This window comes from Amia ocellicauda, chromosome 4 (assembly GCF_036373705.1).
Source record: "Amia ocellicauda isolate fAmiCal2 chromosome 4, fAmiCal2.hap1, whole genome shotgun sequence".
Lineage (NCBI taxonomy): Eukaryota > Metazoa > Chordata > Actinopteri > Amiiformes > Amiidae > Amia > Amia ocellicauda.
In genome coordinates this window covers 37,471,733-37,532,407 of record NC_089853.1, presented here as the reverse complement: position 1 = coordinate 37,532,407, position 60,675 = coordinate 37,471,733, and the positions used below count along the sequence as shown (strand labels likewise).

At 41.6% G+C, this 60,675-nt stretch overlaps 3 protein-coding genes and 1 long non-coding RNA gene across 5 annotated transcripts; 1 reads left to right on the top strand and 3 right to left on the bottom strand.

The window, feature by feature from the left end:
• Positions 1 to 4,679: 4,679 nt before the first annotated feature.
• On the bottom strand, positions 4,680 to 14,707 carry LOC136748361 (annexin A13). Of its 2 annotated transcripts, none has more exons than XM_066702040.1 (11): positions 14,558 to 14,707; positions 13,145 to 13,220; positions 12,729 to 12,823; positions 12,012 to 12,182; positions 11,818 to 11,851; positions 7,875 to 7,954; positions 7,707 to 7,775; positions 7,513 to 7,614; positions 7,093 to 7,168; positions 6,384 to 6,496; positions 4,680 to 6,253 (listed from the first exon to the last, which is right to left on the bottom strand). In XM_066702040.1, exons 1-11 carry the CDS (start codon positions 14,570 to 14,572, stop codon positions 6,134 to 6,136), a joined length of 951 nt encoding a protein of 316 aa, XP_066558137.1. In that variant the 5' UTR covers positions 14,573 to 14,707; the 3' UTR covers positions 4,680 to 6,133. The 2 variants fall into 2 exon arrangements, with proteins under 2 accessions (XP_066558137.1, XP_066558138.1); XM_066702041.1 differs by lacking the exon at positions 14,558 to 14,707 and adding an exon at positions 14,121 to 14,139.
• Positions 14,708 to 18,305: 3,598 nt separating this feature from the next.
• On the bottom strand, positions 18,306 to 23,480 carry eif6 (eukaryotic translation initiation factor 6). The gene is made up of 7 exons (XM_066702039.1): positions 23,344 to 23,480; positions 22,709 to 22,850; positions 22,120 to 22,205; positions 20,335 to 20,510; positions 19,840 to 20,016; positions 19,304 to 19,485; positions 18,306 to 19,114 (listed from the first exon to the last, which is right to left on the bottom strand). The coding sequence occupies exons 2-7, from the start codon at positions 22,813 to 22,815 to the stop codon at positions 19,105 to 19,107; spliced, it is 738 nt and encodes a 245-aa protein (XP_066558136.1). The 5' UTR covers positions 22,816 to 22,850; positions 23,344 to 23,480; the 3' UTR covers positions 18,306 to 19,104.
• Positions 23,481 to 23,508: 28 nt separating this feature from the next.
• On the top strand, positions 23,509 to 26,790 carry LOC136748360 (uncharacterized). The gene is made up of 2 exons (XR_010816583.1): positions 23,509 to 23,900; positions 24,846 to 26,790. It is a non-coding gene; the product is annotated as an uncharacterized LOC136748360 (long non-coding RNA).
• Positions 26,791 to 28,483: 1,693 nt separating this feature from the next.
• On the bottom strand, positions 28,484 to 59,833 carry mmp24 (matrix metallopeptidase 24). The gene is made up of 9 exons (XM_066702038.1): positions 59,586 to 59,833; positions 41,564 to 41,712; positions 40,699 to 40,815; positions 39,194 to 39,498; positions 37,605 to 37,766; positions 36,597 to 36,814; positions 36,083 to 36,221; positions 33,339 to 33,605; positions 28,484 to 32,812 (listed from the first exon to the last, which is right to left on the bottom strand). The coding sequence occupies exons 1-9, from the start codon at positions 59,709 to 59,711 to the stop codon at positions 32,475 to 32,477; spliced, it is 1,821 nt and encodes a 606-aa protein (XP_066558135.1). The 5' UTR covers positions 59,712 to 59,833; the 3' UTR covers positions 28,484 to 32,474.
• Between the last annotated feature and the right edge of the window lie 842 nt (positions 59,834 to 60,675).

Here is a 60,675-nt window from a genome sequence, read left to right as displayed (position 1 = left end):
CTTTCTAGATCAAGCGGTGTCCTATATGAAGACGGTCCACATGCTTCGCAGGCTTGATACCGACACTGTTCCCGTACGGCCGCACTCCGCTCTCACTGGTTACCTTTTCCTTTTTTTTCCAAGTTTCTTGTGTAAACAGCTGGTCTTCATTTTCAAAGGCAAGTAGCAATGCCAAACCAAGTTTTACTGGTCTCCTCTGAAAATACTCTGAAGGTTGAAAAAACAAGAATAACGCATGGTGTTGGAGCATGAGGCGAAAAATAAGTGATCCCACATAAAGCCACTGGATCTGCAATGCAAATGATCCCAGTGAAGCAGCCTTATCAGAGGGTCCTAAATATAAATGTGAAGAGGGCTGCTTCTACTTTGCCAGTATAATCATTCATCACCGTTTCTCCAAATCGGTTGGATATAAACCAAGAAAAAGGCTGGCCCTCCATCATCGTTGTGGAAAGTTGAATTCTCAGTACAGGGTTGTCCTGCTTGTAGCACATGGTTATTAAAACACAATGTCAGTGTAGTGTAGTTCAGGATGTGCAGTAGCTCTTGAGTGTCAACCACTAAACATTCACTGGTAGAAGTTGTTTTCGAAGGAACAGGAAAACGCAAAGCCACAATTCCCATTTCTGACAGGGAATAAAGTTTAAAAGTCTAAGCTGGGTGGATAGGTGTGCTGGTAACCAGTGGCAGGCAGAATGGACCCCTGGGCCCCCTGCCTGCACTGCACAGACCTAATGTCACCACTGGAAGGCTGTTGAACGGGCTGGGGTGTGAGGGTTTCCTCTGATCATGTGATGAAGCCTGGTTTCATAGTAGGAAATCCATAAACTACATTTTAGTGTTTATTCCTTCTACACCCCACCCCCTGTCTCTCTTGATGCTGCTTTGGTTATTTGACAGAGAGGCCAGGTTAAATCCCAGGAGAGGATAGGTCCTATGGATCTTCTGTTAATTAACTTGTTTGCAAGTTAATGAGCAGCCCCCTGGTTAATGAGCCGCAGTATACGAGCTGTTTGTCAGGGACACCGAGAGTTGGAAGACTGGAGGGTTTACTTGTCGAGAAACAAACTCTGTTTTTCATTGTGCTTAGGGGTGTGACGTGGCGTGCTGATGGAGACGCTGTTTATTATTTAAGGAAATTATTAAGGAAAATAAGACTTCAAATTCCAAGTTGGGTTCAGTTTTGAAGTGTTGCTCAGAATGTCTGTGTGGATGTTGTATTTCCCCAACCTCTTTACTCCTCAAAGAACAGAGCGGAAGGGTTTGTTCCTTAGTCTTTTGAATTGCCTTTGTGGAGGTCAGCTCTCTGCCTGAATGGAGCAGCAGCAACAGCCATTGATGCTGTGTGTTCCCTGTTCCCTTCTGTTCGCAAGACCTCGCCCCCTCACTGTACTCACTATGACAGGGAATACATACAGCAGGAATCCCCAGCACTGTCTATTTCTGCTCCTTTAGCTTTCTGTTAAACAGACAAAACCAAACAGGATAAATCAAAGACCTCTTTCTTGAAATGTAAGGAATATATTTTTAAATATTCACATATAATGTATGCATTTTTTTTAATTAGTCTTACATGTATAATCTAGGTTATTGCATTTCTCCTGAAATAACTACATTACAGGTTTACAATCAGCTTGGTGTTCCTTGAATGATTATATTTTGTCTTGTTGGTGTGCTAATTATGTTTTTTAAAGGATTAGACCAGTTTTTCCCAACCCTGGCCCTGTGGACCCAGTGTCCTGGTGGATTTAGTTCCAACTGAGATATACCTTCCTAAAATAGAACTATCAATTGATCTAATTTGAGCATCAATTAAGGTTTCAATTAATTAATTGCGAGTGCAGTTGGATCAAAAACCAGCAGGACAGTGAGTCCCAAGCACCAGGGTTGGGAACCAATGGGTTAGACCATAGTTCTGATAATTCCCTCTCACCCCATTTCTTACTGTTAGGTTTCCGTGGCCTTATAGTAAAATGTAGTTTCTGTTTAGTTTAAAGGAAGTAATATTTGAACAATGCATTGTGATTCTGGGAAATTACTTGGGTTTCTGTGTTTTACGTATGTCTGCTTTCATTAGGTTAACACCTATATGTCAATTGCATCAAAGTCGCTCTCAAGTCTCTGTAGTCTCCCTGTCTGTCTTCGGAGGTGAACTTCTCTGAGCTGCAGGGACACTGTGTTTAAAAGTGATGTACTTAGACAGAGCTGTGTGATTTTGGGCACCGCAGTAATGGCATCTAAAGGACCTGGTGACCTGCGCTCCTCTGCCTTCGGTTTATTGACCCAGCAGCCATCGGATGACAATGGCAGCAGTCCGCGTCTGAGGTTACAGCACAGGTATGCTGTTTGATGTTTGTTCAGCCCTGCAGGGCCAATGTGGAGTATAGAGTGAATGGAGGCCATCTGAGCACTGTAACTCAGCCTGTTTTCCTGGCCCTGACATATGTGAGAGGGAGGGGGGGTGAAGAACATATGATCAGGTGTGTGAGAGGACACTGAGGGCGTGAATAGGAAGATTAGAATAAAAGCATTATCATTGGAATTGTGCACATTTTTAAAGGTATGATGATTTTGTACAGATGAGGAGAACAATAACCATTCACTAATTATAATAACTCAGGCTTTGTTCTGGTATGGTTGCTTGTCAGGAGCTTACAGAATCCCAGTGTTTGTCAATCTATTATTTTTAGCAAATTTCACAATGTGTTGTTGTCTGGTCTCACTATAGAATGAAACCCAGTGATCAAAGAAAAAAACAAGCATCATGGAAACTATTTCGGTCAGACATGCAAATAGCAGAGCAGAACATACCTGAGTGATGAAGCTCCACAACCCACTGACAGCCGATCATGACTCACTGTAAACAGTCGGGGCTGATTAGGTCTCTAGTCAGGCTTCATCATCGCAACCGGAGTATCAGCTCAACAATGAAACTCAGCAGTGTGGGCGTCCTGTACTGAACTGAGGGAGTCAAATAAAACTCACCTCTGTGGGGATGTTGTGCCATAATTTTATGTTAGGATGGGGATTTTGGCTTCTGTGTGGTCCGAAATACTGTCAATGCTTTACTGAGAATATATTGCAAAACCCATTTGATAAAGGTACAAGAGCACAAGCAACCTATTGTGCATAAGGCAGGGTCATTGCACAAAGTTTCCTCTGACATGCCTAAGTGATTGTGCGAATAGAATAATAATTAAAATATAATTAACTAAAGATACTCTATCTGCACGTGACTTATTTTTCATACGTTTAGTATCATAATTGCTGCAAGTAGTTTGACTACCTCAAACCAGGATGCTAATGCACAAATTGATGTTCATCAGGCTCCTTTTCCTTCAAGAGCACAGTAAGAATGGGGCAGGACAGGAAAGCGCAAACGTTTAATTGAAGCACTTTGTTTTTAACACACAATTAAATGTTCATGCGCTTCTCACCAGACCTCTATAAAGATCAATACAATACAATTCACTCAATAGTCGAGCAACACTCGATTTATATAATCTTGCAATCTACTGACATTTTCAATATCTCATTAAGTCAGCGGAATATTATTAAACGCTGCATACAACCCATTTAAACAAAATCAAATGAAGATAATACTTGGGGTGAGGAGGGCAATGGCATCGGCTCCTTCATAGTTCACTACACTTGCTTTCAATACAGACCTCCCAAATGAGCATTAAACTTCTTCAAGACTTTTTAAAGGGAGAACAAACTCACTGGGTTGGGAGAATTAAGATTGAAATATTATTCTTCTTTCTATTATTATTATTATAAAGTCTGTTCCTTTGGCTGGAGTTTTGTTAGATAGTAGGTCATAATAAATTACAGTGCTATGTGTATACAGGGCTTTTGGACTCATTATTATTATTATTATTGTTATTTATTATGTGTCTCTGCTGGGACAACTAGCTGTGCTTGGCTACAGGGTGCCCCTCTCTGTGACAGCCTGCCATTGGGCATGGTTTGGACACTACTTTTGCCTTTGCTAAACCATTAAAATAATTATGATTACAAAAATGCAAATCTATTTGATATATTTATTAAAAATATCCCAGCTGTTCATTCCCATGCAAGAGCACAAGGAATCCACATAGCAAACACACCCAGCTTAGCCCTGGCACTCAGTCTGTTCTTGTTAAATCATTTATGAAAATGAACTGGCTGAACTCATTTTAAATGTCAATCACAAATACTTATGTTCTGCACAGTATTAGGTGTCAAAATGAAGGAATGCTTAATACTACTAAATGCCGTCCAATACATTTCTGTGTTTATTGATGTATTGGTCAATGACTCACTCACAGACAGATTGCCATGGAGAGAGACCCCGTGAGAGGAAGTTCGTCTCCCTCTGAACAGCAGCTGCAGGGCGGACTGACAGCCAGTCTCATTGCTGGAGTGGAAGAACTGACAGAGGCAGATATACAGGGAGACTGGCAGGCAGAATGTGTGTTCAAGGTTTATATATATATATATATATATATATATATATAATATGATGTTTGATATATATATATATATATATATACTGTATATATTGTTCAAATATCAGGACTTAGCCTGAAAGTTTGTGAATGGTTCTGTAATTAGAGGAATTTTGTTTCAGTCCATTTATAAAAGCAAATTAAAATCCAGAAGGAGCACACACTTAAAACACAATGTGTAGGCGTCAGTCATATGGACTCAAAACTTTATTCTCACACTACAGCTCGTGTGCAGGTGAAATGAATACATTATTAGTAGGGTTAGTGTGAAGCCTTCCCCCTAGATAATCCCACTGTGGAGGCACTGGGAGGACAGGTGGGGCTCTGGTATTTTACAGGAAGTGTGTGAAAGAGATGTCAGTTGTACAGAGCTGCATATATTAAATCTTTATAAATGAATACACATCTATATTATTAATGCATTGTTTCTCTGTCAGTGGCCTGGCCTTGCAGAGAGCAGTACACTACAGGTAGAGGTTGAGTATCAGACTGTCCTGTCACTGCACAGTCAGTCCTAGATGCTCACTGAGGCCGAAGGAGACAATGTGACCGAGACTGACCGCCCCCTACTGAGAGCAGCTGAGCGAGCAGTCTGGAAAACAGGTATTACATATGAGATTTAACATACATCCAAATATTTCCTTGCTCTGGATTTGAGCTATAACCAATAAAAATACACTGTCTAAGCAGAACTGAGGACGCTGCTGAACTGAAAACAACAAAAACAACAGCAGTCAACGACCATAAAGCAGACAATTTTTTCAGTGAAAAGAATGAGCCACACAATCACGGTTTGTTCAGTGTTTTGTTTAGTAGAAAGATGATGTCTGAACACACTACAATTGACAGCTGGTCCCTTATTGATTTGATCTTTACTGAAGTGTTGTGCTCCCTGTCCATCATATTCCTGACCCAGACAACTGGAGGCTCTGTGCGGAAACAGAACTGCACCGGTTACAAAAGTTATGACGGATTCATGTCGTCTTCTGAAGCTCATCTGCTTTCTGCCGACAGGGTTGTATAAAATGCCAATGAGTGCTTCAGATAGATGCTGTATAAAAGCTGGAGAGATGTTCGTAATTAAAGCTTTTCAGAATAGTTTTTTTATTCATTTTAGATTTTGTTTGCAATGTAGTGATTATGAGCTTTCCCTCTTCCCCGTTGCAATGTGGTGATTTGTCGGAGAAAGCAGCAGTCGAGGATCAGGGTATGACGACATTAATGATTTCAGTATGAAGTACACGTTTAGAAAATGAAAAATCTCAGGATGTTGTGGTTCTGGTCCCCATAGTAAAAATAAGTAACACTAACAGGAATGCAGATGGCAAATGCAGGATGATTCTCTGGGATATTGCTCTTGCTGCTTAACGAGTTTCCCTTCCTGCTTCCTTTGTTAGATTTGAACGCACTGAAAAGAGCTAGTTTTTCAGAACCCAAAGGATTTTTGCATCGGATTCAAATGTCTGCACACAGTCAGGACTTCTGTGTTAATGATGGGTTAGAGATGGGTGTCATGCGAGATGGAATTGCATATAAAACAGGGTTACATAAGACGTATGCATGCTGGCTAACAGTTACACTGGCTTTGATTGTTAAAAATCCCCCTGCACTTTAGAGGCTTGATCAGGGGGAGGCGCTGTGGTTCAGTGCAGGATCTGCAGCAGGAGCCTCTTGAAGTCGCCACCGCACTCCGAGCACAGAGCGTCCCTCAGCGGCACGTCGTACTTCTCCGAGTACATGTCCTTAATGGTCTCCAGGTCGATCTGAAACGGCGCAGAGACATGTCAGCACTGGAACCGCCTGCTGGGTGTTTCACTACCCGTAGGGATTTGTTAGTTAAAATCGATTGCTCGGTAGGCCTGCCGATGGTCCAGGTGGCACCGCCGCACTCACCTCGGAGCGGCCCACGATGATGCGGATCAGCGTGTCTTCGTCGGTGCCCGCCCCCTTCATGGCACTGTTCAGGCGGCGTGCGTAGTACAGCTGCAGGTTCTTGGCACACCTGACTGCGGAGGAGCACAGCACTGGGTTACAGCAGCTCTGAGGGCTCTGCGTCTCCGCGGCAGCTCCCTCATTTATAGCTGATCAATTTGATTTTTGGGCAGACAGATCACTCAGAAGCCGAATGATAACAACTTGGGTCTCATTTTGAAAGAAATAATAAATCAAATGGCAGCACGGGAGTCATAGTTATGATGATTTGTGAATGCCTGCTTTAGTCACTGTGATTGTTTTACATCACAAGTCTAATATTCAAGAAAAGATCAAATCACATTTTCCATGGAGTCATGATCAAGTGCCCTACAGGTTCTCCTTGTTACTTTTGTTGTGTGTGTGTATCTGTCCTAACGCTCCTAATTGCTCCCACAATGACTGCCACACTGAGGCGTTTCATTTACAACACCGACTGGCAAACCTCGATGCCCTGCCTCCGTGGCTGCAGGGCCACAGTGACATCTAGCGGTAGCAGGAGGTGACTGCATATGTCTATGTTCAAGGTGGGGTTTTGTAAACATGTTAAATACTCTGCAGACCAGTGCTTTACCATCACACAGCAGCTGATGGGCACAGCTAGTGTAAGTGTCAGACGACAACTGTTTACCCAGAGTCATGTAGCAGTCTCTTAGGGTTCCTGAAGCTTCATTCTTAATGGCATCCTTGATGTCCGTCCCCGAGAGCTAGAGAGAAGAGTGGACAGTGTTCAGAGCGCAGAGAGAGGAATGGACAGTGTTCAGAGCGCAGAGAGAAGAGTGGACAGTGTTCAGAGCGCAGAGAGAAGAGTGGACAGTGTTCAGAGCGCAGAGAGAGGAATGGACAGTGTTCAGAGCGCAGAGAGAAGAGTGGACAGTGTTCAGTGCGCAGAGAGAGGAGTGGAGTGTTCAGTGTGCATGTAAATGGATGAATATTTAAGTCAGTGTGCAGTTCCTTGAGACTGTTAACAGTAGTTTTGCTAGGTGTCCTATGAGACATTATTTTAAACCCACGTCAGGGGCTCCTGCTGTGCAGAGTGAGACACACATACCTGCTCGTACACCTTGAAGGTGGCCTGCAGCTGCAGGTAGTTCCTCTTGGCCAGAATGAAGCTGAAGGTTGACTCATCTGTGCCAAAGCGGCCCTCTCCTGCCTGAGAGAAACACACAGAACCCTCTCAGCGTCAACACACTGCACAGTGTCTGCTCTGATTAATTCAGTAGAAGCATCAATATCTGTCTGTACCTCAAACAGCTCAGTGGCATCTTCTACAGCCTGCTCCTCGTTCACTTCATAGCCTTCATCCCGGTCAGCCTGCCAGGGGAACAGCACACATCAGAAACACGAGGACACGCATGACGCTGTGGAGTGTGCACAGGGTGAGCAGTGCTATGGAGAGCACAGGTGCCTCACCTGCAAGAGGGTGATGAGCAGGTTCCTCACGTCGCCACTGGTGTCACCCTCAATGTCCTCCTCTAGGTCGCGCTCGAACACTGTAACACCAGGGCACAGTCAGACGCGCACGCACGCACACGCACATGGTGTCCAGCCAGCACAGCACTGAGACACAGGGCCAAAGGCAGAACAGTACAGGGTAACAGTTACACCTGTGATAGCAGATCTGTGATCATCCTGCACTGAGCAGACAGAGGGATGGCCGTGTGGTTTTGGCTGATCACACAGGCAGGGGGCACTTCACAGGGGCTCACATTTGATCAGTTTCCAGTTCAGAGAGCAGCAAGATTGCGAATCACTACCTTTAAACTGATCATTACGGCTGGTGTTGCATATTTGAATGGAGTCAGATTCTGGAGTCAAGAATCAGCAGGTTTATTACAGAGGCCTTTGGAGATCCTTCACCTACTTGAACCTGCTTCACATTTTGTTGCATCAGTGCCTCAGAGTTTTATGTATATAAATGAGGATGTTTTTCACTTATCTACACACCATAGTCCACACTGTTAAGGGGGAAAAGGTTATATTGTGAAAGAATGTATACTACAAATAGAAAACTGAAATATCATAAGTCTCCACACACCTGAGTTAATACTTGGTGGAGGCACATTTGGCAGCAATTACAGCTGTGAGTCTGCTGGGATGGGTCTTTCCAAAGTTGCACACATAGATTTGGCAATATTGGCAAATTTGGCAAAATCGTTCTTGAGTACAGATTTGTGCAGTGCTTGGGACGTTGTTGTCACATGCACACTTTGACCAGTCTTGGCCATGCAAGCCTGTAACTCTTGCAAAGGTGCCATTGGCCCTCTTGGTGTCATCCAGTTTGGAGGGACGGCCTGATCTATGCAGGATTTTGGGACCTGGGTCCCGGAGTTCTTTTAAAAGCTCATATGTGCTCATGGTTCAGTCTTTGCTTTAAACTGCACTACCCAGCAGAGGGAACCTACAGGAACTGCTGAATTTATCCTGAAATCATGTATCACTACAATTTAAGACAGGAGACCACTTAACTTGGTGTGGTTTTGAAGGCGATTAGTTACACCTGAGCCAATTTAGGATTGATATAACAAGGGGGAGGACACTTATCCAACCAAGTCTTTTGAGTTTTTATTTTTAATTAAGTTTCTACATTTTCATTTCTTTTTTCTTGCATTTTAATTCCCGGCCACAAGGCAGCAAAAGGTGAACAGTCTGAATGAGGGTGTAGACTTTCTATAGTCACTGTGTGTCTGCCTTTGATCACCCCGAAGTTGTTGTTGGGTCCAAAGTCATTCGGGATTTAGGACAGATCTCAGCCTTGCCGATGCTATTGTGTTTGTTTTATGTTATGTAAGAATAGATGAAAAAGTCACTTGCTATTGAAAAACTGTAGACATGTAGTGAGTTATCTTGTCTCGGAGCTAATGAGTAATGTGGTCTGCTTGTATTTTGAGATTGTTAGTGAAATTGAGACCAGGTCACAAGGATCAGGGTGAAATCCACTCACAGCAGACACTGTCAGTCCTTACTGTGGACCGGGAGTAGTAATGTAAAGCACAATTACACTTACTTATGATTATAGATTATGAATTTTCATTCTACAAGTTGTTTGGATGATCATCACTCACTGTTCAGCCCCTTAGAGCAGCGGTTCCCAAACTTTCTGGGTGGCGCCCCCCCAAAAACATTTGAGTCACAGCTCACGCCCCCCCCTCCCCCCATGTCTCACACACAAGCCCTAATGCTTAACAAGGATGAATACACTAATACTTGTTTGCATTTAACTTTTCACAATTTTATTTGGTCATTTACATTGGAATCTCTCTGCATGAACCTATTCTTACTGCATCTAGTGCTGCTCATTCAAATTAATGAGACGGATGAGCATGAAGATACAGTAACACCCTCATTCCATTTCATACGATTTTACCAATTTTATATATATTTTCAACTATTCAGTCTCATCCCTAATTATATATATATATATACACTCACCTAAAGGATTATTAGGAACACCTGTTCAATTTCTCATTAATGCAATTATCTAACCAACCAATCACATGGCAGTTGCTTCAATGCATTTAGGGGAGTGTTCCTGGTCAAGACAATCTCCTGAACTCCAAACTGAATGTCTGAATGGGAAAGAAAGGTGATTTAAGCAATTTTGAGCGTGGCATGGTTGTTGGTGCCAGACGGGCCGGTCTGAGTATTTCACAATCTGCTCAGTTACTGGGATTTTCACGCACAACCATTTCTAGGGTTTACAAAGAATGGTGTGAAAAGGGAAAAACATCCAGTATGCGGCAGTCCTGTGGGCGAAAATGCCTTGTTGATGCTAGAGGTCAGAGGAGAATGGGCCGACTGATTCAAGCTGATAGAAGAGCAACTTTGACTGAAATAACCACTCGTTACAACCGAGGTATGCAGCAAAGCATTTGTGAAGCCACAACACGTACAACCTTGAGGCGGATGGGCTACAACAGCAGAAGACCCCACCGGGTACCACTCATCTCCACTACAAATAGGAAAAAGAGGCTACAATTTGCACAAGCTCACCAAAATTGGACAGTTGAAGACTGGAAAAATGTTGCCTGGTCTGATGAGTCTCGATTTCTGTCAGAATTTGGCGTAAACAGAATGAGAACATGGATCCATCATGCCTTGTTACCACTGTGCAGGCTGGTGGTGGTGGTGTAATGGTGTGGGGGATGCTTTCTTGGCACACTTTAGGCCCCTTAGTGCCAATTGGGCATCGTTTAAATGCCACGGCCTACCTGAGCATTGTTTCTGACCATGTCCATCCCTTTATGACCACCATGTACCCATCCTCTGATGGCTACTTCCAGCAGGATAATGCACCATGTCACAAAGGTCGAATCATTTCAAATTGGTTTCTTGAACATGACAATGAGTTCACTGTACTAAACTGGCCCCCACAGTCACCAGATCTCAACCCAATAGAGCATCTTTGGGATGTGGTGGAACGGGAGCTTCGTGCCCTGGATGTGCATCCCACAAATCTCCATCAACTGCAAGATGCTATCCTATCAATATGGGCCAACATTTCTAAAGAATGCTTTCAGCACCTTGTTGAATCAATGCCACGTAGAATTAAGGCAGTTCTGAAGGCGAAAGGGGGTCAAACACAGTATTAGTATGGTGTTCCTAATAATCCTTTAGGTGAGTGTATATATATATATATATTTCTATGTTAATGCGTTTCCAAAATATTGTACTCCTGGCAAGCTCGTTTCCCACTTGATGACATTTTTGAAGCTGCACGTTATTCTTATGTATTTATTTTACCGTAATTATCACCTCACATGCTGTGTATTTTGGTCTGAAACTACCAATTAGCGGCTTTCACAGACGCTGCTATCTGACAATCCACTATTCTCATTGGCCATGACTGGATATGGAATAATCCAATAACCAAGAACTGATTTAAACTCTTATTAGTCGGGAGAGTACAGTTTGTTTTTAATGTATGTATGTGTGGAAAAAGTGGTTTCAAAGATATTTCTTTTGCATTGACCTAATATTACCCAATGTGATTTCAGTGGGGCGGCAATCAACAGTTGTTAGATCCCTTTCACGTTTTACCCGTTCAGCTCTTTTCCCGCGCCCCCCATAAAGGGGCTTTGTCCCCCTTTATTACTGATGTTGCAAAATAAAAGGGCTGACTTCTACCACTTTGTTAGGAACCCTGGAGAGCATGAAGAATCAGAAATGTCATTTCTGCTAATGCAGAGTGATATACACTGATCTGTCCTCTGCTCTGGCTTTTCCTCTCTGAGAGAGTTTGCTGCTGGGTGTAGAGGGGAGAGCTGGGAAATCAGTCAGGCTTATAGGTCCCTGCACTATTGCTACAGAATACAGAAGATTGAATGTGCAAGTTGTCCAGCACAAGAATACTCACACTCTTGGTAGGCCTCCTTCACAGCTCTTAGCTCCTGAAAATTATAAGAAAGAATCCTTTATGAAGTGTAGTGACGGACTGGGACTGAATATGTTAAAGGCAAAGCACCACAAGTAATGAATATGCGACTGCTTAGGGGACTGGGCCCAGGTGCTTGATTTGGTGCGTTTCTGATCTGGATTGTGGAAGCAAACCTCATTGGTTCGGGTGCAGAGAATCTCCACCAGCACGTCCTCGTCCGTGCCAGCGCCCTTCATGGCCCTCCTCAGCTCCTTGGCAGCGAAGACGACGGGCGAGTCCAGCATGGCAATGACCGCTTTCTCAAAGCTGCCCGACAGCTCCTTCTTCAGCACCTCCACCAGCTCCTGCCCACACAGACACACAGGAGTGTCAGAGCATTGGACACACAACGTACCTGGCTCCACAGCACAGTCCTTCTGTCCAGGGTTCCTCAACACAGTGCTGACTGTCTCCTCTCGTGTATCTCATGTATATCCTAAGAGAACGGCTGCTGCCACCTTTATCATTTTCCGCTATCACACACCGGATCATTAACCCTGAAACTTAAACTGAGTGTGTCTTACAGTGCGCAGAGCAGCCTCCTTGATCTGTTTCATTACATCAGCAAGTAAAGAAGCACATGAAAATCAGCAGCACAGTGAAGTTACACTTTAAGAACAGACTTGATTTATAGTATATATAGTCTGCATGTTTAAAGGTAATAATAATTACCTTTAATAATAACTTTATTTATATTGCACCTTTCATACTAAAAGCTGCTCAAAGTGCTGTCAAAGGTGTTTTTGAAAGAGACTGCCCTTCAGATGATCACAGACGTATTTCCTGCACTTTCCATGAACAATCTGGTCCCTGTCTGTTGTAATAAGAGTGAAAAAAGAAGGTTTGCTCACATCGTCGTACTTGTCAAAGTACGCCTGCTTAATCTGCAGCCGCTGGAAACAAGAGCGGTTTGCCAAGATCTCGATAATGGCCTCCTCATCGGTGCCTGAGGAAACAGCAATCCTCACATTAAACCTTGCACGAAGATAGCAACTCATCATGAAGGGGACAGAGGTTAAGCACAAAAACAAACACCCACAAAACACAACGAGATTAATAAAACAAATAAACTAAGACATCAGGAGAACAAGAACATCAGGAGAACAAGAACAAGGGACAATTTATTAATTATTCTTTCAGCATATTGGGATGTGGTTATACATTATTTGTGTTGGTTAATTTATCAACAAACGATTATGCTGCCGCTTTGGCTCGGGCCCTGCGTGTCTCAGGCCGAGTCTGGGTGTCGATGTGGGGCAGCTCTTACCCAGCCCTTTGCAGGCTTTGCGGATCGCCTTAATGTCAGCAACGACATCAAAGTCAGGATACTCCACGATGGTCGGCTAGGAGAAAAGAAAGAGGAGCTAAAATCCCACATTCCTTAATTTTTTTTACACAGGATCATTTCTCGTAAACGTATGGTAGGGCAGTGACAGCATCCAGATCAGGCCGTCCAGTGCAGAGCCTGAGCTCACATTTCTGGGACAGTGTAGTTATGTAACACCGCTAGTCGCGTTAAATACAGTCGACAGCGCACTGAGCCCAGAACTTGTTGAAGGTGATGCTCACACACAGGCACCGTCCTTCCCCCTGACCCTGCAGCAGAGGAAGGTCAATTGAGACTGCCCATCCGCTCCCGCCCCACCTCAATAAGAGCTGCAGTACAGGCGGGGCAGTATACATATATAGCTCCTACTGTTCCTTAAATTCCCCCAATGCACAGGCCAAAACGCATCTTGTCAACCTCTTTGGACAATCAGCTCTGAAAAGCAACTCCTCTGTGAAATAGTGAGACACTTTTCCATTGAGACACTCTGCTCTGGAAGCTGTCTGGGGGCCGGGCGGCTGGGTCATTGTCCTGGGCTGCGTGTGTGGGTGAGTCGGCCCGCCAGGCTGTCTGCAGGCCCTGACTGAGCCGCTTCCTCCCTCCCCCTCCCCGGCTGCTCTAACGGGACTACTCCCAGCGCCGTACAGCCGGCCTACGACACGGCGATTTTAAATCCTTGCCACGACTGGATTATAACAAACGTTGGGGAATCTCTCTTATTGTCTTTGTATCGTATTCCGTACAGCACTAATCAGACAGAAGGTCATGTGTACGTGAAGTTTCTCACATCTACATCTGCATGAACTAGTATTGATATGGAGTGTAAAAGTCGGCTCCATTGTAGCAGTGAGAGTTCAAAAAAAAAAAAACGACATTCAAGCCCAATGCAAAGAGTGACACAATTTATAATTTATACCATTTATAATCTCAACCCCAATCCTCGTCCTGTCCTCCCGGCGTCCGGCTTCTCCAACGCCTTCCTCTCCCTCTTCCTCTCCCTCTCCCTCTCTCCAAGTCGCTTTCGTTCACTTTTACATGACTTTACCACATAATACGCTTGGGATTATATTCATATGTCGTATGCAGATAAACATTTTAAACAGACATTTGCTAACATCTTTTCAGCCTCAAATAACCGTTCAAGACCTCTATTTTGTGTGTATTTAGGACTATTCTCCCTGGTGACAGGTAAAGCGCTCACTCGAGTATCTTGGTTATCCCTCCGCAGTGTCTAATAATACACTTCGCGCTGCTCTGTGATCTGGCGAGCCCGCTGTCTGCGCTCAGTGCCCCGCCGCCTAATGCGAGCCGAGCACCGGCCGTGGAAAACAGCCGACCCGTCCTGAGACCCACCTGCGCGTTGCCCATGTTGCGCTGCTGCGTCGCTGGTTCCCAGTCTGGCTGCTGGTCAGTCCGCACAGCCGCCTCCCTGCGAGCCGCGGCGCTGACGTCACCCCTCGCACAGGGGCGGTTAACTGTTACATTGCATCTGTGTGTCTGGGTCTGTATCTATCACAGGACACGTTTCTGAGCTAAAGTGATGCTGCGAGTTTTGCTTTTGCGTGATTTGTCATTACAGAGGAGAACATACCTTGTGGCTTCATCAGGGATGCTTTGGAATGAAAAGTCTTTCTTAAAAGAGGCCTGCCAACGTGACACCCCACATGCACATCATACATCATTCATATCGGTCAGTGAAAGTGCTTGTTTATATTCAGTGTCAACACACCTCCTCTGACATGCGTCCCTCTGCCCTTTACAAGGTATGAGAAACCTGTCAGCAAAGGGCAGTGAGTCATCCTCCTGGCGGAGCTATCGATCACCGAGATGAGAAGATCAATCTATTTCTGCTCAGCAATGACCTCAGACAGGGCCCGATAGATCACAACTGCATCCTGAAGTAAACAAGGCCATCGCCCCACAATTGACAGGCTCTTTATTGCCGAGGAAACGTTAAAAAATCCTGTAGAGCAGGCGATGGGCAGGAGAAGAGGCTGCCCAGCCCCAGCTTCTGCTCTAGGGGACATGGGCGGCTCTGCGGAGGACAATGCCCCCTGTGCAGAACCCCACACTGCTTCGATAGGGAGACATGTACTCTCTGGATAGACACCCAGGACCAGATTAGTTAGAATAATACTACAGTCATTCATTCATTTATTCAGTATTTATGGCAAAGTTTTCTAAAGAACATACTATCATATAGAAGATTACTCCCTTGGTTGCCGAACACATACATTGGCATCAATCAGCTTCCTAAGGGACCCCAAACTTTATCACAGACTTATTTATCTCTTGTTCTCTATATAGCCTTGGGTTAAATAGTTTTTCTAAGAATCCACTACACACAGAAACTGTCCTGAACCCGGCCTGCCCAGAGCAATAGACAAAACTACAATTCACACGTGGGATACACAATCTTGCTACAACAGTAATACAAATAAAGTATGATTTGATATCTAGACAGGGCCGTGTCCCGCATCCGCCTCATTGCGCTCCCTGTAAAGAACCGCAGACTGCTTCACAGTTAGACACAAACAGTACCTCCCTGAGAGGACATTGTTTTCTGGTGTTTAGAGCAGATCTTCAGTCTAATGTTGGCCGGTGAGGAGCTGCTGCCATGGCATGCTGTCCTTGGTGTATGGCTGAAGAGCAGCAGTTTATGTATTCTGTTTGCTGCCTACAGAACCCTGCCATTAAAGTGCTCAGGCTCTGTGTGTGTAGGTAAATCAAAGTGTCTGGAAGCAGGATTGAAAGACAACCAACAAGAATTTAAGTGCCTCAGATACTAATGCACAACACTGGTATTTATGTTGGGAGTGAAAGTGCTGTGGGAACACAGGCCTGTACCACTATGTGCTAATTTTAATACGGCATGGGTGTGTATGTTGTATAAAAGAAAGGTTACAAATATAGATACACCGGCAGTCTGCCTGCTCTCTCCACAGTAACTTGAGAACATGTTTAAGGCTGAAGTTGCAGAGATGCAGGTACTTCATCACTGGCTCTGCTCTCCTTAATAAGTGTGGTCTGGTATTCCAAGGAGAATCGATGCAGTGATTTATTACGGAGTCGCAACCCTGAATAAATCTGCAGTGGAGAGAGGCTGTGGGCTGACAGCACCGCGGCCGTGATGGATGGCTGTGCCGGGCGCTCCTGCGCGGCGGGGGAGTCGCAGTGGTGGGGTCCCCGCAGCCCCCCAGCCACGCCCCACAGCTCCTCCGCACTGGGAAGGAAGAGAGGATCGCAAGTGCAAAGAGCAGACATGTAAATGAAGAGTAATTACTGATTTTAAAATGGGTTGGGTCCGATGTGCCTGAAGTGGGTGGCAGTTCATATTTTGAAAGAATTCTGGTTAGCATACACTGTGACTCACCAATCCTTACTCTGCAGAGCACCCCAAGGCCTTTTCTGTTGGAATTGCATTGATTTAATTTCAGTCATAAAAACATAAACTTCAGCAGCCTGTTGTTGGTTCTCTTGCTCTGGTTTCTGGGTGTGGCTTTCTGGAGGGTCCTGCTGGTATAGTGGGTATTCTACACAGGCCAGAGACTGGTGTCTGAAGCTGCAGTGTACGATACATACCAAAGCGCGGGGGGATCTGCTGTTTCTCTGCCAGACTGTCCTCATGTCAGAGTGCGATGTGATCAGGGTTGTCTGCTGCTGGGCTATTTCTGTTGCCTGGCTCTTTCTCATTACTGTGAATGGGAATGATTCTAAATTAACTTTAAAAGGCCATCCTATCATTTTGTTTTTCTAACTGCAGCCTGTTGGTGTCTATCTAATCTGTCAGTCAGAGCCAGACTGACCGACCTGTATAAGCATCGGTACTGTGCTGGTGAGCAGCGTGGGTCCGGGCCAGGAATTGGCACTACAGGAGGGGTTGGTCATGTGCCGGTGGCCGTGCAGAGCCTCGTTGTTCACAATGACAGTAGAATCTTCCATATTTTCCTCACCATCCTTGTCTCTATTGTAAAGAGTGCAAAGATCGCATTGAACAGCCCCGTTTTACCAGGATGCACATTCCACAAGTCCCTGTGGGCCGATGCACCCCAGCACTGTGGAATCAAATGGAGCATTGTTTCTCAGCAGACAATTCGCAGCGTGATGTTTGCCCTCACTGTGTTGTTTAGACACAGTTTCATGGCAGCCGGGCTCTGGGGGTATGGTTTGGGGGGTTTATCAAATTCTTATTCAAATCTATATTCAATACTCAGTTGTCATGGATGCCCACACTGTGCCAGAAAAATAAACAATAAGCAACACGCTTCTCCATGAATTATACTGTATTTTTGTTCTCGACTCGGTTCTTATCAAGACCTGTCAACTGTTCTTATCAGTTTCTATCAAATTAATGTTGATGTGTATTTCTGTTGTATTGTAATTAGGCAATCTTTACCTTACTTCAGCCATGTATAAATGTATTAGAGTTCCTTAGAGTGGACCGAGTCAATTTCCTCTAGATCAGATAGGGATGAAACAGAATATGATTACAGAGCTGCTGCCCCATGAATAAAGTTCAAATAAATTCATCAATGTAATCTGAATTTTAAATATCAAATCCAGCCACTAGAGGGAAGCACAGCACTATCCACATCCACTATCTGGAGTGGAGGATTGTGGGTTTCTCATGTGGGGAAAAATGGGTGGGTGGAAAAAACTACTACTAATTAAAAATAGAAACCTGAGAAATAAATAAGTATTCACCCCCTTTGCTATGACGTACCTAAACTCAGGTCGAAGCTTTTTCGGATGATGGAATCGTTTTGATTCCAGCTTTGTTAATGGACAAAACCAACAGATACAGAAAAAGAAAAACTCCTTAAATGGTACTTTTAAGATTAAATGTATTAAATATGACTTATCGAGATATAACACTTCAGTGTTCTTACCAATATTACCATACAGCTTTGCAATTCTTAAAAATGCAGTTTATTAAAAAGATTTCCTGAACGGCACCAAACATCTACATTTAATCTACATGTTGTGTGAAGGCAGTCAATTATAAATGCTAACATTTTATCAGTGTCTGCTCCAATTCATCTTGAAATTAGACAAGTTCACAATAAAATATTTTCACCTGTTAAAGAAAGACTGTGCATCATTTGTGGTAATACCTGAAAATATTTTTATTTGTATTCATTTACAAAATACTGTGATTACAGTTTGACATTTATTATTATTACTATTTTAGCATTGAAGTAAATAATATATCCAAGAACCTCAGTTAATACAAAGGAATACATCTGGACTAATTAAAACAAACTTGAAAATGTATTTTAAAATCATGCTGAGAAAGCGTTTGCACTGTAAGAACTCGTATTAAGACACCTGGTGATGAAAAGAATAACTTCTGTAAAAGCGCTGTCAAGACAGACGTACAGACACAACCTGGCAATGAACTAGACCAGCGATAAACAAGGCCATTACTGTTATCACAGTTAATGTAGCATGAATGCAAGTGTTCATATTTACAGTAAACTTCTTACTCACTGCGTTTTAAAAACTAAAAATCATATGGAGTTTGGTTTCAGAACAGAAAACTTTTATTTCTTGCAAGATCCTGGGGATTTTCCACAAAAACACCAGGAATTTACTACACAAATAAACTTCCACAGAACATTGTTTTAGTTATACAAGGCATGAGGAAGCCCACAATCTGCACAGCTTCATTTAAATAGCAGAAACCTTTGTGGTTTTATTACACCACAAAATACTGAATTTTAACTAATTTACTGGATGGGGAAAAGGAGGAGGTCTTGTCGGGGTTAGACCTGCATTTAACCAACGCATTACAGTTTCACTTTTGCATTTCATTAAAATGCAAAGCTCTCCGCAGTCGTATGACCTCTAGCAGGAGGCCCACTGGAGCACAGGGGGGCGGCACCACAGGCACACGCTGCTTATGTGAGGCTGAAAGGAAAGAAGATGGAGGTCAGTTTTGGTATGATCATTTTAGAAAGCTCTATAAATGTATTTAAAATGATGTTTAATTTAACTATATACAGAGCCTGTTCTTGGAGGAAAGGTTACAGCTTCTTTGTTTTTCATCAATAAAAAAATCCCCCAAGTACAATAAATCCCAGACAGTCTGTCCCTAACCTGTCGATCAGCGAGTCCCTCATGGTGGTGGCGATGGCGCTGGGCTGGGCCTCGCTCAGCCGGAACACGCTCTCGATCACGGACAGCTCTGTGCTCGTGGTGTCCAGGCCACAGAACGCACACCAGTCGTTCACCACCATCCCTGCGGCGATCACCTCGCTGCCACGGTTCACCGTCCCGGCCTGCAGAGAGACGGGCTGAGTAACACTGCCAACGCAACACAACTTTGTAACAGCTCCTGAAGCCCTTGAACATAATTAATACCAGCACTCCTGAATGGACACATCGTTTTTTAAAATTTTTATTAAAGGGATACACTTCAGTATTTTGGCATTTTAGTCCGATTGCTTACTCACCCAGTCATACGAATCCATTGAAACCTTTTTAATTATTTTTGCATCCAGATTGAAGAAATTTGAATGTATTGATTTGTCCGCTTAGCACATGTGATGGAAGCAGATGGTCGCAAGATGCTGCCAGTCAACATTTAATTGAATTTTTAAAAGGTGCTCAAGTAGTGTGCGAGCTGCACTCACCACCAGGGGAACCTGCAGCAGGGAGGACAGCTCGTCCTGGTCCTCAATGGAGGTTTTGGGGTGCACCAGCCCGCCCTGATTGCTGAAGGCGCAGTAACTGCCCACCAGCACCTGCTCTGCCACGGTCTGCCGGAACACCTCCACCTTCAGACTGTCGGCCAGGATCTCCTCGGTCTCCTGCGGGAAAAGAGCGCGGCTTCATCAGGACACCACACTTACCACTTGTGAACAATCAGTACTGAATTATTGTGACTGCATGTACATTATCCATTACATATGCCGGCGACACACATTGTGGGGATTCAAGTCATTTAATCTCAGGGGGAATATCACACCTAGCTTCTAACTCACAGGCTGCAGACAGAAGCTAAGTGTGATACTCCCCCCGAGATTGAATGACTTGAATCCCCACAATGTGCGTCTTGGCACCTAACAGCCCCATTCACAGGCAGACTCACTCCTCTCCAATCTGACCCTGCCACCCCCGGCTCTTACTCGGTCCAGGTCAGGGTGCACCAGTGCCACGTAGTCGTTGCAAGCGATGACGTTGCCCAGAGCTGACAGCCGCTCCTCCACACGCTGGATACGCACAGTGTCGGGCAGGCAGTTTCTGATGTGCTGCAGCTCCTGGTCTGTGGTGTTATTGGGCACCAGGAGGCCATGACGGTTCCCTGCGGGGAGAGAGAAATGATGCTGATGATGACCCTACGTATAGCTTTTTAATTAACCTAAGATCGGACAATGTTTTTAAATCGTCTGTTCCAGACTACAGCCGCAGGGCATCCGTCATTCCAGTTGGCCAGACACAGAACAAATTCAGATCGATTTCCACCTGATGCTTTCAGTGTCGGGGTGGACTCAAAATGGAGTTTTATGCATTATTTATCGACATTAGATGTGTACCAAAGTCAAGATCCCCGATTATCGTATGCGCATCTCTCAGTCGAGCACTCTGTAAATGAGAATCTGATCTCACCAGTCAGATAACGGCATAATGAGCTGAATGACTGAGAATGTAGTGAACAGAGTGAAGACAGAGCAACACTCAACACTGACACATAAACAGCACAATTTAAGGGAGAAAACTTGTTACGAAAAGTGGACGTGACAGTGATGGAGCCACTTCCAATCTAAATTACACACATTAGGGAGAGCTCCTCTTATTATGGATGCCGAAGGCAGCTTTTACAGACACTTCTCTATACACAGTGAGCTTGGTGGGCACTTCTGCAGGTCTTCAGCGAAGCGCCTGGTTCCCAACAATATGACAGGTCATAAAATATGAATAGATTCCCAGGCCTTGGCTGCAGTTTGAGTCCCAACAGAAATAAACTATGTATAGCTCCAACAACACAGACAGACTGAATGGTCCTTTACACAAAAAAAGTAATTACAAATAAGGTCAATTTTACATGCGTGTATGTACAGACATAAGGAAGGGATAAACAACAGTTACTCTTTATACTATTTTACACTCTTCGCCCATGAAATCTGTAAATAGTCCAGAGTGCAAAGCTGGGGGGGAAACAATCGTGACCCGTAACTTCACAAGAAGGACAGGAGATAAGCCGAGTCCATAAGGGACAGGGGTCAAAGCACAACTGCAGAGTACACTGGAGATGCACTACTGCAAGACTGAAGACCAAATCCAACACAATACACAGATTAGACCAAACGAAAAGTCACTGTTCTGAAGCTGTATTTTAAGCGCAATAAATATGTTTCTAACTGTATAACTGGAATAGGTTTGTTTAATAAAATTCATATTTTTTCTTGGTATAGCAAGGTAGCCACAGAGTGCCTCACAGAATTAAATAATCAGTACAAGGCTGAGCGTTGAACTTGAATCTACAACATGCAGAACATGTATTTTAAGGCCAATATTCCTGCGCAGCTCAGGACCAAGATATAAGGGCGGATTAGGGCACGTCCTGATAGCAGAATACTGACAGGCAGGGAGTTCACCTGCTAACAGGATTACAGTGACGGGAAGCGCTCCTGGGGCCTGTGCACACTGCTACTTGCTCTCCTATACACGCCTACAGAACACAATGTTCAAGAACTAATAACAGGTACCAGCTTTCCACCACCAAAAGGAAGAGTGGACAGTCATTTAATTAACATAATGACACAGACTGCTTGAAAAACCTGTGAAAAAGTGAGAGCTACAGTGATATCCTCTCATCCCTCTTGACAGCAAACAGCCCTCAGAACGTGGTGCGGTGAGTAATCGAGGCAGGGAGACTCCCGCAAAGTGGCGTATTGTCTCGACATACTCACCTACACACATTCTCCCTATGATCCGACAGCCTGCTATAGAGGCATGCACCACAGGGATGGTTTCCGAGAGCTCGCCTTCAAAGACACTGCAAACAGATAGCCAGAGAGAGCACAGTGAAAGACATTTCATACCATACCATACATTTTCATACCAAGCTACCACTTAGGGCCTTTAAAAAGTTTTTAAAAGTGAAGATTTTAGATCTGTAACTGAATCCCGTAAGACTATGAAACAAAAATGAAAGAAATGAATTAGACTGCAGGGTCACACAGCAAGCCAGAGTGGGATACATAAACACAAGGTTAGACAACACTCCAGGTATTCTGGCAAATGTTAGAAAGCAATGCTAATTTACCTTACATAAAATAAAAATACATAACTGCTTATGTGCCAAAATGTCATTGTAAATTCCAATGTCTTTTTCAATAACACCATATAAGAAGAGTAAAGCATTAGGAATATGTCTGGACAAGTCCAACGTGCTACCAATGGCCACACTTATACCGTTATACAGGTATTTTTACATATACAGAACATACATCTACACGCACATATACATATCTAAATTGTGACGAAACGCTGTCTTGCCTGTAGAAGTTCTCGGAGCCGCCGATGGCCACCAGGCAGTAAGTGTTGGTGAGCTTGGCGAAGCAGCCGATCTCATTGTTGTTCTCGAAAGATGCCCGGACTGCCATGATCGCAGGAGGGATGAATCCGGGGTCTGTTCAAACTGAGAGAGCACCGCAGGGCCTTTAACACGCCCCCCAAACCCCCTGAAGAGCAGCCCTGTGACTCCCTCTGTGGGGTTACACCATGGCCATTTTTAGGAAGACCAAACCTGTTACAAGCATCATGGTCAATCGCTTCACCCCTAAGGGATTATACACCAGAGACAGACACACATGGCGAAGGCCCTGTTTTGCTCCTTGGACGTCACTTCTCCTGACAACACATTACACACGAACTACGCCAGTTGCGTTTACCAGCGCAATGCCATTAGCTCATCTACGAGGAATGTACACATTAAACCAATGCCCGAGTTACTAATACTGTACTATACCCTCTGCCTCTACTTTTCATAAGTGAATTGAAATTCACACTCCGTCCTTCAAAAATGTACAGCTTCCCTATGAATATCAGTATAATTACATTAAAGTAAATATCTGACTTCCTTACGTTTCTGCGGCTAATGTAATTGCCATTCATACAAAAAACTGCCTTACCTCGGCGAGATCAGGCCTGCTCACTCGCACAGCGTGCACCGCACTAACAACGTGTCTACTTCCGCGTCGGGGTCAGCATCGTGACGTCACCCGTGCGCACCACATAAGATAGGGCTATTTCACAACCGCCATTTTGGTCAAATGAACTACTTCCTTTGGTCATGTAATGTGGGTTTGAATCAAACAGAAAATAGTAAACATCCCACGTTACATTAGAAAAGCATGGATTTGTAGTGTACGTAATGAGTATTTAACTCAGACATGTTAAGGAAAGAAATGTGTAAAGCTGGGTTAGATACTCTCATACAAAAAATATATACAAAAAGCGCTGAGCGGAGCCGTGCCGGGAGAGCCGCTGCATAGCAACTCCGGCGTCAAAACACGGCCGCCGCGCCGACCAATCGCGCCGCGCCTGCGCTCTGACGCCGCTGTTGAGCTCCGTGGCGGAGGAGCGTCACCGCGGCGGCGGATCTGCCTGGAAACACGGCGGCGGTGCGGGCGGAGGGGCTGGCAGGGAGGCGCCGACACGACACCACACTGGCAGTGCAGTCTTGCTGGTAATTACAGAGTTGATATTCTTGTTCTGACCTTGTTCGTGTGGGGACGACTGCACTTTTAGTTTTGAATCTATTGTCAGCTGCAACATGTGTGTAACTCTTGCAAATTAGTTTTCGTAGCATCATTATATTGTGTTCACCTCGTATTTAGTCCTGATTTGACTTGGCGTCAGCAGAGACGTGCAGTCATCGGTTATTTCTTATTGTGGATTCGTGTTGAGCAACGTGTGTCATTTTGGAAACGATGCTCGCCAGGCTGTGGCACTAACCTAGTTTGCAGTTACAGTGTGTCCTCCATAACAAGTTGAGCCTGGTGACTTTGTTTGAAAACATTGAGATGAATCTGAAGTTAAAAACTGTCACTGTCCAACATTACATACATAATAATCTGTACGTTTTGTCATAGTTTTATATCGGCCACAGAGGTGCACTGAACAGGTTTTCCAGTCTGCACAAAACCTTCTGTTGAGAGGAGCAGATCTGTTCCACTGTGGCAGTAAAGTGTCTATCGCACACTGTAGTATTCAGATCTAGTTTTACTGGTTTTATCCAATTGGATTTGGGAATTATGTAACTATTTCCATTATTACTCATGGTTGTACATTGCTATGCATTATTCAATAGCTTTAATTTACCTTTGCAGTACTCAACTCCTGCAAGAGTCTGCGTAATTACTAGTGTTTAAGTGCAGGTGAACAAAAACAACTTGGTAAAGTCTTCCAATGCATTATATTTTACAATTTAATGGTCCTTCAATGTATTAGAAACCGTGATAAAGGTGCAGTCAATATTAAGAGCCCTGGCACTACAGAATGAAGTTGTACAGTTTCGTAGGCAGCTGAAGCAGCTGTAATATTGTGTGACCAGAACATTCCTCACAGTTCTACCTCTCTGCCCGAGGTCTCCTACAGAGTGCTGATGTGATTTTTCTTTGTTGTCCTTCAGGAAATGGGGGGAGGCCAGAGCTGTGAGAGGAGTGCAGCGCCAGAGGACATCACAGTGACACCACAGGCCTCCGCAGTCCTCACAGAGCCCCCCTCAAACACCGTCGTGGCAGAGACCGCTCGGGGGCCGACAGCAGAGACCCCTCAGGGGCAGAGGACAGAGCTGCCTCAGTGCCGCATGGGTAGTAAGAGAGTGGACGACATGTGCTTTATGATCACCTGCACAAACTGGTACTGAACAAGACAGCCTGTCTCTAAATGAACAGCATGCCGAGGCCACCTTCAAGGGATTCAAATTCAAGCAATGCAGCAACTGACATTATGATCAGTAGTTTTCATTAGACAGGTCTTGCTTCCTTACTAGTCCCTTAAAAATATTCTTCAAGGACAATGTGCAGGTTCCTCCTGCATTACAGGATTCCCTTCCCTGAAAGCAGTTGTTTGACTTTTAAGATGATTTAATTGTTCATTGTTTTCAATTAGTCAAATGTAATATATCGTATTTAAAAACAACAACAAAATTGCAATTTAATTAAAATATATAAGAAATTAAATATGCTATTTATTTTCTAGGTTTTGACAAAGCAAAAATATGTACAAAGGACATTGTAGCTTTGATATATGTGCGCTCTTTCATGTTTCAAAATGGCTCAAATACAGAATTATAAATTGACATGTAAATTAACTGTATAACTGTATCTCTTTTGCTACTGCTTTCTCTTCAACTAGCAGGTTTAGTATAACCCTCAGTGCAGCCCCTGCCTTTAGTAGTTAAGGCTTTGCCTGCACACATACCTTGAGAATGTTTATTTCTTTAAGACATTTTTATAGAAACACATTCCCTAATAAATTCAATATATTTGTTGGGATTTTTAGTTAATTAAGCAGTGGTACATTTCAGTGAAGGGATGTCATGCTCTCAAATCCACATTCAGATCCCTGATTTCAGAATTTGCATTTACCTTAGCATGTTAGTGTCATGTTTGCATTTTGTTCTATTCAAAACATCATCCATACATGATCCAAAAGTAACCTATTTCAACATTAGTGTTGGTTTTTGAATAACACAAGAACATGTGTGCATTAGGTACTACATAACAGATGATAATATCAACACTCTTCATGTTCCTTTTTTATTGACAAATTTGTTTGAAATACAACACGGTGAGATATTCTTAGATACAGTGTGGAATTATTAAAGAAAATAATAAAATAAAGCAATACCTTGCTCCAGTCAATGTGGTTAACAATTCAAAAAGAAAAATAACTTGTCTTATAAATGTTGGAACTTTCTTTTATCATGAATGAGGTAAGACTTCTTTATTTATAACAAAGGCCGTAAGAAGAACAATGCAGTGCTGAATTAAAAATGCATAAGCAACAGTAATAAAAAAGGTGGTAATTTCCCAATGATAGTGGTTTATGATGGGTTTATTTACATGTTGTTTTTTTTCCAGTTTTGTGAAGGGGACATTAAGTGTCTTTATATTTGTTCCTGGGCTGGGTGGATAGCCTGTCTCAGTCCAGCATGCCTCAGCACCTGCACTGTGCAAACAGAGACGGGCTCTGGACGTCCAGGAACATGGCATACAGGGGCAGTAAGGCGTGAGGGAGCGGGACGAGCCAGCCTCACACTGAGGGTCCCGTTCCCACAGTGGGCTTTCAGCACGGAGCATGGGGGCCGACACCACTGCAACACGGAAGCTGAGGTCTCCTAATCACAAAGGATGAGGATGTTTTTTCAAATTTTCTGCTAGCATATTAGACTGAATCAGAGCATGGGTACTTTGTTGGGTTTCACAATTCTTGAAGAACCATTTTTTGTTGGTTTGTTTTCAATTCTTATTTTGTATTTCACATGCAACTCAAGTACGAGAGTATCAAGTATTAACTTCTGTTGCTTCAGTGCAGTGGAGATTAAAGACATGCTTTGGAAGCCAATAGAATTTTGACAAATGTATTATTTTGATACAGATTTAACTGAAATAAATAAATAAATACATAACAATAATATACAGGACCAGTTTGGTGTATTTAGTTAAATGTTTAGTTATATTTAGTTGCAAAAATCTCCCATCCCCATCCTTTCATCATAAGAAAATGTTAAAACAACCAAAACAGTAAACATTTGCACATTGCAAAACCCTGTATTGTGCATTTATTCCACTATTTTCTGTCAGAAATTGTATGGACCAGTCAAATAATAATAATAAAATACATTAAATCAACATTTTCCAAAGAGTAATTTAAATTAGTTTTACAAAAACTGTATATTTACGTTTTAATGGGAAATCGTAATAGATTAGTCATGGTATCTTTGAGAGTAAAAATTTAAAACTAGATTTTTCTTACTGTAAAAGAAACAGTAATTATCATAAGCAAAAGCAGTTGTTCTTTAACTAACAACCTCTTTAAAATATTTCTAGTTAAAATCCTTTTCAGTTGTTCTTGAAATCCATTTGATTAAAAACAAGATGAACAATGTATTTACCGTTCATTATTCATAAAGCTTTCCATTTAAAAAATTGGCTTGTTCAGTATCTAAAGTATATCATATACTACTGCTTATTAGGTTTTGTACTTTTGATATGTTCTGTTCTGTTCATTTTCCATTAATAAAAAGTACAATGAAAACCAAAAGGCAACAACAGGCTATTTTAAAGGCGACTGTTCTTCTGTCCAGATAGTGCTGAAACGCGCACACAGAAATCTCTCGAGGAAGCTCAAAGATGATTTAACTTTCATCCCCTGGGTCATTTTGTCTGAAGAACACCGTCTGTGACTGAGGAAAGAAGGGGGGAGGGGGATATTCATACAGAATTTGCCAAGCATCTCATTTATAAACATCCTTTCAGTTCAAATCATTTTGACAAATCTGATGTTGCTAAATAGTTGTGACATTGCCATTCAAATACATCTTGCACTACATAGTATTTGTATTGATTAGTCCAACAAATATCGGTTTCTGCTCACCATGTTTAAAATAAACATGGAGAGAAATGGCCAGAATTGATACATTTTATTTAAATAGTAAGATTTAGCAGTTAAATAGTGTTTTTTTTAAATATATATATATATATATATATATATATATATATATATATATATATATATATATATATATATGTTGATAATCCATTTCCAGTAGTTAATATCAAAGAATACTGTTTTCTACTCATTCTAAAAGAAGCAGTTCAGAAGCCTCTCTCAGGAGGAAATCTGCAAGAGCCTGATAACTTACTCATAATTTACACTATGATCTAACAACCAGTTAACACTGACTACACAAGGCTATACTGGGATTTGTTCCAGTCCAAACATTGCTGCCGGGGGCACAGTGCCATGTCCCCACCGCCCACCTGAATGTGTACCAAGACCTGGGCATTCTCAAACCCATCATGACACACCAAACTGTCATGGAAAGCCATGTATATTAAGGTTTTTCATAGGCACTCCTGCTGGCTTTCAGATTGGGACGTCACAGAAGTGTGAACTGATAGATGCAGGACTGAATCAAGCCCATATAAGAAGAGTGATTAAAGCTGATCTAAAATTGCCATGGGGACAAGATGAAATGTGAGTAAACTGCATATATATATATATATATATATATATATATATATATATATATATGTCACTCTTATGATGTATATAATTACCAAAAGTAATTGGACCAACCTTCCTTCTACCAGTTATGGCCTGTACTAGAGGTCATGTACTATATACAGGTTGTCCTTTATAAACATGTATAGATCATCTGAACAATAGTATTCTGCAAGGAATTGTATGATGAGGGCCCATACAGCATTATAAAGCTGGAGGTGCAGCAGTTGCTGACAGAGAACAGCAGAGCTCTTCCCACAGGCAGTGGTGTGTTGTTCCTCACTTCAGGTCCACCGCACTACAATGGCGAAAGAGATGAGGTGATTCCACACAGTCACGCCTCTCGCCACACTGAAACTCCAGTGTTCATCCAGCCTCAATCGAGGGGATTGCAGAGCCATTAAGGCCAAGGCTGGGCCCTATTTCATACATTGTGAACAGCTGTATTTTCACATTTGCCTGATGAACCTTTACTTTTGGTAAAACACAGTGGATTTACAGCAAACACAAGCAAATATAAGACAGTGTACCAGTGATTTGGCACTGAAGTGTGGAGCAGCTCAGAGTACAGTACCACAGAACTGTTATTCCAGTTCACAGTTAGATCTCTACTGATTGCTGTCGAAATGCTATAAAAACAATGAAAAAAGTAAATAAAACAACAAGAAACAATCAAATTAAAAAACAACTCAATTACCAAAATGTACAAAGAAAATCCTTTAGGGTATTTGCATGAATTGACTTTCTAGATGCCTAGAGCATAAAAAGCATATATAACAATTGATGGGAAGGCTCACAGTTGTAAAAATTAGTGCAACAGCTTTTATATCTCCTGTATGTTTTTTATACATCATGTACTCATTGTAATTAGGTTTACAAAACCTTCCCACAGACTCTTACTTATAAAGCATATTGTTGGTAGCTGAAAACATGACCCATTCATGCCTCTCCACAGCAGATATAGTATGACTATGAGAGCAGAACTTCACAGCACCATGCTTATGATTCAGTGATGCAGATCCAGGATGTGACACATTAATAACAAAAAATGCACATGGAATATCATTATTAAAATTCCAGAATGTCCAAATATCACAAATGCAAATATTGTAAATGGGAATGTGGGAAAAATGTTCAAAGAAAAAACTTTTTACCTCTTTCCTAATTCAGAATTTTGAACATATAATCCAGAACTGGAACTGTAAAATGCTCACTGATTTTGACTGACATCTCCAGATCCAAAACATATTATTCATTCATCCATTAAAATGTAAGAAATGCAAGAAACAGGATGTAAACTGTGTCCCAGAAAAACAATAAGGCAAACAATCAGTTTTTTCAACATACCTAATTTCCCTTTGCTTTGTTATCTAGTGAACTACCATGAGTATTCCTTCCTTGATAGAAATCAAACAGTTGAAGCTCTTGGAACCTGCAAGGGGCAGCGCAAAAAGCAACAGCTCTGCATGGAGGCATTTCAGACCAATATCAGCCGCTATTTCTTTCCATCCTTTGTGAGATACAGTTGCAGACAGGGTGCTCTGGGCAGCACTAATTACATTGTCTGCTTTAATGGATCTTAATTTCTACCCAGCACCACAGTGACGCAGTGATCTGATTCCCGAGCCTTGCATCATGGTGATGTACACAGTTATATCTTCAAAATGACATTGCCATTGCATTATGTGAGAGAACCTAGTAAGCAGGAAAAGACCTGTTAAAAATAACCCTTTTATGTGATGAAGGCTGTTACTGCATTAGCCAGTGGATTGTTTTGCAGTAAACTCCAGTGTATATGACTATGAAGTGCTGTAAAAATTGCTATACTGGTTAAAAAGGAAGAATAGACCTGACCCTACTGTATAAATCAAGTGTGCACGAGAAAGTAGGATAGGTTGAAAATGAGACAAGATCAAGTATTCTGCTTGAATGGTTTCTGGTTGATAATCAATCACAGAAAATCATCCATCCATTGTTTGAAAGAGCCAAGCCAGTCAGCTCCTAATACATGGCTGTAACATATATGTTATCTGACCCGGACCCTACGGACTGCATCTGAGCAGTTAAGAACTAGGCCAGTAATAGGCAATCGAAACCTTCACTGGCATCTACCCCATTGCGTCACTAATCTTTAAAGCTCAGCCACAATACAACACAGTCAACCTCCTTTAAGAATTGTGGGTGAAACACTGGCAAAAGAACAAGATTAATCTCAACACCGCATGAATTATCCATGTGTACGTTTTTCAACTAAATATAGTTTAGTCAAAATAAGACTTCTTATGAGCATAGCAAACTAACATGGTGGTATTAGAAGTTGATACCGATAGTATGCCAAGGCAAACCACACAGATTAAGCACATCTAAAATTATGCATATGATAATTGTTTAACGCACACCTTAGCACTGAGTGTAAGGTCAATATAATAGCACAATGTTATATCTGTCTGGGTTGGAACACAAGCAGAAACACTCCACAGTTTAAAATCCAGCTGGCCGGCCCAAGCTGGAGTCAGACTCAGGTCTGATAAGAGCTGTGACATCAATCTCAGTTCTACACTTGTCAAATTATCCAATTCTTGACTAATATCATTACGGAAAATATTTCTACAAAATAAATTAGTGATGAAGTGGAAACATTTTATGAGTACAAAAAGTTCCCAGTATGGTACGGAATTGGTGATATGAAGCAAGGAAAATTCTGTATAAAAGCAACCATTACATTACTACTATGAGTGGTTCATTATATTTCTGTCCCCTCGACTAAGTCCTGGATTTAAGATGATATTCTTCAATGAAAAACGGAGTCTACTCTTCTTTAAACTTGAACTGGGGGTGTAAAAGCCAACCGCCTCGTGGCTTGTACCAGCTGTTTTCTTTATCTATGGGGTCTTGACAGGGGGAGTCCAGCCAGCCTCACGCCCCTCTGACCGCAGGCTTCAGCAGTCACACACGGCCCCTGTTTGCAGGCCACTGTGCTGGAGAACCCCAGTGTCCCATGCTCTCATCAAACCCACTTTGTAAGATTCCTGTTGTGGTATAGAACTGTGATACAAAGACAGCAATGAAAACATTTATAGACAACAGATATATAAAAAAAAAATTAAGGCTGCTTCAAGATAGCAGTTCATTTGGCCCCCAGTCATTCCTGTTGACAACATGCCAGATAGGTATACACTGTCACTGAGGAGTACAGAGAAGAGTGCTGTGTATTTGTCTGTGATCTGAAATCATGAAAATAAACATGTTCTTAACAGCCATTGGACACTAGCAGGAGATATCCATATGAATACCACCCACATCTTCTCTCTTTTTATACAAAATCATTTTTTGTTCTCTCCAGACTTTTTTTTGATAAGGTTGCTGGCTCCAATTAAAATCATTCAGCTGCAGTATGCTTTCCCCATCCAAGAGCTCTGATTACTGAAGTGAGAAAGCGTCGGGAATCTGAGGCTATCTGGGAGTCAAAGGAGTTCATCGAAAAAACTGCATTTCTTTGATGGTTCATGAAGTCTCTTTAAATTAAAAGATTCAATGTTCCATGGAAAATTCCTTGGTTTCCTTTTCTATGGCCTTTCTACCTACAATTGTTTATTTAGTTGTTTATTTGTTTTGTTGTTTTATGTCAACTCCAAGTTGAGATTAGAGAAACAGATGACGGGTTCATAGAAGACTGCTGGTATCTGGCTATGAACGCTCACATGGGGCTCCCCTGCCCTCACAAGTTCAGGTGGCAGTCTTGGGAAGAGGATAACGTACAGAATGGCACAGCCAGAGAGAGTGGACGTAGCTCACAAGGCAGGAGAGGGAGGAGGCTGCTCAGCTTCTACAATTCAAAGGCCTCCCTGCTTTTGTGCTTCTGCTCATGCTAAATAACATTAATGTGGCCATTTCTCCAATATCTCAAGGTCCTGGGGCTTTAATAAACCCCCGCAGTTTTGTGCAAGGCAGCCACTCATCAGATGGCGCTCCAGTTGCTTGTAGCCCTCTTGACAATGTTTCTAAGTGGCAGCGCAGCCGCAGCCTGTCATACCCACTCCTGCACTGGGCGCTTGTAGTAAGTGACGTTCTGCTGCACGCCCTTGTTCTTGAACTGGAAGATGGTGTAGACCAGCACCAGGATGCAGAGAGACAGAATGCAGGGGATCACCACGGCGATGGCGTTGACGGTGCTCGGCACGTCGTTGATGGTCACCATGATGTCCACATCGTCGTGGGGGAGGTGCCGGTCTTTGTTCTTCTCCATCACCGATTGGTCGCAACCCATCCAGTCCTTGAGAATCGACTTGGGGTAGCCCGGCTCCACATTCAGCTTCTGGTTGTCAAACTTCCAGTACTCCTTCCCTTTGTAGAAATAGGTATAGACTACAGGGAACAGGGTTACAAATACAGGGCAGATTAGACAGGATATTGACTCATCGTTTAATTTATAATATAATCATTGATTTATTTAAAATATACTTATACAGACAATTGCTATTGATCATTATTTAATCTTTAATCCTTCTAATAAGACTAATACTTGATTAGAGAATACAGTAGAATGTAAAATGTATTATGACTTGAACTGTACTTTATTATTGCACTTTGTGTTGCTCTTATATTTTGTAGTCACCCTGGACAAGAGCGTCTGCTAATAAATAAATAAATAAATAAATAAATAAATAAATAAAAATAATAATAATAATAATAATAATAATAATAATAATAATAATAAATGTATTATTCAAATTGTTACATATCTCCTCACACATTTAATCTGGATATCAATTTGCCTTGAATAATTGAATAATTGCCTTCTTTATCATTGTATCATCAGAAACTACACATATAGTACGTTAGACTCTAGTCACATGACATCATTGCTTTCTGACCATGTGTGGATACTCACAGCCTTCTTTGCTGACAAAAGCTCCCTGGGGGGATTCGGGGATACCCTTCCAGACAGTGATGGGTTTGGGGTATCCTGGGTCGGCTGCCCTCTTCTCCTCATTGTACCTCCAGTACTGATCCCCCTTGAAGAAGTAGGTCTTGCCCACAGGCTCCCAGCGGAGAGCAGTGTCGATGCCTTCGCGGGGCAGACAGCTGCCCAGATCCACCAGGCTGTGTGGGTAGCCTGGCTCTGCTGTCACCTCCTTGAACACCCAGTACTTGTCACCTGAAGCGAGAGAGACACAACACCGTAGTAACCAAATCACTATTAAAAATTAAAGTTAGAGGCAGGTGGTTTTCTTTTCTGAGGCATCATCTCACCATCTCCTCGATCTTTGCTTGCTTTACTGTGACGTGAAAAGGTAAAAAAAAGCTGGAGATTGCTTTGTGTCTGTATATTCACTGCACGCACTCCGGGTTAAACAAAAGGCATGGATAAAGACACAAGCAGAATAAAAGAATGGCAGTTTTCCAGGAATTAGGTTTAGCACAGAATTTCAAGAACACCACTTTTTTTATGTGGGAGGAAATAATTATAAGGCATTCCCACTGTTATGCTGACAAAGCATTTGGACTCTGTGCTGAGGTTATTAATATCTCAGCCAGGTACTTGCTGACTCTGAGCGCTGTCAAAGACTGAGTTACAGTGGCTAGAAAATGACAATTAAGCCAGTAATAATATTAAACAAGCTGGCTAAAAGCATGGCAAGGAAGGATGATGAACGATAATGAATTAAGGAGCTGACGAAAAAACAACGTCGGACACGTCACTGCAGCCATCCGTCACCAGTCAGAGTGATGGCTCTCTCTGCTGCAGGAGGCTTTATAGGGCCTCTTTGTATTTGAAAAAATACAATAAATCACACATAATCAGCTAAGCAGATAAACAGATTAAGTTGTAAATGTGACACTTTTTGTATTTCCAAATTGTATTTTTTATTCTGTTGATTAGGCTGTCATGGCTAAACCTGCAGTACAGGTCAGAAATTTTAAGGACATTTTAATATGGTCCTGCCTTTCCTTTCAGTAATATTTTGAGCTGATATCCAAAAGACACAGATGATACCCCACATCGTGTCACCATATATATATATATATATATATATATATATATATGTGATACATATATCACATCACCACTCCTATTCAAATTCTGTTGAACATGATATTTGAGATAAAAATATATGTCTTAGCTGATCCAGTTCTCTGAACACTAGCTGTTTTCCCCAATTGAGAATGCATGACTGTCCACTTTGAAACCTTTAGTTTCTGTGTCACTTATTCCACTAATCCGGGGATATTATTTCACTGGGCTGTTTTACTGCAGAAGCAGAAGCGGGCTCTGCAGCAGATGGTCTGTGGGAGTCTGTGGAAGTCAGAATTGTGGAGTCCAGTGCAAGTGATGTAATGTGTCTTGTCCTGCAAGCAAGTCTAAAGCACTCTGGATGAGACACGTGCAACTGCATATTCACACGTCTAAATCTGAGCTTCAGAATGTGAAAAGTACACAGGCATAGAATGTAGAACACATATAATCTTATATTCTAGGATAACTGGAATATTTACAATTACATTAAAAGTTTATTTCAAAAGTGGCCCTGCCCCCCATGTAAATCTTTCACTTTCCAGAGAGCCTCTTAAGCGACTGTGAAACATGCATCCTGGAGGAGAGTGCCTGCCACAGGCTGCTGTGCACAGTGCATTGCTGTACCCATGGCAAGAGAGGCTAACACTCTCTTTAGTCACAGCTGACAATAAAGAAATTACAATTCAGACACAAAGTTGAGAAGCAGCGATCTGAATCTGTACAGGCAAGAGCACTCCTTGGGAATGTATCTGAGCACCTCTTCTGTGGCTAAATAAACTTCACCTCTGACCCGATACAAAAGTTTTAATGTAAGACAACATCGAAGTAAACAGCCTCACTGATCCACATTATCTGGCTGCAGCAGCTTCTGTGTGAACTCCCTGCAATGGACGTCTAACTAAGCACATGCTATTATTGCTTTGATTTGCCTTACTCATTTATACATTTGTCCAGATTTGCACCTGTAACGTATTCAACAATCAACACATCCATAGGCCTCCTTGACAAAAAATTGTCCCTTGATTTCATTAGCTCTGCGAAGTTAATACTATAATTCAATGATAAACCAATCATTAACTGACTATTCACAAGATTTCTATGAATTACGGCACCAAAACTAGGTGTGTGTCATGAGTGAGTGACCTCATATACTGGAGGCTTGATACCTCTGATGCTGCATCTTTTAAGCTGCTGCCTATGGTCAATTATTTCCAACGCAGTGCCAGGAATCCAGTTCTATTCCTATGATAATGCTGGCTTCTCCCGCTGAAAAATCACCAGACTGATTTGTTTGTTTTAGATTAATAATTTTGATTGCTATTATCCTGAAGTGGTGTTTTAAGATCACATCCCTTCAGTGATATTGGCTAGAGCTGGCTGCTGTTATGGACATCACGGTGTGCTGAGCCATGGGAGAATCTGCTCTCTGTCTTCAAGGCTGTGATGATCCAGGGGCACACAACACCTCCAGGAAAAATTGTTTTCCCCAAACACAGAACACAGAATGACAACATCTCTTAAATCTATATTATAGACATGGCTTCTTTGACTGCTGCCCTCTTCTTGCATCACTCAGACACTAAAACAACAATAACATCAGCAAGATGAATGCTTACCTTTGAAGAAGACAAACTTCCCATCGGACCTCTCATACGCAGCGTCAATCCTGGGGGGCAGGCCTTTCCAGAAGTGCTCAATTTGCATGGGATAGCCTTCCTGCACCTTGTTGTTGCGCAGTCGCCAAAACCAGCGATCCTGAAAACAACAGCCAGAGGCATCAGACACATATCAGAAACATATTCACTAAAACCTACATGAGGAAACAGACTCCCAGTGTTAAGACCTGTATGATAACACTTCTTACAAAGTATATCTGAACTATTCCAGTACTTTAGTATGACACACAGCACCAAAAACAACTGAAAAAATTGAATGTGCAAAAGCAAACAAATGTTACATTAAAACAAATAGACATACTACTTAGCTTATTTGGGTATGTATGTGATATCCACCAATATATTATTCTAAATCCAAAACATTTTTCTTAAGTACATTTCTCTTATTATACATTAATTTAATTACAGAACCAACACAGGTTTTAGCTGCCAAAGCCAGTGAGGCATGCCTCACCTTGAAAACAAACATCTCCCTCCTGAAGAAGGCCACGGTGTTGAAGTTGCCATCACAGATGTTAGGTTTGGCCGTCCCAGGGGAGGCTGGCTTGTCTCCGGAGGGGGGCCGCGGGGGCCGGGACTGCCGGTCGTGTTTCCTCTCGGAGGTGGAGTGAGTGCGGCGAGCGGGCAGTGTGGGCAGGGGCCGTGTCGGCTCCAGCATCGCCGTGGGAACCCCTGCAAATCCAACCCCCAAAATCAAATTTAATATTAACAGCGTTCACTGGCACATGGCTCTTACACAGTGAAGCAATGTGCATTCACTGACTAACTGGGCAGATTTGACAGATAATTACAAATAATACAAATATAATTACAAATATTCAAAGTGTTTTAAAAAACCTCAGTGAGTATACCTCAACTTATTTTAGTCATTCTGGGGCATCCCTTCTAAGACTGCATATACTGGTGAGAGTTTCCTGAATTTCTGGATATTCATATAGTCCAGATATTTGCACAAGAACAGCTAACAGTTCAATCATTTTCATCATCCCAATGTATCCAGACTGGCAATAACATAACAATTTAATTTCCTAGGATGCTGTTACTGTTTCAAAACCCAGCAGCTAGAATATCCTCCCCCTTCAGATAAAACCAGCTGCCATTCCACCCGATGTTAAAACAGTCACCGCCGCCAGCATCAGCCCTCTAAATGCAATGCGCCTGCTGGTACTAGTGGCGGCAAACAAGGGTACTGATCTGGATTTTCTGAGGGATGACGAGGTGATGAGCTGCTGTAATGCCATTTGCGGAGTCAACAAAGGCTCCATTGGCTCTCTACTCAGCAGGATAATAACCATAATAGAAACAGGTGCTTTGTGAAGGCTGGACAGATATTCAGTCTCAGTACTAAAGACATTTATGAAGGAGGAAAAGAAATAGAAAACTCTGCATCTTCGGCCGTTTGGAGGCCAAGGAAGCGCAACAGGCTGTAGCACATCTGCCCTGGGCTGAGATCTCCTCTCACCATATATCTTCTGAATCCCTTGCAGGTCGTCCAGGGGCAGTTTGAAGTTTTGTGTCTCCATGTACTGGTAGAATGGGGCCATGATGGCGCTGGGGTCGTTGGAGTGCTCCAGGCCCAGGGCGTGGCCCAGCTCATGTACCGCCACCAGGAACAGGTCATTGCCTGTGGAACAACACAGAGGGCAGAGCTGTAGCACACAGGCAGCACAAAGACAGAGTCGAACCGGATAGATGTGTAGCAGTATCAGCTGATTTGTATTTCAATAATTATTTCCAAAATGTAAATTTAAACAATTTAAACAACAAAACAAGCTATGCACTATATACATGTTATAGTTTAGTTCATTTATGAGATCAAATACTCAGAAGGTTCATCATCAGAAGGAGATAGGGGCTTTGTACAGGTAAGAAGGAAATCAGTGAAGAGCCCTATGCCTGTGCAGAGCACTGGGCAGTGATTCCACACCGTGATAATAGAAATAGAAGCAGGAAAGAAGAGATCAAACTGGCTGCACAGATGAGCTTAATCATTTTCCTGCCAAAAAGCATCATGAAATCAATTCAGGAACAGTCTCCTAGCTACAGATCAGCCTGTGGGATACTAGGGTAGCTGCCTCTGGTTTCTTTTCTTATAAAGGTTGCTAATTAGCCTCATAAACAGAGAGTTTGTGACAGAGCTCAATTTTAAAGCTGCAGGTAAAATGAAGAGATGTATAGGTAAAATTTGCTTTAAATGTATCTACAAACCCCACCCTGGTTTTACAATGCTAGATATACAGTATATTCCAATGAGATTAAAATGTGCTATAAGAAAATGCAGTCAGATGTGGGTACAGTTGACACTTCAAGGAATCTGAGTGTATGGATTGTTATCTTCTTAGCAGGATAATTATTAAAATCAAACAATGCTTAATTGGCATGTTGATGGACCAAACAGCTGACATATAAGGTCAGTGAATTAGTTATTCCATATTTACTTTTAAGTTCCACCGTCAGCTTCACCAGATATTGCAGTTATTACCCCATTTGGTATTTAATCTTATTCTGCAAACATTCAGTAATGAAAACCATCTGGTTTGAGACTTCTGTAATTTTAGACCATGTGAAAGCCTTGTGCCAACACTCTGGGGGTAACCAGTTTGTAGGCCAGCTCAATGTTTAATGTGCGCTTGATCAATTATTAATAGTGTGTAGCAGCAGAGAGAAGGCAGTGCCGCTTTAGGGATAGCTATTGCATTAATGGCTGTACATATGACTGAAGAAGGTATTAACACATTAAGCCTTTCCAGACTGTAGCTGGACTTGATTAGCATTCCACTGTCCATCTGCACATTTCTTCTAACCAACACAAAGCCGAATCCTTCACAGAACCTTTCATGCTTCAACAGCAAGAAGCCAAATTACTACTGTCAGAGAGCAGTTTCATTCAGGCATTCCTGATTGGGCCTGCAATCAGAAGCCCCAAGCAGCTCCCTCATTGGACGGCAGTGATAAACAAACTGATGTCGAATTGGAATTTTCCTCAGTTCAGTATTTGCACAAGAGTCTGGTAAAATAAAGAAGTATATAAATCATTAAAACCTTTGTTACCATCGTGATTGGCGTTGCCCAGCGTCCACGGCTCATCAGAGTCGAAGTGGGTGTCACCCCCGATACCCGGGCCGGGGAAATAAGCATGAGCCAGGAACCCCCCCTCGCCGTCGAAGGGGGAGCTGTCTCCGTGGAAACCCGAAGCGAAGAAGATCATGATGTCGGCCTCCTTCCTCTCGTTCTTGATCTCAGAGTATGGGATCTCTTCGAATGTCAGGGGTGTTACTGTCTCCCACACGTTAAAGGCCTGCCGGATAGCCTTCTGTGTGTCCTTCTCCCCAACTTTGGGCGTGAAATTGTGTATGCTGAGAAGCGGCATAGAGGATACAACCAGTCAGCTGTGTCAATCCTCCCTCCTCCAGATAATAACACAAACATAACCAGGTGAGAAACTATGGGTAAGCTCTTCTTTGGAGAAAAGGGGAGGTGAGCAAAATCATATACACATGATATGATATAACACAGAAAGTTCTGAAACCAGTGACATCAAGGCCTTAAGCTAAATGTAATTATGTAAGTGTTCAAAGGCATAAACAAGCACTGTGGAAACTATTTATTTGATATGTATAATTTCCCCTTTCCCCAATTCGAAATGCACACAGACGTTATAGTACCATTATCTTAAGTACTATTTTAAACTAAACACCTCTGAATTGATGCATGTGTGAGAGCACACTTAACTTAAGGATTAAAAGATAATATTGGAAAACACTTAGGACAGAAAACGAAGCATCTCAGAATCTTCTGTCCAGAAAACCCTGTGTGCAGGAGTGCCTGTGTGTCCTGCTGAGAGCGTGCACCGCTCTGACGCAGATACACTTTGACAGTCTTCAAAGATTAGATCACGTTCAGTTACCCAGACTGCTCTAAATATAGCGCTTACATTAAAAAGGTTTAAAGGCACAGAAATGTACTGTAACAAAAAAGTAATAATCATACTAGAAAATACATTGAAGAAATAGAATGAAGTGGATCATATTAGTCAGGTACAATATACAATGAGCTGTGTTTAACTAGAGTGTTTTCTCTTTTTGTTTCTTCTGTTTATGTTGCAGTCTAAGATAGACAGCAGACCTGTATGCATTATTGAAGGCGTATCGAGTGATCAGAGAAACTCTGCTCTGTCTTATAATTCACACACTGATATGAGAAAAAAAGAAATCCTGGAGATAAGCCAGAGACAATGGATAGAGAGCTCTGGAAAATCGATAACAGCTGTACTATGATGAAACGGAGAACTCTGTTGCAGAAATTATACCTCCAGGTGACTGACCCTAAGACCAGGTTCCCATAGCAGGGCGGGGTGCAAAGGGGAATATTGTAAACTGTAGAGAAGAGCTGTAAAGGATTCAAATGATAGGTGTGGCAAACAGATGTTAAACAGCATAATGAAACCAAAATAAAGTGGGTGACATCAACAAAACACAGAGTGACTAGCCTGGCTCTCATTAAGAAGTGTTGATGTTTCATGTCAGAAGGTTGCAGCAAGTATAGGAACAGCGCACCTGTATGTGATATGTTTCTGCCTCCACTTCTGACCCGTCAGAGCGTAGCGTTTATTCCTCCTCCTACGGCTGGTGCGGGGGTGGTCTGGGACCCCACAGCGTGGCTTCCTCATCCACCTGGGGCAAGAAGTAGGACTATACTGAACACACTGAGGCATACAACTGACAACACTAACAATATCACTAACACACTGGACATAGTAGAGTGACCAGGCCAGAAACTGAGAATACTGTACACAATATCACAGACACAATGGATACATTATCAATAAGGATACTGGGCATAATATCTCTGAAGTTATCTTTGATTAATTTAAATACAGCAGCAGACACTGGCCTAAACAATAAGGACATTATAGTGTGTCTGCTAGAGAAACACAGGTCACAAGACTGAAGAAAACAAGGAACAGCTCATTATACCATTATTATACCATTATTATAGAATGGCCAAAGATTCCATAATGGTCTAACTAAACAACAAACTCAGACTTCCAAGTTTCTAGTTCAAATAGCATATTTCAATGCAAAAATAAAGTTAATCAAAATGTTTTTTAATACCCAGAAAGGAAAGTCATTTGACAGAACCAAGTGTGAGACATTTCAAGGCATATTTTCCATTAAAGTAGGAACATTACTTAATTTTGCATTATATCAGTGTAATTACACATACATGCAATGTAATAACGCATTTATTCCAAAAGTAAAACCAAATATCTATATTTAAAATGGAAAAAAAAAGAACTTGGATATTAAACATTATATCTGTGTTCACAGTACTCTAGTAAACGCATGTGAAAATGTTCTGGAGCGAAAGCTTAGACACTCTCTTCACTCGTTCAATGGCAGCCCTGCAGGAGTAACTCACTCGATGGTGGTCTGGTCCAGCACTCCTGTCACTGGAATGCCATAGAACCGCTGCATGGCAGCGACAGCCGACTGCATGGCCTTCTCTGAGCGCAGGTCAGATGTGCGGATGTCATGGGGGAGAAGGTAGCCATAGTTTTTCAGCCATGTCTGAAAAGCAAACAACACCAGAACGCACAGAGTGGAATTAATGTACGCCAGTTCAACTGCACCTATTGATTCTTCGACTACAGCAGTGTGCTGATGAGGAGACCACTGCACAAAAAAGTGCCAGGAAAAGATACATCATTACATTCTGAGAGGCACCATAATGCAATTATATTTGAGCCTGAGGTAAAGGGGAGGGGAAATGCAGAGGTGCTACTTCAGCACATTACTGATCTACATCAGCAAGCAAATGCCTGTTATTACCAATTGTTCTGCAGAAAACTGGTGTTTGTCTCTCTTTGAAACTGAGGAAAGGGAAACATATACTCTCCCTTATCCCCCAAAAGAGACAGACATGAGCTAGGTAATATATTGTGTTTCAAATTCTTCAAACCGATTTCTTTCCAAGTTTATTTATAAGGCATATTAAAGATATGGTAACACTTTATTCATGACCAATAACCTCTTAGATCTTACCTAAATGTTCATATATTTTCACTTCAGAAAAAAGCCTGTATTGGTGACCATTTACGTATGTATGTATGCCTGCAGGACATTTTCTGCAGGTCACTGTGATTAGTTTAATTAATACAGTATTGATGATTAGTTAACATAACATAAACTGGTACTTTGGCCAAAACTGTCTTCACTTCAGAATAGGGGTTCCAAATACTTTATTTACACACAATTAGCAATTCATAAGGGACATGTGTAATAAGGTTATTGTAAATCCTTATTCTGTGCCAACAAATGCCTTGTTTTGTGATTGTTAGTGAACAGTTAATGCCTAATAAATGCAAAGTAGGTGAACCCGAAAATAATGTGTTACCAAGTTTGTTTTGCTTGGTTCACCAAAGCTCTGTTGGTTGCATGTTTTTTATAAATTTTGAAGATGACAGTTGCAGGAAGAGTACATTTTGATGGCCTCTGACATGACAGGCACATATTTCTAGATATTTCTAGAATGCATTATTTTGGAAAATGTAATCATAATCATCATTTAGGGATATTTAATATTACATATTATAGGAAAACCACAGGTTGCAAGGCACCGAAACTGTGGAATGATCTTCCAACCTATGTTAGAGATACCCATTTTGTCTTAGCGTTAAATCATGGCTGAAGACTCTTCTATTTAATCTCTGTTTTTCTAGTCATCATAACCAATAGTGCCGCCAGTGTACCATGGGCATGCTATGCACAGTGTATTCTGTTATTTCCTATATCAGTAGCTGAACACAATTTCTCTTTTTGTCTTATAATTTAGTACTTTTATAGCTTCAAGATATAGCAAGATATGATTGACTAAAGCTCCATTACAAAGTATAACTATATAACATTTGTCTAGTTCTGGATAAACTAAAGACAATTTTCCACTAATAGTTAGTTTTAAAACAATCTATTGATTTCACTTTTCCAAAATCTTTCTACAAAATGTAGCTAGAATTGTAACTTTACAAGTACAACTGAAAAATAGGGATTACATTTTCCTTTGAAACTTTAAAAAGAAAAAACTTGGCATTACAATGAAATGTATTTTCTTCAGTTGCCAGGTATCACCGCCTCACTGTGAGGGAAACACAAAAACCTCCACACCAATTAACAACACCAAATCTGTGGCTACCTCATGAGAGACCCCACTGTGAATCAGCTACTTCATCTAAGTGGGTCGATTTCCTTTATAAATATTTGAATAAGCAAATGCATCTTTAAAAGCTGCAGTTTATTCAATGGGGACCAGTTAGAACAGCTTGCACTTACTGGCATTGCTGCTTTTCTATTTTCAAGCACAGGCCTTTATATAAGCCCAACACACTGCAAAAGACTAGCAGCATTAAAAAAAGAAAAACTTCAATTTATACAGTTTGGGAGAAGTCGGCTTGGCAAATTGAACTGTGATGCAATAAACAGAGCTAATTTCATTAAAACTAGGCCTATTCTTTGCCATGTACAAGATGATTCTTATTATACTTACATACAGAAATCAGTGTCAATGTAAGCTGAAGACAAGGCAAATACAAACTCATCTAATTGAGCTGTATGGAAACCTTGTAAGAAATAAATCCAGACAAATCATGTTGGCAATGATGAACAATTTCAAATATAACATGCTTGAATAGCAAGCAGAATAAATAAGCAAAGAAAAGATGAGAGGCAGTTGGTGTCCCGTGAAACAGATCTCCAAATTATAGTTGTGAAGGAGGGGGAAGTGTGAGAATCATCAGCATAGAAATGGTGGAGAAGGTATAAGAGAGAAAATTATCCAGAAGCTGCTGGGAGACAGAGGAGAAGGGCTCCCGGCATGAGTCCTTGGGAAACACCTGTACGGAGATGGCAAGATGAGGAGAATACACGAAGGATGATCAGAGAGGTACAAAGAAAATGAGGCAAAGGCAGTTCCTGCAATTGGAAAGTCAGGGACAGACGATGACAGTGGGAGGACTGCATGACAGACTGAAAATATAACTTCATAACAAAGATACAATTGTGGTTCTCTACAGACCACAGTATAAGCTGAGAGCATTGTAGAAAATTGCCCGGGCAGTGGAAGAGTCAAGTACGCAGGGTCAGTGGTGACAATACAGAAAGATACCAATGGGATTTGGGATATAAAGAGAGTAGAGATGACAATGTCTATTGAAAGTTACGAGAAGGAGTCAACAGGGGTAGGAGAGGAAAGAGATAAATGTACAAATCACCCATCATTATTATTACTAGTTCAGAGCGTCAGAGATCCAATCTTAAAAGACAGTGTCCCATACCTCCAGCTCAGAAATACTGGAACTTATAATATAGCTGAAGCAAATTATTTAAAAATGTGGTGAAACAACATTTTCAGCTTTAAAGTATAGTTTGTTGCAGTTAGTGTTCTTTTGTAACTCTGCTGATGGACAAACTGTTCCAAATGAGATAAAAACAGAACAACTTAATTGAACATAAAATCATAATCTCACAAGCTGAAACACTTAAATAATCAATACCAACACAATACTCAAACAGTAATACCTGGCAATGAAGAGCTGCTTCTCAGGAACAGCTATACAAGCTTAATGTAGCCGTGCTAACTGAAGCAGCTGCTCACAGCTCTTGGGAAATCATTCAAGTTAAATTATTCACTAGTGCTTTTATATGACAATTACTAGACCATCATTAAAGTTTAGAGCATGCGCAGAATGGCAGGTGTAAAGACACAACAAACTGAATTAATGAAACCCTTATCTTGGTGTAAAGGCAGCACAAAGAAAGGAGCAGGACTGAAAAAGCATGTGCAGACTTTTTTTAAATACAAAGATTTCCACATCAATTTATCTCTTGAACAATGAACAATAATACGTTGGCATCCCAATACAATCAGCAAGAGGAACCAAACATGTTGAACCTCTTTAAACTGAACAAAATGAAATAATTTTTATTTTACTTTCTGTATCAAATTCTTGAGATTTGTCTAATGTGAAGCTCTAAAGATATTACACATTAATTTTAACTACATTGTAACATGTTCATCTGCTAAATTAATCTGTGAAGTAAATGTCTCTTTTTAATATTTACAAATTCCGTTTTTGTACTACGAAACTAAGCCCTGGAAGTCAGTTTCCTCCTTATTATCATCACCTAAAAACACAATGCTTTGCTGTGTGCGTGGGGGGCTTTTAGTGCATCACATTAATTAAGAGCTGCCAGGAAACTGATACATATTCACTGCAGAAAAGTCACAATGAAGATATAAACAGGTTGGGCATGACTACATAAATATACCATGTCTTTAGCCTTCATTTCTCCATTGCTTCGGCCTTGAATTAAATTAGGTGTCTTCTTATCATATTTGATGACATATGATAAGTTTATTGTGGGGAAAAATTCCCATGCTCTTTGCAGATAAGGGGGGACATATATTATGGTTGAAAATAATATTGTGATTCCAATTTAATATAATTCAATGAACATTTTAGTACTATGTCATGCTGGTAGTGTTATACATTCCTATTATGAAATACCAGAAATTAAATTCTGGGATTGATCTGAAACCGCATTCTTCTCTCTGTCTCTGCATTTATCCCCTGAATGGAGCCTGCCTGTCTGCCTCGCTGGGTGATCAAACCGCACAGGTTAACCCTTTGTTATCATTAAGTACCAACTCATGTAAACACAAAGTAGACCAGGACACCTCATCTCGGCCGGGGTGCCTCAAGAACACTGACAAGTCATAATCAATCAATCAATCAATCAATCCATTTTTATTTGTTATAGCGACCTTCACAAGGTTTCCACAGAGTGCTTCACAGAGAACTAAAGAACAATATAGCATAACAATGAATACACAAAATAATAAACCATGGAGGAGCAAAAGACAAAAACTTAGGGGTTAATGAACTTCGACAAATTTACTTCAGGTAGAACCTCAGCTTCTATCCAGTGGGGGTTCTGAGGGGTGGACAGGGAGGGCCAGTGCCTCCGTGACAGCAAGCTTGGCCCCCGGTGGCCCCCCTAACTAGCAACACAGACAAAACACTGTCAACCCCCCCCCCCCACACTAACATTGAGGAGAAAACACCGTCAGCACCCCCACCCCGCTAACATCATGGAGAAAGCACCGTCAGCACCCCCCCCGCTAACATCTCTGACAAAACACCGTCAGCACCCCCACCCCCCCGCGCTACAATTAGCACACAATACAACCCCCTAGAAATTGATGGCCCCCCTAATATTATAACTGGCCCCAGCCAGCCCCCCCCCAGTTGAAAGGGTCTAGAACCACCACTGCTCCTATCTCCCTCTGCACTGCACTCTGTACCTCCAAGAAAGTCCCCAGGAAATATAACCACGTTGTAAACCGCTAGAATCATCCTAATCCAGAAATAAAGACAAGCCAGCAGCTATCTTTGAGTTACAGCAAACATATGAATAAATCATACAAAGTCCTTTTCAACAACAAACTTTAATTACAACACACTCTCCAAACTGAATGTTGGTCTGATCAACAGACACCTAAGAGTATTCAAACTCTTTCAACACTCTTATAAGACACAGTACACCGCCAATGTTTTTCCTGTAGAACACTTTTTCACAACCCCTGGAACTGTAACACTAATCACAACCCCAGAAGTAAACTGATAAGTTTTGACCATTCATCAGCATTATTTGTAAATATAGTTAGCTTCTTGTCACTTTGTGATCACCAAGACTATAACTAGAAAACATGAATTAACAAGCCATTGTGTTGTAGCCTCAGCCCACTCCTGATTTGCATGTTTATAGCTCACAGCTCATGCACAGCAATGCAACTTTGCCTTTGGTATATAGCCAGATCACTGAAATCACTTTAGGAAAAATATAAAACTTCTGTGTCACCCATTAGAAATGGCCACACCCCAGCAGTGTAGGTTTTAAACCCCACAGAGAGACAAGCAAACAGAAGCACTGTGAAATATCAGACAATACATTCTCTGTCCCTGTTTATCCAATATCAAGTATGCAAATACCTGGGTATTTACTGAGCAATATTTCCCAAAATGCCAGCAGGACTGCTTAACTAATAGCAATCCTGACAAACTCACAAACACTGAAGGATAATAAAAATACTTCTATGGACAGCAGTGTGGTGTGGTTTGGGTTTTGGATTCTGGAGTGGAGGTGTGTGTTGGTGTGAGCGGGTGTTCAATCCCAGGTGCTGTTGTACCCTTGAGCAAGGTACTGTACCTAAATTGCTCCAGTAAAAACCCAGCTGTAGAAATGGGTAATTGTATGTAAAAATAGTAAGATATATTGTAGCAATTGTAAGTTGTCCTGGATAAGGGGGTCTGCTGAGAAATATAATAATTAGGCAGTGTTTTATACATTCTAGGGCTCTACAGTGCTTTTCTATTGGTAGCATACTGGTATACATTTTTAAAACTGGCTGATCTGCACAGCTGAGTTATGTAAAACTACTTAAACATTTATAGAAATCCTGTTATTTTAAATTGGTGTTATCTCTGTGAAATGCTGGCTGAGGTTTAATGCCAGCACTCATGCACTTTGGGCTTTCTATCTGACTGTGCTCTACAGGAGTGCTGAGGAAAGATAAGCAGACAGCTAAGAAGCTTTCTTCAGATTTTGTTTAATTTGTTTTATTCTCTGGAGTTGTACCTTTAGCTTGAGAGTCCATAGTAAAATCACAGTAGAGGCTCCACTTACTGTGTTCCCTGCTATATCCATGGCTTTTCCTATTAAAGTGATGGTTTTAAAACTGTTGACTGGGCTAGAAATCCTTAAATTAAGGCAACAAGCAAGCAAATGAAAGTATATTCAGCTGGCTAGATAATCTGTTTTCAAATGGTTGTTTCTGCTAATGTCCATCAGGCTTAGATTACATTTGAATTACGTTTATATAAATATATTTTGTATTGTTTTTCACCCTTCTTGTATGAATCATAGGGATTGTATTTACAGGGCCTGGTGCATAACAAACCAGGATATCACAGTGACCCTGTTATTCACCTGAGGAAAAGCTGCCTGGATTGGATGTCCACTTCTCACTGATTACAGAAAACGCAGAATTACTCAGATCGATCACCAATGCACCATGACTTCACATCTGGCCTCTCGTATTTCATAGCAAAGGGGATTACACTAAGCATTCCTACACATTAGGATCAATACATTCCAGGATATGAATGATACAAACATGTTGTCTGGCAGTGATACTGAAGCCTTCCTTCTCGATATGCCTGACCAAACCGTGAAAAAACTAGCCGTACAGTAAGACATTCAGGGAAGAGGACAGAAAGGGAGAGCAGACAAGAGCCAGAGAGTAAGTGAGAGGTTGGGGGGGCTGAAGGAAGAGCTTAATTGAATAGAACAGAATAGAACGAGCAACTCTGCTGTGATGACAGGGCTGAATAATACAGGAAAATGAATCAGTAAAATAGGTGCATATCTCCAATATCATCTGAAGAGTCTGTTATTCTAAAGTTAGGTATCCTGTAAAAAGATTTATGTGGCTTTTGGAACATGACGTAGAGGTGACGTAGAGGTTCTTCAAATTATAGAGATTATAAATAATCAGGAGTCATATTTGTTTAGTGGTTTAAATATTGTCCAAATAAACTGTAAAGGCAAGTTAAAAAACATGTCATACAGAGACCTTAGACACAGGGAAAGAAGCCAGGTCCCCCTGGGTTGACTAAAAAATATACTGGTTTCAGAGAGGAGGCTCTATCCCGTTCTACTCCTTATTCATCATTTGTCCAAAAAGCCATTAGTAAAACCAAAGTGATTCAAAATCATCTACAGTTTAATTTCTACCTGTTGGGTACCTCTATTGGGCAGTATTCTTTTTTTAAAGGGGAATGGTATCACATTTCACACATTACTCCTCCTAATACTACTTTCCCAGGCCAGATCTGAGTGTGAGTGTGTGTTTGTCTATGTTTGTATATGTGTGTTGTGAATGTTGCTGTATATGTGCGTGCAAAAGAGTCTCTTCATTTGCAAAAATTAGGACAAATTCTGATTTATGGGGAGGAACAAAACACTCCAGATCACGATAGTGACTGCATAAGTAAATATTTAATTTTCATGTAACTGTATCAGTTAATTAATTAATTAAAAGTGAATAAGAAATATTGTGAGGCGGCATTATTCAATACACACAATATTAACTCTTCACATCTAAAAATTGCTCAGAAGTTATGGAGTAAATAATAACCACAGCATAATGGGCACAATGTATTGTGAAGATTCTGCACATTACAGAGACTGACAGGTTGCAATTAAAAACACGGTTGCTCTTATTGGTAACCATGGTTCACTTCCATATCATTGGTCTCCACTATGCCAGCACAGCCTAAGCTTTAGGGATGTGGAGAGGAACACCTATCCAGCCAACAAAAAGACATCAGGCTCCACTCTCTGTTTCCATGGAGATTATTAAACCAAAGAAAGAAAAACTGAAAAGAAAAAAGGGGAGAGCTTTGCTAGTGTGGGCTGGTCTACCATATGTCTATATGTCTACAACTAAAGAAATGGGAGGCACTGATGTAGTCAAACTACAAACTGGTTGTTTGTGTCAGTCACATTTTATTTAAAAACCTTAATCCAAACATCCCTAGAGATATTTTGGAACTGAGGTCAGACCAATGTGCTACAAATTTCATATGGAATAAATGGTGAAATGCAGGTGGTGTTGATTCTGCTCCGCAATGCAAAGGAAGAAAAGGAGAGTCATTAGACTGGGCTGCATTGGCACACTCTTTAAATATTACATAACCATTTCCAAGTCAGATACCCTCTCCTTCACTAAATGGCATTTATTTCCTCTGATTAGACACATCTCTAATTCGCCACTTTTTAGAGCCTCATCCTACCAATGTTCTTCAATATTGGTACACCAAACCCCTTGCTATGTTATGATATTCCTGTCAGTATTCCTTTCAGCCTAATGCAGTGTAAAGCATGTCACATTAGATCAAGTCCAGATCTATGTCTCATAATTCTATTGACCACTTAGGGGAAAAAATGCATTAAAACAATGAGTCACTGCAGATTTGTGATTTCCCAGAATCAATGTTATGCCTTTTTACTCACATAACTGCCTCAGCAGACATTAACAATCTCTGTATAACATGAAGTTTCCCTGTGGCTAATTAGAAAATAGTTTTGTAGACCTGAAGGTTAAATCTATGGTGGTGCTGCAGCACTAATTCACACAATCCATAATTGTTGTAAAAGGTTAAATGTTCTTTAAAGACACAATGTACACCTGCAGCATTATTTTGTTTTCAACCTGTTGACATTAACCAAGAGCTTATTAGCTACATGAGTATGCATAAATTGTTTGGGTGTGTAAATGCTTATGTTCATTCATGTTGTGTGTCACTGTACATGTGTGTATCTTTGTAACAGACTGAGATACAGACATGAATTTTTAATTTTAAATCTCATCATGACAACCCACAAAGAACCAACATCAGCCTGATAAAAAAAAACAGATCAACCCCAATACCCTGAATTAATAAGGACTGGAAGAATGAATCTCCCTCTTCAAGTCAGTCATCCCGACAAGCTACTGAAAACCATGTTAACCCTAACGTCACGGCAAATGCATCAGGACAGCTGTCTAACACACATGATAGTGCTTGGTATAGCGCAGCAAATTACTTAATTTTATGATTATCGTCTGTAAATTCCACCCACACATTAGCCCTACACAAGTTTTTATTGGACTATTTTAGATAGCAACAAACTGTGGTTACCAATAGCAGAGAGGTTAGTTATGGGGTAGTCAATAGGCGGACTGTAGGCCAAATCCGCACCGCCAGACGCTTTTGAATGGACCACGAGAATAGTTTTAATGTACTTATTATCATGATTGTTTTTTTTTTGCTGTTGTTTTTTGTTTTTTTAATTCTTACGGAGGTTTGTTGCACTCAGTGTGTGTTATTGTGTGGAACCTAGTAGCAGCCCTTCCTAGATATTAGCCAATAGGATGTTACGTATTAATATGGCATGTCCTATATAGAGCTTGGGTTCCAGTTAGTTAGTTGATTGATTGATTGCTCACAGATTCCCGGTTCGGGTGTCTCTATACATGTTCTGGACTGGGGCAAGATTGTCACTTTGTACTCGTCAAAAACACATGTATTCTGTTGTTTTCCTGATTTCTATTAATAAAAAGCTGATCTGCGGATCATTTGACGTGTGGACATATTTCAACCTCGTCTCCAAAATATAAAAGTGCATACACACGACATGGGAGGGGGGGCACAGTGCCATTGCTTGTTTTCACCTAGAAACTGCTACATCAGGGGTGGAAAAAGCTCATATCCAATGATGACGCATATTGCTAGCAGGTGCACACATTGAAAATTGTGCATCCTCACCCGTTACAATTGCAGAGCTCCACCGAAAGAGATCTGTGATTGACAAGCACCAGAAACCGCGTTTAGTTTGCCTGCACAATGTCGGTTGTTATGTGATTTTTCGCTGCTGATATGTGGTTGTGAAGCAAATATATCTTTGAGTCCAAATCTGCCTGATTTCATGGACTTCATGGAGATATTGAGCTAAGTTTGTCGACTTCGAAATGACACGGAATCGCTCATTTCAGGTCTTCAAGTTTCAAAATCTTCTGGGGGAGAACCCCCAGACCCCCAGCCCGGAATTCCTCAATCCTCTTTGCCCTCATTTTGCAACATTAAATTTGAACAGTGAACAATGGTAAAGGGAAGTGGTAAAGACTTGAATCTAGTAAGATGCAAAATGCTTGAAAGTTTATATTATGATTATCTACACTCACCTAAAGGATTATTAGGAACACCATACTAATACTGTGTTTGACCCCCTTTCGCCTTCAGAACTGCCTTAATTCTACATGGCATTGATTCAACAAGGTGCTGAAAGCATTCTTTAGAAATGTTGGCCCATATTGATAGGATAGCATCTTGCAGTTGATGGAGATTTGTGGGATGCACATCCAGGGCACGAAGCTCCCGTTCCACCACATCCCAAAGATGCTCTATTGGGTTGAGATCTGGTGACTGTGGGGGCCAGTTTAGTACAGTGAACTCATTGTCATGTTCAAGAAACCAATTTGAAATGCTTCGACCTTTGTGACATGGTGCATTATCCTGCTGGAAGTAGCCATCAGAGGATGGGTACATGGTGGTCATAAAGGGATGGACATGGTCAGAAACAATGCTCAGGTAGGCCGTGGCATTTAAACGATGCCCAATTGGCACTAAGGGGCCTAAAGTGTGCCAAGAAAACATCCCCCACACCACTACACCACCACCACCAGCCTGCACAGTGGTAACAAGGCATGATGGATCCATGTTCTCATTCTGTTTATGCCAAATTCTACCCTACTACTCTACCATCTGAATGTCTCAACAGAAATCGAGACTCATCAGACCAGGCAACATTTTTCCAGTCTTCAACTGTCCAATTTTGGTGAGCTTGTGCAAATTGTAGCCTCTTTTTCCTATTTGTAGTGGAGATGAGTGGTACCCGGTGGGGTCTTCTGCTGTTGTAGCCCATCCGCCTCAAGGTTGTACGTGTTGTGGCTTCACAAATGCTTTGCTGCATACCTCGGTTGTAACGAGTGGTTATTTCAGTCAAAGTTGCTCTTCTATCAGCTTGAATCAGTCGGCCCATTCTCCTCTGACCTCTAGCATCAACAAGGCATTTTCGCCCACAGGACTGCCGCATACTGGATGTTTTTCCCTTTTCACACCATTCTTTGTAAACCGTGAAAATCCCAGTAACTGAGCAGATTGTGAAATACTCAGACCGGCCCGCCTGGCACCAACAACCATGCCACGCTCAAAATTGCTTAAATCACCTTTCTTTCCCATTCAGACATTCAGTTTGGAGTTCAGGAGATTGTCTTGACCAGGACCACACCCCTAAATGCATTGAAGCAACTGCCATGTGATTGGTTGGTTAGATAATTGCATTAATGAGAAATTGAACAGGTGTTCCTAATAATCCTTTAGGTGAGTGTATATACCTAAATTAATCTTTAACAAATTAAAACAATTAAAAGTGCTCTGAAAATGGTTTAATAATTATATTTACATTTATTTAAATGTTGAATTGTTGTACTTTGTCAAATGAATGTACTAAATGTACAATGGGGTATATTACTAATTCACAAAATTGTGTGTGTGTGTTGGAAAGGGGCATTTGGAGGTTTGATTTTTTTTTTTTTTTCCCATCTGGAGTCTGGACCTTGACCAAGAAATGTGGACCCTGACAAAAAAGAATTGACTACCCCTGGGTTAGTTGTTAATATTAACCAATACAAAAACTTTAAAAACAAACAGATATTTTGTAAGGATCTGAGCGACTTTGACAAGAGCCAAATTGTGATGGCTAGACGACTGGGTCAGAGCATCTCCAAAACTGCAGCTGTTGTGGGGTGTTCCCGGTCTGCAGTGGTCAGTACCTATCAAAAGTGGTCCAAGGAAGGAAAAGCGGTGAACCGGCGACAGGGTCATGGGCGGCCAAGGCTCATTGATGCACGTGGGGAGTGAAGGCTGGCCCGTGTGGTCCGATCCAACAGACGAGCTACTGTAGCTCAAATTGCTGAAAATGTTAATGCTGGTTCTGATAGAAAGGTGTCAGAACACACAGTGCATCGCAGTTTGTTGCGTATGGGGCTGCGTAGCCGCAGACCAGTCAGGGTGCCCATGCTGACGCCTGTCCACTGCCAAAAGCGCCTACAATGGGCACGTGAGCATCAGAACTGGACCACAGAGCAATGGAAGAAGATGGCCTGGTCTGATAAATCACAAGTTCAAGGTGTTGACTTGGCCTCCAAATGCCCCAGATCTCAATCCAATCGAGCATCTGTGGGATGTGCTGGACCGCATCAGTTCCGGCCCATTAGCCAGTGTTAACGAATGAACATATATGAATGTCCTCCAATCTTATCATATAGCTTCTGTGTGTCCTATGAACCACATCATTCTCAGTACAGCTCATTCTCTGACTGTTCCCCTCCAATGCCTGGGTCAACTGGATCTAACACATATTCCCTTTCATTGATGTGGCAACTTGGAGAACCTGGAACTGACAAATCATAGATCTGCTACATGCACAGTCCCCCTGGACTGCACCAGAGACCAGTAGAGCTCAGAGTTCCCATTGAAACTTCAGCACACTGGGGCAGACACCCAAGGGGCCAACAACATGTACAACTGGGAACACCATGCATCGGAGAGGCAAATTCTTCAAGATGTCTGCATATTGAGATGATTAAAGGTTATTATTCAAGCTCTTCAAATGTAAAATATTGAAATAACATCACTACTGGGTTTTCATGAAGCTTATCTTACAATGCTATATTTGCATCTGTTATTTCAATAAAAAAAACAAGCTGTGATTTTACAAATTCAATCCATAAACTGCTATTCTTGTTTGATGACCAGTTACCACTTTATTATCAATCAGAACATAGAAAATATTCTGCAATCAATGAAAATTAAATATTTTATAGAAACTTCACAAATAAATGGAAAAATATAGGCTACACAATAATAACAGTCATTCTCTGGTATTCACTGATAATAAACCCTTAACATTTCTTCTACTGTAGTTGACAGGAAACCAACTAGAAGCTGGTTGTTTGAGAAAGTTCTGTGGCATTTTTTTTATTTTGCTCAGAATACAAGTTCTGAATCTAGGAAAATCCCTTGAATGATTGTAAAACTCTATCCATTACTTCGTCCTGCCACTCAAAATATGAGTCTGACTGACTTTACCACCCAGCAAACACATTCCAGTGTGCAGTCCTGCTTCTCTCACCGGCTGCACTGGGTGCACTAAGTCTGACAAAGGTTATAAAAGAGCTGAAAGCTGATATTCTAATGTTCTGCTTCAGGAACTCACTGGCAACTGAAAAAGGTTTCCTGGAGAGAAGCTAATCAATCAGCCTTGGAAATGCAAAATTACAAATAAATAAAGCTGCCAAGTGACTCAACATCAGGCTTTCTCTAGAGCCCGATTGAATCTGAATATCACGTGCAGGAGTAGGAAAGCCCTCTACAGTGACACAACAGAAACAAGCTCACAGCAGCCCTGGAATGCACATACAAACAGCAGAAACATTCGCCACTAATGTCTAATGCAAACATTTAAGGTTCTCATAATAGTGTCAATTCAGAATAAGCAGATGGTATCTGAAATATGTGCAGAGTTCCATAAATATGTATGATGCTAAGATTAAGTAAAATCCTCATCAGTTTAAGAAGACCTGATCTAGCAGAAACAATAGAGATAAGCTTTGCAGGCAGGTTGGTCTGTCTGGACACCTGAAGTAGGAGGGCCCCTCACAGGTGACCTGTCCTCAGGGCGGAGTCGGCCCCTCACAGGTGACCTGTCCTCAGGGCAGAGTCGGCCCCTCACATGACACTGTCTGACAGCACCGCCTGGCTGCACGACTCACTGGGAATCTTCCTAAAAACACCCCGGAGAGCCAGCTGTTCTCCTCCACAATACTCCTCTTATCACTCATCTCCATCCTAGGCTTCTGCTGTTTCTTCCGTACCCAACACAGAGGAACCTAGTATCCACATAATCCTAACTATATATCTTATATATAGCTTATTATAATGGCATGTTTTAACCCTCCGCATTTTCTGTCTTAGATGTTGTGCTCACTTCTAAAAATAACTGTGAGACACAGTCTGTGCTGCTAAATCAACAGGACCTGGAACAACACACATTACAGGCTGAATGATACAGTGCTTAATGGGCTTAATAACAATCACTGATAAAGCCCATAATGGGTTTATTTATTATTTTTTCATTTCTGTGGGTAAAGTGGCATCTGTACTTATATGCATTAATATGAAATGGAGGGAGTGTAATCTCATTTCCTGTGAAACAGACCTTAGTTTTGAGCATTTATGAGAATTTATTTTTATTATAGTACATGAATGTGAATGAAAATAAATATTAACTTGATGGATATTTTATGAAAAGATTTATATATGACCCCTGCTTACTCTGAACATCAAAGGTATACTTCCTTTTGCATTACATATCAATGATTTTCTTTAATTTATATGTATTTTTTTTTATTTGCTATTGAGCAAAATTTCAAAAAGATAGTCAGAACACAAAATAATGAACAATCATATGGTGCTATTAAAGCCAATTATTCTGAAAAGCATTAAACAGACAACACTAACAAGGATACTAACAGAATAGCTTTTCAGCAATTCAAACTTTTATTCAGATTGATATTTCAGAATATGTGGTAGTTCATTACATCTAGGGTTATGATGTATAACTGCATCCTACTGTCTTCACATCTCTCAACATCGGTCAGGCCATTTTTTTCCTTCTCTAGTTTTTGTATGTGAGGGCACCAAGGCATTTGCCCTTCATTCACATACTCTGCTGTTGCGGTGGAGTTTGTATCCAACAAAAACTGAGATACAATCAAGCCATCATTTTTTAACCATATAGAAAGGCTGTGTTAATCATAAACATATAGAAGCATGGTGAAGCTGAAATTCCACTTTAAGTATGAAAACAGGAATGCCCACTCTGATGCAACCATATAGTTATACTTATTAATGGCAGCGTAACTTATTAATTTTAAGACTGTAACACAGATGTTTTAGAACATTTACCAGCGAACAAATGTGACCTTTATGTGTTTATTACAGACAGTTCAGCATGCCCCCTAATACATGCTCCAGACTTATCTGCTATTCCTGCACTAGACTGGTTTTACCCCCCACCTCCTGAGCTGGCTCCTTCTCCACCCTCACCCCAGTGTGGTGGAACGACCTGTCCACTGAGGCCCCACCCAGTCCCTCACCATTTGCTGGCACCAACTGAAGACACACGTATTTCCACTGCACCTGTAATACCTCAACCTTCACCTCCGGGACAGTATTGCACTGAACCTTTAATGCCCTTTCTAGCTCACACTAAGCTGCTCCCCAGCTAAATGCATCCTACTATTGCTTCACTGCTTTTGCACATATTCTTGTACTTAATTGTAAATTGCAACTCCACTTCTGATAATTATGGCTGCTTTGACTTCAATGCACTGATGTAACTATTACCACTTTTTTGTTTTAAGTTGAATTAATGCAAATTAGAATTTTGCATTGTATTTTGTACTTCCTCTTAATGAATGTAGTCTACTCCATGTAAGACTCAAATGGTGTATATAATAATATATGATCAATAATCTGATGTAATTCGGAAATCTATTCAATGAATAATAGCTACTTTGTTCTGATTTTTTTTTCCAACTAGCATTTTATTGACTATAAAAATAATTAAAAATAACAACAAGAAGACATTACAGTTCACTGACCTGCTTGTAATCTATAATGATCAAATATTGTTGTCAACATGTCAGGGTACATCACATTTATTTACACTTTGTCTCATTGTTTTCTTTGTTGCATTTACATTGACTCCTGATTGAGATAGAATAACACTATATACAGAACTAATATTGATTGGATTATTCAGTTAAATATGCTACGTTAAAAGTGTGAAACTGTGAGTAAACAAAACATTTATTCTCTCCTTCTTTTCATTAGCGAACTCAAAATCATTATTTAGCACATGGCGTTTGTTGCTGGCCATTGTAGTGCTAATCCTATTGGGTGAAATACCTTTCAAAGGCTTCTTATGAATGTCACCAAGGTGTAACAGCATGAGACACTAAAGGCTGACTGTTTGCATTGAAGCAGCGGGGATACAGCCTGGCAATCCCATGAAAATGACCTTAAAGTCAGTTCAGTAAGGTCAGTCACACCTGCGGATGGGCTGTGGGGCCAACTCTGACTCTACCCCTAACTCAGCTCAAATGTGCTCTTTGGTTTTCTGTCCAGAATCAAAGTCAATCCTGTGTAATTCAGACTTCTTTGTCTTGTTTTGTAGGCCTTCATACCGTGATCTCACTCGGTGGATATTTTCCACAACGTAACATATAAGAGCTGCTGCCATCAGCAGATGAACGAATCATAAGCAGGACCTAGTCCAGATCTTGAACGTGTAAATGTCATGTCAGTCCCATCACATCTCCACTGACTTAGGAGGAGCTTTCTTTGTACCGTGTGGGCATCTCTTGTCAAATTCACTAACAAGGACACACTCCGTCATGGGCAGGTAATAACAACAGACCGAGGAGCTCGACCTCAACGCAAATTAACAGACCCTTTTAATACAATATATACGGCACATTCAGCAGTAATGCTACATGTCGCCAGTGGCCCCCTCTGCTCTCCTGCGTCTCTTTGCTATTTTGATCAATTATGAAAGACGCTATATTTGGAAACCAGAAGAAAGCTGAAGTCTTTGTGCTAAACTCTTCAAAGCCTCGCAGCTGTCAATTGAATGTAAAAACATTACCTATATTGGCTACTGATCTTCCGTCATTACAAAGAAATAAAGACATCATAATAAAAATGAACAGGTAGATATATTGATAGACAGATGGATGGATGGATAGATAGATGAATGCGAGCGCACAGGGCAGGGGGATACATGGGCAAACAAAGCCTGGAGCCCGAGAGGATGGGAACTGATGCAGGTGAAGCTGGACAGCTGAGCAGCCCCTCACTGGGATTTAAACCACAAAAACAAACACGCCATTTATGCATGTTTGCTTATCTATTTGTCTATTTTGTCGATCTATGTATTTATTTATCAAAGGCTTCACTCCAGATCGGCAAATGCTTGGTAGATTGTTAGACCATACATATATTTACCGGAGTGTAAAATTGTATATTCTTAAATCTAAAAATAGATTGTGGAGGTTTGCATATATATATATATATATATATATATACGCCCAGCTAATTGACTGAATCAAGGTTAATTAGTTGGCTTTCGTTCACATTTATAGATATGCGTCATTTAGAAAAATCAGGCCACTGGTTTGGTATAGCATCACCGTTTTAGAAAAACAATGCAAATTCCTCTTTACAGCAACATACAGGCTGACATTATCCTCTGTGCACATTACTCCCCATGCCATCTCACAATATAAACACCGCAGCCTGTGCGTTTAACATTGTATCCGATACAATGACTTAAAACGCGATGCTTCCCGTCTCTCTGTCGTGATATCACTGTATCTCGAAATATGACAACAATGACCAATTGGTCTATTGTTTTCTAATTGAGCTCCTTTCCATTTGCAATGTTTATGCTCCCATGTCTACAGACTCTATATCCTGTAAAATATGCGTGAAAATAGCCAATTTTAGAATCAGCAGATTTAAACGTAATTGTCCGCCTCTAGAATAGGTTGGATTTGATACACTGATGTTTATAAAAAGAGCAAAACATGAACAGCCTGTTTATTCTGCAGTCCATGCGCTGAAGGCGATTCGTCGCTTTGGGTTCTTCTGACCTACCTCTACGATGAAGGTCTTCTCCTCTCCACAGACTGACACTACCCAGAATAAAATGTGAAAATAGCAGGTTTTCCAGCAGAAACCGGGCAGCCCCGCTTTCCTGCGCTTTACTCCCGTCCCTGCCATGGCTGAGCCCCGATTTCCCCCGCAGTGTCCAGTCTGAGAGCGCGTCTTTATTCCTCGGTACGGTGTTCCTCCGTTACTCGCTGTTTTCCTCGGCTCGTCTTCACCGCAGCCCAGCCGCTCGACTCGGGTGGCCACTGCGCAGACGCGGCTCTCGGGCAGCGCGGCTCGCGGAGGAGAGTCGCGCGCGGCGGAGGTCCCGGCGGGGCGCGCGCAGCTCGCGGTGGCACATCAGCTGCTCCGCCACGGGCACGCACTGGGCACGCACTGGGCACGCACTGGGCACGCACTGGGCACGGCAGCTAAACACTTCATTAGAGAGTGAGATTGCATGAGTAACTGCTCTGACAGTGCCTACTGTTTTGCATGGTTATCCAGGCAGGTTCTAATTGCATATAGGCTTCCTAAAAAAATGCCATGTAATGACTCTGGACGAACATCCCGGTCAGACCGGTTGTCCTGGGGGGCACTGCGTGTCCTGGATACCTAATATCTCATCCTTGTTTTGTGTTCACAGTTTTAACAGCTTGTACCTGCATGACACCCGACCAACAGTGGTCAAACCTTATATAAATAAATGAAATAGTTACTGAATACAAATCCAATATGATATGTGGTCATATATTAATAGAATGGCTCATGTCCTATCTTCACCGCACCCTCCGTGTGTGGAGCATTTTTAACTGACTTTGACAGCATCAACGTTACACAGTCATTCTAAAGAATTTCTGTGCCAAACCCTTTGCTTGTTGCGTTAAATTAAATTTGACAATTACATTGCTTTATACACTCACCTAAAGGATTATTAGAAACACCATACTAATACTGTGTTTGACCCCCTTTCGCCTTCAGAACTGCCTTAATTCTACGTGGCATTGATTCAACAAGGTGCTGAAAGCATTCTTTAGAAATGTTGGCCCATATTGATAGGATAGCATCTTGCAGTTGATGGAGATTTGTGGGATGC

Bases quoted from the DNA above. Each gene is read 5' to 3' on its own strand.
- mmp24 (XM_066702038.1), bottom strand. From the start codon at position 59,711: ATGGCAGGGACGGGAGTAAAGCGCAGGAAAGCGGGGCTGCCCGGTTTC. The intron at 40,816-41,563 runs GTGAGTTACTCC...TTCTTGCCCCAG, and splicing joins CTGGACCAGACCACCATCGA to GTGGATGAGGAAGCCACGCT. The intron at 36,222-36,596 runs GTGAGGCATGCC...TGTTGTTTTCAG, and splicing joins GGGAGATGTTTGTTTTCAAG to GATCGCTGGTTTTGGCGACT.
- eif6 (XM_066702039.1), bottom strand. From the start codon at position 22,815: ATGGCAGTCCGGGCATCTTTCGAGAACAACAATGAGATCGGCTGCTTC. The intron at 20,511-22,119 runs GTGAGTATGTCG...CTCTCCCCGCAG, and splicing joins CATAGGGAGAATGTGTGTAG to GGAACCGTCATGGCCTCCTG. The intron at 20,017-20,334 runs GTAAGAGCCGGG...CTTTTCCCGCAG, and splicing joins TGCACCCTGACCTGGACCGA to GAGACCGAGGAGATCCTGGC.
- LOC136748361 (XM_066702040.1), bottom strand. The intron at 7,776-7,874 runs GTGAGGCACCTG...TTCCCCTGGCAG, and splicing joins TGCTCATCACCCTCTTGCAG to GCTGACCGGGATGAAGGCTA. The intron at 6,497-7,092 runs GTAAACAGTTGT...GCTCCTCCGCAG, and splicing joins AGACTGCTACATGACTCTGG to TCAGGTGTGCCAAGAACCTG.